The 72089-nt window shown below is 40.5% G+C and overlaps 1 protein-coding gene and 1 long non-coding RNA gene across 4 annotated transcripts; one reads left to right on the top strand and one right to left on the bottom strand.

The window, feature by feature from the left end:
- The first annotated feature begins 34251 nt into the window (after positions 1 to 34251).
- On the top strand, positions 34252 to 60703 carry LOC124463664. 3 transcript variants are annotated; one of them, XM_047015478.1, is made up of 6 exons: positions 34252 to 34498; positions 50212 to 50340; positions 50453 to 50646; positions 50795 to 50828; positions 57991 to 58195; positions 59215 to 60703. In XM_047015478.1, exons 1-6 carry the CDS (start codon positions 34379 to 34381, stop codon positions 59313 to 59315), a joined length of 783 nt encoding a protein of 260 aa, XP_046871434.1. In that variant the 5' UTR covers positions 34252 to 34378; the 3' UTR covers positions 59316 to 60703. The 3 variants fall into 3 exon arrangements, 2 of the variants coding, with proteins under 2 accessions (XP_046871434.1, XP_046871433.1); XR_006955595.1 differs by lacking the exon at positions 34252 to 34498 and adding an exon at positions 49497 to 49882 and having other exon boundaries at positions 50795 to 50926; XM_047015477.1 differs by lacking the exon at positions 34252 to 34498 and adding an exon at positions 49501 to 49882.
- Positions 45960 to 50945, bottom strand: LOC124463665. Its single transcript, XR_006955596.1, has 3 exons — positions 50859 to 50945; positions 47127 to 47394; positions 45960 to 46979 (listed from the first exon to the last, which is right to left on the bottom strand). It is a non-coding gene; the product is annotated as an uncharacterized LOC124463665 (long non-coding RNA).
- Positions 60704 to 72089: the final 11386 nt, after the last annotated feature.

Here is a 72089-nt window from a genome sequence, read left to right as displayed (position 1 = left end):
TACACTATACTAACCCTAAATGCACATAATACCTTTTACAACCCTATAACCTATTCTAACCTAGGTGGAGTACAGTACAATAGTGCAAAATTGCAGATCAGTGACTATGTCAATGACCATACAGGAGCCTGATGCGGAAATACAGTGAGGTACAGTAGTGCAATGTTACTGATAGTGCAACCAGTACTGAAAGTGACAGTGTATAAGTGACTAGTGTGCAGTGAATCAATGTCCATATCAGTGTCCATTCAGAAGCCTGATGGCCCTTGGGTATAAACTGTTGTCCACTCTACGTGTGCGCGACAGGATGCTGCGGTAACGCCTGCCAGAAGGCAACGGGGTCTCTTAGAATCCTGCCGGCTTTCCTGAGGCAACGTGTGTGGTAGATGTCCTGTAGGGCTGGGAGCTTCCTGCCGATGATGAACTCAGTAGAACGGACCACACTTCGTAGGGCCCTGCGGTTCCTGTCTGTGCAGCTCCCATACCACACTCTAATGCAACCAGTCAGAATGCTCTCTATGTGCATCTGTAAAAGTTAGTGAGGATGACTGAATCCATATCAAACTTCTTCAGTCTCCTCAGGAAGAAGAGGCGTTTACGGGCCACTTTGACCACCTTCTCCGTGTGAACAGACCAGGTTAGGTCGTTGCTGATGTTCACCGCGAGAAACTTGAAGCAGCTGACCTTCTCCACTTCAGATCCGTTGATGAGTAGGGGTGCATGCTCCTCCTCCTGCCGCCTCTTTATAGTCCACAATCATCTCCTTGGTCTTGCTGATGTTGAGAGAGAGGTTATTGTCCTGGCACCATGATGTCAGGGTGTCTCTGTAGGCTGACTCGTCACTGTCAGAGATGAGGCCCACGATGGTTGTGTCGTCAGCAAACAACAAGGAGGTTGGAGCTGTGCGTTGCCGAACAGTCGTGAGTGAACAAGGAGAACAGGAGAGGGCTGAGCACACAGCCCTGGGGGGTGCCTGTGTTGGTGATCAGTACGGATGAGGTGCGGTCACCGATTCTCACCACCTGTGGCCTCCCCGTCAGGAAGTGGAAGATCCACTTGCAGAGGGAGGGGCTTAGTCCCAGGTCCACAAGCTTGGAGACCAGTCTGGAGGGGATGATGGTGTTGAATGCTGAGCTGTAGTCAATGATCAGCATCCTCACATACGTATTCCCTTTGTCCAGGTGGGAGAGAGCGGTGTGCATAGTCAGAGCAATGGCATTAGTAAGTGTTATATAGTTGTTAACACATCTGTATTAGTGTGTATCATGTATTTAACTTGGTAAACATTAATTAAATACATAAGTAAATATGTTGTTAGTTATCGGTAACTATTATTAGTGTTCGGTAACACTTTAGAATAATGGTCTGTTGTTAACGAGTAGCTATGCAGGAAGTAATAGTTAGTACAACATTAACACCAAACTTAATACTATTAACTAATATGGAACCAAGATTAACTAAGCAGTAAGTAATAGCAAATTTAGTAAAAAGGTAGTTCCTTGGCAGGTTAGTTGATTATTAATAAATAAATAAATATATCTTCACTGAGAACTACTTGTGAACAGAGAATAACCAATTAATTACCAATCACAAAAGTAACATGTCTAAAAATCATTTATTTTTTTTACTTTTAACATGGTCATAACATTTCATAAGCTTGTGTCTCAAACGGGTTCTTTGTGGAAACCAGTTTATTAATATTATATCCCCCCAAATACGTTAGCTACAGGTTGAGATTATGACTCGTACTCGCTTACCAAAGGATGGACGTATGTTCTCTGTTTATTTCAACCTTAAACATAGCATAATAAAAATTATTATCATTTGTTTAAAAAATGTAATAATTTGGAAGTGATGCTGACATGCTCATGATTGGATTAGTTCACCGTCATGAGCTCTTGAGTGTCAGTTCAATATGTCTCAGACTCCAAAAACCTACCTTTATGTTACAGTGCCTGCCTGAGGAGGACTTCTCTTTAGCATATGAATTTAAACATTGATGTTCTCTTGTTAAAAACAATTAGCATCCTTAATGAAGACATGGGCTGCATTTATGTTGCGATATGCGCATAAACACATCTTCCAGATTCAAATGTTTGTTAGAATATCACTAGTGCCTCACAGAAATGTATGCCTGTACAGTATGTGTCACATACAAAATTTAATGACTTATTAAATTACTTAACAAAACATGTGAACTCCTCATACGACCCGTTATGTCAATCATGCTTACACACTGCCTCCAAAACTTTCGGCCGTAAATCTTTTGGGGATCGGGTTAAATTTGCTGAGCATCCATAGCCAGCATTTTGAGAGTTTTTTTGACAATTCAGAGCCATTGAATTTTGAGGCTGACGATTACGAAAAAACGCCTACGAAAATTTTGCACTCAGTGTGCAAGGGCCTTTATTAGTCGTTATCTAAGGGATTATGTTAGCCAAATACTGGATATTTACCATCCATTGAAATGCCTGTCTGATTTCGCGCTCCAAACTCACTTATTGACGGTGCACCTGAGTGCAAAGGTAAAGGCAACCATTACATGGATTTCAGGACAAATAGGTTTAGTTAATGTATAGTGTAAGGCAAGTCGACTGAATTTGGAAAATGGACCGGCCGGGATTTCATATTTTCGGAGCTGCAGAAAGACGTACTAGCAGTCACATCGAAATTGCCCGAGTAATCATACAGTATGATCAAAATTGGGGGGTACGTGTCCCATAATCATACAGTAGTGCATTATAGTAGTGCATTAGTGTATTTTAATATTGTAAATTATGGCTACTTTATAGTTTGCTTTATAGTTGTGTATATTTTTTTCAATTCTAAATCCCCTTAGTATTTGCTGGACTATGTACTTTTTGTATAGTTAGACCACATATTTAAGTTTTTAAGATTCCTGTATGTTTAATGTTTGCACCTTCCTGCCAAAGTAAATTCCTTGTCTTGGCAAACTTTCGTGGCGATTAAAACCCTATCTGATTCTGATTCTGGGGGTATGATCAAATATTGACGGGGGACGTGTCCCATAATCATACAGTATGATCAAATATTGGGGGGGACATGTTATAACGTTAATATTCATAAACTGGTTTCCACAAAGATCCCATTTGAGGCTCAAGCTTCTAAAATGTTATGACCTTGTTAAGAGTAAAAAAAAACTAATTGTTCACTTTTTAGACATGTTGCTTTTGTGCAGTGGCGTTTTTATATATTAAAAATTGGTGGGGCAAAAAACATTTCAAAATATAGGATACCAGTAAACTACAAAAGTCCCTCTTGCTACTGATGTGTTTATTTAACACGTCAACAAACAGCGTGGCTCCACACAACACTTTTAACGACAGAGCGGCTAGCTCCTACCAGGTGTTGTAGTACACAAACTGGAGAGAGAGAGACCTTCTTGTGTAATTGCTCTCCTTGTCTCTCACACTCATGTAAAATTACCACTGTCATATTTACAAACCTAAATTAGGAATGCAACCAAGCTCAGAACCAATGTGCCTACAGGGCCGTGCGCAAACAGCAATGAGCTCAACACAACAGGAAGGCCACAACGAAGCAGAAATACAACTTTTTAGGGATACAGATCCATTCTATGACAACAACCAGATAAGCATGGACACACTGACACATCACCATCTTTATCTATCGATCCAGCCCCATAATATGACCAATGCACCAATTTAATAAATGCCAAACATTGTTCCAATTTAAACAATACCCCCAAAATGTCTTTTGTAAAACTAATTATGGCGGATGATTATTCATCGGTGTGTCTTCGAGTGTTCACCACGGTCAAATCAAATTCATCCCAATGTTATGCAGTGTCTATTTATCCTGTTTCACTTGGAAGTTTCTCATGATATGGGAGTTAGGTACTCCTGAAATGCAGTTTAAGATCGACTTTAAAGAACACCTGGGCCATTACTGAATTCAGTTTTCAACCTTGTAACACTCCCACCACAACCTAATCTTACGTCATCTTGTAAGGTGTACACAGGTGCCCTCCATAATGTTTGTGACAAATACATATTTTTCTTGATTTATTCTGTACACAGTTTTAGATTTGTAATCAAACAATTCATAAGTGGGTCAAGTGTACCTTCTCAGGTTTCATGAAAGGGTATTTTTTATACATTTTGGTTTTAACATGTGAAAGTTGCACCTTGTATACAGTGTCCCCCTTTCAGAGCAGCATAATATTTGGGACAAAAGGGTTGACGTGTGTGTGTGCCACCAATTTAATCACGGGCGCTGTGCACCATATCTTTAGTTTAAGTAATCTGTATTTGTGTGTTTCACTGACATTTTATTCTCAACTGCATCACGGGCACTGTAAAGTCCGTATGCGTTACACGCTGGTTTGCCCTTAGCTGACTACGTACTCCGGTAAGAGAGTAGCCACAACCTTCAGATGTAGTAGAAACAGGTTTATTGATGTTTAACTTCCAGCAGGTTAAACGAGTGCATTTGGTGCTTGCAGTAGAATAACCATACATTACGAGAAGTATTTGTACATGTTTGTGTAGTTTCTGTAGAATAAACGAAATACAGAATATAACATAAATATACATCATTAGCAATATGTACCAGTATACCTTAGGGATGGAACAGTACCCTGAAGTCACGGTTCGGTTCGTACCGCGGTTCAGACATCACGGTTCGGTACGAGTTCGGTACAATGGGGGGAAAAGCAAAACAAAAATGCGGAAGCAGGGCTCCAGACTAACTACTGTACATGCAAGTCTTACCTAAATGTATGATGCGCTTGTCGATCAGTCCTCCTACACCACGACACGATAGGCTACTAGCTGAGCAACAGCGCAAACACAGGCAGGGATACAGTAGCAGCAACGCCGGCCCTGGTCCCTTACATCAAAACACGGACGTTGATGGAGCGCGAGTTGTCAGCTGCACCCTCCATTTCACTAACGACTGATGGTTGGACTTCTCGTGCTACCGAAAGCTACCTCACGGTGACTGCTCATTTTATTGACTGAGTGGGAAATGAAAGCGTAAGTTCTACAGACACGGCACCTGTATGAGCAGCACACAAGCACTCACCTAGCTGAGAAGCTACAAAAGGTCGTGGCAGAGTAGAAACTAGAGAGGCCTGGAAATTTGGAATTTATTGGGTGTGTGCAACGTCAGCACACGTTAGCAACAACTCATAGATACTACGCTCTGGATAAAAGCGTCTGCTAGACTAAATGCACGTTCTAGTAAGACAGCAATATCAGCGAGCCCTCAGCATTAGTACCGCAGCTAAAAGTCTAGGAAAGTTTAGGCTATTTTTCGCTATACTTACACTACGAACATTCATATTTAGCACTAGCGTTGCATAGGCTACGTCTTTAGTGCTGCTGCTGCTAGCTATCTATGAATCACTCAAGCACAGCTCGGCTACACACATGGCGGCGGCGCCAATCAGTTTCAGAGCTAAAGCGGGGCTACAGATTGTCCCTAAAGAACACGAATATCTTACTGTTGTTCCGCATTACATTAATGAATTTGCACGTGAGTTTTATCAATTTTTATACCGTGTATTCTCCGTGCAATTTCACGAGCCGAACCGTGACGTCCGTACCGTACGGTTCGGTACGAATACATGTACCGTTCCACCCCTAGTTTACGTAAATATATGCATATCTGAACAATATACATAATGACATATCAATTATGAATCATTTATAATGTATGATTCGCTTTTATGCAATAAACAGAATTGCTAACGCTGTTACATTACTATACCACAAGATAGCATTCTAAGACTACAAATGGCCTGGCAGTCTGAACTCAAGCTACTAGTGATGTGTCGTTCGTGAACGATTCGTTCATTTTGAACGAATCCTTATAAGGACTCGGGAGTAACGAGTCCTCTCAACGAGTGATTCGTTCATTTCCCGACTCGGTCTTTCTACGAGTCTTTGGATCATTTTTCACGTGACCTGCATAGGCTCTGTAGCTAGAGGAAACGAACGATTCGTTCCTTTCCCGACTCGGTCTTTCTACGAGTCTTTGGATCATTTTTCACGTGACCTGTATAGGCTGTAGCAAGAGGAAACGAACGATTCGTTCCTTTCCCGACTCGGTCTTTCTACGAGTCTTTGGATCATTTTTCACGTGACCTGCATAGGCTCTGTAGCTAGAGGAAACGAATGATTAGTTCCTTCCCCGACTCGGTCTTTCTACGAGTCTTTGGATCCTTTTTTCACGTGACCTGCATTGTATTTTTTAGTAGAGGAAACAGTTTCCTTATTCCCTTTCGCGTGGCCGCTGTTTTAGTAAGACGTGAATGAATTATATTCGCTCAAGTCATCATACTGACTGGTTTTGTTATTTTCACTCTACATTTACACTTACAGTTTAGTGCAGTGTTTGACGTGATAATTAAATGCTAGTGTGATAATACATGACCAAATCATACAAACTCATGATACATTATTTTAATGCAGGAATTTATTTTGAAATAGTATTTGCTGGTGCACATGTCATGCACTAACCTACAGTGGACGTATAGGGGCTATACGTCCTTTGCAGTGGACGTATAGCCCCCAACCCCCCCCCCCCCCCCCCCCCCCCCCCCCCCCCCCCCCCCCCTCCTGAAATGAACAAATGACTCGAAAAAAGATTCGTTCATTTTACTGAACGAGATTCAAAGAACCGAATCAGTAAAAAGAACCGAACTTCCCATCACTACAAGCTACCAGCGATATCGAACAATTGGATCTCCAAATCAACGTCAAAGACAGGTTAGAACAAATCGATGCAACACATGCGAGGAATGACTAGTTATAACGGCTAGTGCTAGTAAACATCAATATGACGAGAGTAATGCTAGCAATAACATGAAACCATGTACTTACATTGGCAGTAACACACACGGCAACACAACATTAACTTTATGCTAGCATGATATATTGAAAGTACGTCCACTCGTGTTAGCAGCTGGTATGAAAAGGAAATGGAAAGTTTGTGCACGTGCGCAACACCTCAGCCCTAACAGTGACGTGAGCTCACAGTCCAGAATTGAGTTTTCCAGAGGCACAAGTCAAGACAGTGATCCAAAACATACTTAATATAATTCCAGGAATCTCTGTCTGTGTGTTTCTGTTTTTGTGGCTTGCTCATCTCAAGAACTAAGTTGGCCTATTATATACATTGAAAATTGACCAGGTGTATTGATCTGGACCCCAAGGACATGTGGTGGCGTGTGTAACAGATGTTTAGTAGCCTACGGTTTAACCATATAATTCAGGGATTTTATTTCCATTCCCTTACTAGGCATGGTCAAATGAGGACCTGCTGGACAACATTTTAATTAGCAATTTTAAAGTATGTTTTTTGGTCATAGTGTCATCTAACCGACACCTCATTCACCCTTTGCATCATGGGCATGGGTATCATGGGCACTGCAGTATCAACTATAATTCCAGGGATCTCTGTGTGTATCTCAATTATCTCGAGAACCGGGTTATGTAGGAAGTTGAACATTGGCTGGTGTATTGTGAGAGGGTCAAACACTAATCACAAGGTTGGTGGTTTGATCCCCAACTCCTCCTGACCATGTATATAAGTGTCCTTGAGTAAGACACTGAACCCAAAGTTGCTCCTGATGGTCAGGCCAGCGCCTTGCATGGCAGCTCTACCTCTGTCAGTGTGTGAGTATGTGTGAGTAAAATTCACTTTCCACTTGCACTGACCTGTCTGTGTTGCTTAACACCTCTCAGAGGGCCTCGTTACCTTTTTTTAACTGAAAAAAAATAAAAGCTGAGAACTACTTGTAAATTGTTTGACTAAAGATCTATAACTGGGATGTACAGACAGAAATCAAGAAAAACGTATTTGTCTGTAAGCAAGTAACAGTAAGGAGTGGATTGTACGGAGAGGACTGAAGAAAAGGTAAAAATACATGAGCATGTCTGCATATGATTTAGAACCATGCATTTATAGAAAAATCTACACACAATGACTGGGGTTTATTTGATTCACCATGAGACAAATGTAGTTGTAAGTTGTTTTGTATAAAAGCTGCAACTCAATGACCTGAAGATGTAAATTACTTTGGAGAACTATATCACTGTATGCCAGTAGTTTAACGATTAAAGATGGCACAGCTGGAAAAACATTACACAGCAAGCAACTTGTAACTTTGTAACTATCCCTATCTCAATCTACCCCTTCTTTGAAACCTCACAGGTCAGAAAAGCCATTAAGTGTTAATCCGCACACAACCTACATGAAGATTTGTGGAAAACAAACAAGCCAACTTTTGTGGAAATGTCCCTGTGAAAGTAGACAGCAAGACAGAACTCTCCATTCTCCTCAGCTTTGTGAATGTGCTGTGGAGTTGATGCGTGTAGTGTTGTATTTCTTCAGGGCCCAGCCCTGATAGCTAGGTAATTTGTTGAAGATGTTAAAGGATGAAAGACGTTAGAGAGTGGGAGGATAATAAAGGCGCGATCTAATGGACTCTAGTTCTCATACATGATCCTGCCCCACTCCAGCCCCTGAACTGTAGTACTTAAACTGAGACGCTGTTCGCTTGGCCTAGTCATGTTCTAACGTCCTCCTACTGGATGCAACAATCGATGAATAATTCAATAAAAATAAAATGGAGAAACTATGTCCAAAAGTTATGTCTAATAAAAGTCAAATGAGGCTGGAAATGGATCTGAACGATAACAGGTGACATATTAACTTTATTGTCATTGTAGATTTTAGAATTGAAAGTTGGTAAGCTAATAAAAAATACTTTTGGCGTTGTCTGTAATTATATCATAGTAGCAATAGTTTATTCTATTTTGATTGACCTCCCTGATTGCATTCTAGTTAGAGTCACAGACAAGCACCTCCAATTATGTGATCCAGCCAGCTAAAGGGTAATGGCCTTAATCTTGATATTTGGGCCGAATCCCAATACTCCCCCTTACCCCTTCCCCTTAGTTTACCCCTAGCCCTTGGCCCTCGAAACTGAGGGGTAAGGGCTACATATCCCTAAGAAATGGGACGCCACTTGGTTACAGGTACGTCATCTAGCACGTATCAATATCTCCAAAGCAAGTAGTGTTATGCACTGATATTAAACTAAATTAGCTGCTAATAGAGTTTACTTTAAACTGTATACATGCTAGTCAGAGAAATGCGGGACTTTTGTGCAATTCAGCACTGTAACATTAGCGTACCAAACTAGCGATTTTTAGAAACGTTTCAATTAGGAAAATGGTTGCAAATATATATGTTCAGGACTGAGTATTACACAAAACAAGACTTTCATAATTTGTGTTTTGTACAGCACTTCTCCTTTCTCATGCAAGACTCTTCTTCATGTAGCCTCAGTGAGTGACCCAAAACCTAAAGCAATGATTCCTTATCTGTCTTTATCATGACCAGTCGTCGGTCCAACCCTGAAATTGTATGATACAGACTCCCTGAGCAACCACATTCTTTGTTGTGGAATTCCACCCCAACATTCCAGAGTGTTCAAAAATCTTTAACGGGATTCCAGGTTTTGTTGTGTGTAGTTAGATAGATAGATACTTTATTAATCCCGTGGGGAAATTCAGGTATCTCTCACAGCTCTCATACCAACAACAACCACAGACAATATGTACAGACAACACAATACAATACAAACAGACAACACAACAAGGCCATGTACAGAGTAGATTAGATTAAAATGTAGAACATAGGGTGCTGAGCTGCCCGCTACGGAGGCTGCTGCAATGTCCTGCCAGGACACGGCGAAGGGGATGACCGACACCGCCCACAATGGCCAAGAGCTTGCCCCGCATCTGTATCTTCACAACAGTCATCCTGACCAGTCTATACAGCCTTTGTGTATCCCATCCGCTTTGCTACAGCTCTGCACCCGCGGATCGGCTCTCGAAGCTCCGCAGTTTAGCAGTCCCTCGCCACGCCATGGCAACCAACTCAGTCATCCAAACAAATCAAATAATGCCGGCAGTGTCCGCTGCTCCAGCTGGCCCCCCCAAAAAACATGTCCAACTGGCCAAGCGAGACCACAAAAAAAAACATTTATGCAGGTAGATCAGCACACCATCCCAACACAAACAAACCCACCACAACAGAACAAAAACAAAGAAAAAGTTAAGAAAACAGCAGAAAAACGAAGAGCTGCTGAGACAGCTGCCACTCACAGCGGCGCTACGTCACAGATATTATTGTTTTTGAAATGCAGCTCTGTGACCCCTGCGCTGTTTTAACAGGCCCTTAATCTGATCAATGGCTTTGCCTTTACCCAATCCATATTTATTACTTGTTGAATGTGTAGAATACTGCAGAAAAGCAGAGACCTGATAATGTTAACAGGTTAATGTTAATTATGTCATAATGGTAATGGTCTTGCTTCTTGGGCTCCTTATGAAGACTGTCTGCATCCCACACAGCTTCCCTCAGGAACTTCTGCATGACATTGTTCCCCCTGCTCCCTTTAGAGAGCGGAACTCCCGTGTGCGTGTATGGGTATGTAGGGAGGATGTCATCCTGATGTATAGCCTGAAAAGTCGAAGACTCCACCCCTGTGAAGAACTTTTGTGTCAGTGGTGCTATAGAAAGACAGCCACAGTGGAGAGAAGTTGAAGGACTATGGCAATTCACGTTGAAACATTTAGTACTACTTGTGTTTGTTGTCATTTTGGTGACAACTAAACTCTACTACTGCTTTACCAGTAAGATGAATGACTAGTCTGCATGACATTTCCAGCATTTATCTAAACTATCTATGAGAAAACATCTGTACATCATGGCATAGGTTACGAAATGGTTTATTATCAGAATGAGGGTCATGATCAGAGAAATTAATTGAGCTTTCTCTTTAACAAGCATGTTGTAAACTTTGTTGATAGTGGGCTGTATAGGCCAGCTTAGATGGTCAGTGTTAAGGGTTAAACACTGCTCGCTGTGTTGAGTAGGTAGGGAATGGGGAAGGGGCTACCTTGGTGTGGTTACTTCATAAGAGAAGTGAATGCACAGAGGGGAGAGATTTAGTTCTTTCATCAGGCTCTTAAAGGTTGTAGATCGGGCATGGTAGGGAAACAATAACTACATAACTTATTCTGGCCCCAAAGACACAAAATGGCCACATCCCACCTCCTTGGTTTCAGTTATGTTTACTCTCCTGCTAAAAGCATGCGTGTCATTTTCAGGGGTTATCGTGGGGATTATATATTTCCCAGCCAGTCATCACTCATAGCAACATCCCAAATGATCAAAATGCAGTTCCTCCCTTTCTGGCGTTCCGCGGTGTATTTGAGGCCTCTCTGTAAGGAGACCCACGTCAACCTGCTTTCAGAGAGCAGCCGCAGTTCATACATCACTTGACAGGCCTGCTCATGCGATCCTAGCTTGCAGCTGCTTCACAAAGTCACTGTACCTGCCACAGGACCAAACACTCAATCCCAACCCTTCTTCTTGAAAGGGAGCCATGGTCCATACACTGAAAGTAAATCCCTGGGCCATACCCTTCTTGTGGACACGTAGAAGTATCACAAAGAGCTTTTTGTCCATAAAATATGTAAATAAAGCAGATGGATATGTGAGGGGGAACTTGTAACCCTCCCACATTCCACTCGCCATTGTGTGATAGCGCATCTTCATTTCTGAAGCTGCATGTGGTAGGACAACACAAAGCAGAGTTCAAAGCACTCTCAACCATGAGGTCAAAGCACCATCACCAGTGAAGGTAAAATGTATAACATCAGCACTGTTTAGGGTTCAGCTTGGCTGTCAAGTGTGGAAGAAATTGGGATTTCCTGTGTGCTTACATTATTCACCTATCAATAGAACTAGTCATTGGAGACTAACTACTTACTAACGGGGAATGAGGTCATGCCGGGAAAAATCAAACTGAGGCTTGAACGTATCGACCGAGCGATAGCGAGGTCGATACGGTTGAAAGCCGACTAACTGTCACGATCTATGTTTACATTCTTGTGCCCTATAAAAGATGGTCCTCCGGCCTTCAGAGCTGAGAGAGACATGATTGAGACCTCAGCCTGGTGTTGTCATTTATTGTCAGAGGTCTGGTTTTCTCTCCCAATCCGCAGATTGATAATACTTATTAAAATCCAGAACTCAACTGAACTTAGTCACTCTATTTATGAAGGGACAGACAAAACACTTTCTTCATCACAAGCGAAAGCCTATACAATGATTTAGAGATACAGGGTGTGTGTACTTTATGCGTTTATGCACTGTGGGTACCAGGGTTGGGGAGCTTACAGTATGCTGACATGCCTCCCAACCCCTCACTTTCCACACACAGACACACACAGACATCCACAGGCTCCACCCAAAGCTTCCTGTGGCCTGGCCAGGAGGGAACCATCCACCCAGATAAGAGAGCCTGTAGGAAGGCCTGTGAAGGCGAGCAATCAGCACGTTAGATGTTGGCAATCAAGAACAATCAAATGCCAACATCTTGTTTATGTTGCAGTAGCCCTATATTTCAGTTGAGTGAGGTGCATACATACAATGCTACAACATGCCAGGCACATTATTCCTTTACTGAGAATGGAACTCCACATCTACTCATTTATCTCCTGTACACATGTGTAACAGCTTTGAGTCAGGTCATGTATTACACGTCATATGTAAGTCCCAACCCAAAGCCTAGGACTAATGGAGAACAAGTCAGACTATGCAACACAGTAAAGCAGATGATGGTTGCTTAGATTAGACTAACTTGAGTTGTGGACCCTATTTTGCCTTCATAATGCTGCAAGCCTTCCCCTACACCTATCAAACTTTCCCATTCAATGCACTTGTATGGCAATGTGGCTTACACAGATCACTGTGAGGCCCACACTCAGTAAGCTTGTTTTAAAGATGCCCGACAGCACCTGGGTGTTTGACAGGCGCGACACAGACGATTTAGTGCCGTGTTTATAGCGTTAGCCTGGTATGTGCAGCAGACACTGCACTCACGCACAGCAGTCTAACTGCTGAGGCCAGTGGAATGTACATCCACATATCTGGGATTCGTCTGTATTTTTTATTCCTCTGTCAAAGTGTTTTTTAGTTACATGATCCAGCCATGTAATGTAAGCCCAAACCATGACAAGAAATGGTGGGTGATGAAACAGGTTTATGTTGTGTGTCCAGTAGATCTTCAAAGGCCCTATTTCTCTTGGCAAAAATGTTGTACTATTGTTTTTTTGTCTTTATGCAAACAACCTTTGACGTCAGAGTACTTTCGTTTGCAAAAAGTGGTTCAGAAAGTTTTGAAAAGCATAGGTTATCAGGGCGGGGGGGGGGCTGGAATGGAAGGAGGCTAAATGTAGTAATGAGCTAATGACATAAGCTAGTGTCCTTTTTCCTGTTCGAAAAGTTCCACCAAGACTGTAAAGCAGGTACAGCCTCCAGCCTCGTAGCAGTGTGTGCTGGCCAGTGTACAGAAACTGTAGTGACTGGAGAGGAGAGAAGGTGCTGCCTTCTCTTTACCCAAATGTTGAGATAAAGGATCTTGCCATTCTAGTTTCCTCAATCAACAATATTACAACAGCAATAACAGCAAATACAGAAACATGTCTCACAGTGGCACACATTAATATAGAATATATAACAATATATATAAAAAATTAGTTGTAAAATACTAGTCATTTGGGAAGTCATGTGTTAAAGTCCTGATACAGTCATGTGTAAAAGTAATCTGTTAAAAAGCTAATATTTTTGTGAAGTTCACACTGGCTTGAATCCTTATCCAGTATTTGCCTATTAAATCCTAATCCACCATTGAAAAGAAAACTTTACCTAGATGACATGTTATTCTTGGATCGAAGCACTTAGCCGTCTCTGCAGTGGTTTCCTTTGTTGTGAATCCTGTCATGCCGCCTTTTAAAACGAGGGCCTCCCTGCAGTGATCTGTAATTGCTTTATCTTACACAGGCTTCTCTAAATGAGGCGTAATTGAGGGGCTCCACCCAGGCCTTCCTCAGGAGACTCAGCACAGCAATCAACCTGGAGTCTTATCAGCACATCTTACTAAAAACTATAATGATTGGGCTGCAGCACTGGGCCACAGGACTTCCCATAGAAATAGGAAAGCAAGAGAATGAAAAAAGAACAACAATAAAGAAAACATCCTGACTCGTACGATATGGGGAGGAGGCTCTAAATGCACAGGATGCAGCAGAGTGGTTAGAAGCATGTTGGTTAAGATGAGAAAAGGGGGGAAATTACTTGTCACGCAAGCAACATGGCTGAGCGGTGAGGGAGTCGGGCTAGTAATCCGAAGGTTGCTGGATCGATTCCTCACCGTGCAAAATGACGTTGTGTCCTTGGGCAAGGCACTTCACCCTACTTGCCTCGGGGGGGAATGTCCCTGTATTTACTGTAAGTCGCTCTGGATGAGAGTCTGCTAAATGACGTAATGTAAATGTAATCTAAGGGTGTCATAGGCCTCATAATTAAATATTTAAAACAATGTTTGTGTTTCACATTGCAACATATTAAATGTATATGGGTTGGTGTGGGAATATAAATAGTTCTTCAAAAATAACTGTTTAGTCCATTGTGTTAATGTTTTGCCATATGTTAGTGTTTAGGGGGTATGCTAATTACCTGATGGAATTGTAATCAGATCTACATTAACAGTTTGAATGTAGATCTGTGACTCTAATGTACCTTCATAAATTCTGACAGTAAAGGGTAATAGGAACCAGAGTCTAAGAAATTAAAAACAAATGTATGTTTTTAAAGCAAGGAGGGTGTTCATCAACGTCGCTAACAAAAGCCGCACTTACACGAAAAAGCCTCGCTTACACGAAAAAGCCTCGCTTAGGTAAATGTCAACTTAGACTTGAGCCTAAAGCCGTTCCACTAATGTTCCATTCCACTAACAATCAATGCTTATTCAAGCAAGACCTAAATAAGCTTAGATTGTGCGCGCACACGGGGAACAGAAGCAGCCCAGATCAGGTGATCATCCAAAAGAGGAGTTATGTCACAAAAAGCTAAGCGTAAACCAGCAGAGAGGTGTTATTTTCAGCAGCGTAAATAGGGAACTGTGCACTATCTATAGTTTAAGTAATCTGTATTTGTGTGTTTCACTGGCATATTAATCACCGACTGCATCACAGGCACTGTGCACGAGTATATTTAATTTTACAGTACTGTGCTTTGCCTTCATATTTTTCCCAAGTGAAAGACAGGGATTTTCTGTTATACTCTTGTGTTTAACTGAGAGATTGTAAACTATTGTTGGAACCCAACAATATTTTCAAAGCTCAAGATCAGATCTAAAGAAATTGTATGAAAATGAGAGAGTACTTTCACAACATGCAGTTGTGTCACAGAACTATCACAGAACCTTCTGCTTTGCACTATTTTATAATAAATGACCTGTAAATCTATACAAAACCTCACATTCCAGCTGTAAAATCTCATCAGAGGACTCTTGCAATCTGATGATACACTGTAACTTAGATAGAAATTATGATGGCCCATTATAGCTTGTTTACTAAACTCCTTATGGTGAGGAATGTATGGAAGTGGAACAATTTCCCAGTATACAGTGTGTAAAGACTACAAACACTGGAATGAGTGTTTGTAGCCTCAACCAGTCTGTATCAGTCTGGTCTTTTTTAATGTTTGCAATTAAATTAAGTTTTGAAAAGCTACCCACGTAAGTCCACCCTCCATACACTCTCACATCAAACCAATAGGTGCTGTTAAGCCATGAGTGACTGACCCGGGCGTGACCGTGGCATTCCTGAGTGAAGCATATAGATTTGATTCCTGCCCCACTTCGACACAGCATAATGGCAAACAGATTTAACGGGATGACAAAAGGAATGTTGCCCACCCCCTCCCCTTTTTATATCACTGTCAGGTCTGGCAAATGTCTGTGTCAGATTACCCAGCTCAGATAAGCAGATGTAAAGACCCGTGGGTCTTATTTATTATTAGGAGGGGGGGATATTGGGGGAGTGTAGCGCAGAGGAGAAAATAACTTGCTCTCATGCGATATTTGGAATGGCATTAGGCTGTTCCTCTGTACTAACATCCCAGGCTTGGTGTATGTTTGTGAATTATTGTGGCCATGTATTTTCCATATATTTAAAGTATAACATGCATTGCGTTCACACGTAGACTTTTCATTTGACAGCATGGGCAAGAGTTTTGAAAACCATCAATATGGCTCACTTGTAGGACAAGAGTGATTCTGAAGGCTAGAAAGAACTACATTTTGTGAATTCTTTACATGAAATCCCCATGTGATATTCTTGCACTGTTTAATAACACAAAATAGACCTTTTGATGTATTAAAACTTTGCTCCCACTTTTGTCTAACGCAGCTGTCAAATCGGTAACACTTCCAGCATTTGATATAAATTACTGTAATTTATTTCCAAAACCAAATTTAATTAAGGCCATCAATCAGCTAACCAAGCACATTAGAGCAATCTGCAATGTCTGCAATCCAAAGGAATTCCATTGCGTTAATTTGTAACAAACCAGAATGAAGCTCTGGACGGGTTGCTGATAGGAAACTGTGATTGTTCATCAAACACCTGGTTCATCACGCCATACTGTAGGCTACACTTCCCCCTCTGACGCCTGGGACACACTGGCTGCGAAGCGCCTGGAAGCGCTTGGATGCGTAGCCTTTTTCCTTTCCTTTCTGGTCGAATCTTTCCGCTATCCGCTTGTGAAAAAATACAGCATATTAATTCATATATTTGGATAACATTTTTGTTTTAGTTTCATTACGTTAGTTGTAGGCTTTAGCCCATCACATAAAACCTCACTTCACTTCCCTGGTTGTGTAGGCTATGGTTTACAGTGTCAGATCTTACAGTCCCCAAGAGATTGGGGGGGAGGGGGGTGTATAGAGCGAAAACAGTGACAGTAAACTGAGGTATTAAAAATAGATAGATTTTCAGTTGAACATTTTTCAGTGCCAATTTAAATTTTTAACCCTGAGATGCGTGACCTTTAAATATTTCCGACAGTCCCCACAGCGTGAGTCTTTTTTCAAAACAGAAGCTAGCTAGCTTTATGTAACCCACCTTAAATGGTTAAATTGTATTTTAGTTATGTTAAATATTTAAGTTTCCTATATTAATGGTTTTATTTTGAAAAACTGACGTTTATTTTGACGGATAACAGGAAGTATTATGCAGAAACGCAGATAGCTTTACCTTGCTCATTGACGCATGGAGCACGTGTTAATTGAAAAAGTGAGAAAAAAGTATGAAAAACTAAATCAAATGTCTTGAAAATTACTAATGTTTGAGTAGATGATTTAGTAGGATAATGGATCCTGTTTAGAGGTGAAAGAACCGTCGATGAAGCACTTATTTTCTTTGATCACTACTGAGATAATCCTTCTTGGTTAGCACTCACATGTTCTCATTAACTGTATGTATTGAGATGCCCTCGTGGTCACGCAAGCTAATCATTTGGATATTTTGCACATTTTAAGTTCATTGTTCAAGGATGTATGTTACAAATGTATTTGATTGTTTGAGTTGAAAATTAATGGTGATACGTACCGTCATTAAAATAAGTGCAATATGGATATATTCCATTGTAAAGAAAACTAGTCACATTTGCTAAACGTGACTGGATCAAAGTAATAAGCATTTGAAGGAAAAATTGTAGTTTTAAGTTACTTAAAATGGGTTAAAACAAGCAAAGCAGGTTTGTGCAGGGGTCGCGAGACCTAGCGCTACTAGCAAATCGTCATCATGCGTCAGGCACACCCTCCTAATAGGGCGGGGTATTTAGCAGGAATCCCAGCTCCTGCTTTGCTTGTGCGACACAATTGCTCTCGGCCTCCTGCGGGTTCTCGTCTCAAACGCTGTGTACGATCGATCCGGTTCCTAGGTGGCGTGAACATACTGTGACTGTGTCTACTACCGCGCACTTTATGAAGTACACTGCAATACAGTGCCCTGCAAAACAGTGCACTTACGTATTCAGTGCACTCGCTGATAAGTGCTGTCTCAAATGGAACACTTACGTTAAACACTTGGTGGAAGTGACGGACACAAATCTGCTCGCCACACCCGCAAAACCTGCCAAAATGAAAGCGCTTCTCCACTCAAGTGGAAAAAGCTGCCGAAAGGGCTCGTGCTTTCCTCTACGTAGCCAAGATGGCGCCCGTTTAAGGCGAGTAGTGTCCATCGTTGTACACTGTTTTTTTGGACCTTTTGCAGTGAGCCATCCGGGTACTTTCAGTGCACTGAATTCTTCTGGTTTTGTGAGTGAAGCGCCCTAAGCACTGAAAGTCAGTGCTTGAAGTGCACAAGTGTGCGGTAGTAGACACAGCTCAAGTCTGGTAAGGACGTTGGCCTACTTGGTGGATTCGGCAGTGTGGGATAGTGTTTGTCTGCGGTTAGCACGGCGTTGCCGCTGAGCTGCTGTACATGGCTAGGGTGGACAAACCTGTTAATTGTTTTCCTGGAATACGTTTTCATCATTATTCTGGGCAGTGTTGGGAGTAACGGGTTACAAAGTAACCGATTACAGTAACAATGTTACTATTATAGGTAACAAAGTAAAGTAACGCATTACACTCAAAATATTGGTAACTACTTTACTAGACCTCAGGAACGCGTTTTCCTGCGTTACCCAAGCCATTTTTGCCAGTCCGAAAAGTTCTCTTTTAGTGGCGCTTGCATCCTTGCCTTTGTGCTTGCTTGTCTGGGCACCGTTGCCACAGAGACCGATTTGACTGATTCGAGTGACATGACATTATTGATACTAGGTTGGCGTAGAAGGAGGGAAGCGGGAAAATGGATGAGACGGAGACAGGAGGGTTCAGCCAGTGGCGATATTCTCATTATTTTAACTTTGTTGCTCGAAAGGAAAAAAAAATACAGTAAAATGCACTCTATGTCCAGGCGAAAGGTGTCTTTCAACTGCTGTAAACTCAATGAGAATTTAAAGTGAGGCATATTTCTTTGGTCAGACAGTGTGGACAGGGTTAATGTTCGTTCAGTGAATGTCTGACTTTTATATGCCATTTTGCTTTACATGTTTACAATTACAATACACTGTGGAAAGGTTTAGAGATGCCCTTTATTGAAAATTGTAAAATAAAGTGATGAAAGGGCCATGATGTCTGTCCATGTATCTTTGCGGTAAATTTGGACATTTGCTTAAACCATTTGAAAGTAAAGTAACTAGTAGTGAAGTTACTTTTCAAATGCAGTAACTAGTAAAGTAATTTAGTTACCATTTTCAGAAGTAACTAGTAACTTGTAACTAGGTACTTTTTCTGAGTAACTACCCCAACACTGATTCTGGGGACTCATGTAATTCTATTCCATATTAACGATTCTAGCATGCGTGAGCACAATAATATCATCGGTATTGCTACGTGTAACCGTTTTAGGGTTTTTTACTTTACTCGATTGAGCTGCTATATTTGGTCTTTGAGGTCTGGGCTGGTCTGTGTTGGAGTGCCTTGGCGTGTTCTGCTGCGGTTGTTTCTCCCTACCACAGGCTGTGCCTTTGAATTATGTCTTCAAGTGGGTGGTCCTCCGCACGATATGGACTGGTCTGGTGTATTGGAGCATCGCTCGTCAACGCTGGTGTCTACTGCGAGTCACCCAATGTTGCATGGTATGTATTCGTTGGCGTGCGCATCTTCCTCACGGTCTATCGTCGTTCCCGTCTTGGACGTGGCTAATCGGTCTGGCGGTGAGCGGTTTCTCGTGGATGTGGGTCGCAATCGTTTTGCATCTGGGCCGTGCTCAGGAATAAATATATGATTACTTAAGGCAAATCATATTTTATCAAGGTGGTTTCAGGCAGCCATTTTTTTACAAAAACTTCTCCATCCACCTTTTCCATATTTCTAATCTGTCTTCTGTTTACATTGCCCACAGATGTGTGGATTTTCCACCTACTCAAAGTATTTCTCCATCTTGTAATTAAAGTGGTAAAAAATTATGTTGTCTGATGAGGTATCACTTGACAATATTGACAACACATATTAAGAAACTTGTCTTTACTCATAATATCGTCTCCGATTTCAATTCGAAGCTGTAAATCTAACACTGTAGGCAATTTGCCATGGTATCCGCTCTGGCTCCGCCTCGGAAAACAATGGCTGCCGTTGCTGACGATACATTTATTTCCCCCTCCCAGTAACCCCTTAACCAATGATATGTGCTTTGAGCTTAAAAGTCACATGATATGCTGTTTTTGGATGCTTTTATATAGGCCTTAGTGGTTCCCTATTACTAGGGTGACCAGATTTGAGTTTGTGAAAAAGAGGATACTTTGTGGCGGGCGGGGGGGGGGGAGGGCATTTAGTCCAGTGTTTCTGTGGCCTTCAGTGGTTGTTTAATGTCTTTAATGTATCTTAGCCATATATTAAAGCAATAATGATAACAAATACAAAATTCTAAATAAAAAATTGTTTATGGTCACATATTAACATAAGGAAATTAGGACACTTTTCTGCCCTCCTCATATATTCAACAAAGGCGGCAAGGTTCTCACATTGTTGCCAGATTGGAAATGGTATCATACCAAAAGCTCAAAATCATCGTATTTGGAGGATAATTATCGTGCATCTGGCAACACTGAAAAGGCGGTTGACCAATGACAGTTCTCTCTACGGTCAGAGCTCGCGCAAGAAGGTGGAACGTAAGGGAGATACCCTGCCAAAACTTGTAACGGCCGGGAGTAATAATTAGTTTGTGAAAAACCCAGAGAAACACAAATATCCAACGAGGCAAAATCCCGGACGATTTTGGAATCCCTGCCGGGCGCATTTTTTAGGTCTCAAAAAGAGGACATGTCCGGGTAAAAGATTACGTCTGGTCACCCTACTATTACTGTATCTGAAGTATCTTTCCCGAAATTCAGCCTTGGTGCATAATTACAGCCACTACGAGCAGTCCCTCAATGAGCTTTCCTCAAAACGCGCTGTTTCTGTGTCTGTAGCTTTAAATGCTAATAAGGAAGAGAGGGGCGGCAACATGCGCTAATGTTTACAACGGATGTATCGCAATGGCTCGTAGCCCCCGTTGCTGTAAGATGCCTCGAATTTAGCCATTCTCATCTGATCACCCTGGTTTGCAGAGGTGCACACTCAATAATTTCAAAGAGGGGAAAGGCGGATATCAAAGGCCATAACACCAACAGCAGAACGTTTATCCAAATAACCAAGAAGTGCACAACACTCGCGTTACAGCGTTTGTATTCACACACACACTTGATGCCATCTACCTTTACATTAGCGACAGTAACTCAGCTGGCTCGTAGCCCCGTTGCTATAAGATGCCTCAAATTTGCCCATTCCCATCTGATCACTCTGGTTTGCAGAGGTGCACACTCATAATAATTTCAATGAGGGGGAAGGCGGATAACGCGCGCGCCATAACACCAACAGCAGAACGATTATCCAAATAACAAAGAAGTGTACAACACTGGAGTTACAGCGTTTGTATTCACATTAACTCACGCTAATGTTACAGCCACATTCTAAGGGTAGCAAGCTAGCTAACCATATACAGTAAAGCAACAAAATGATATAGCGTTAGTTAACTTACTTGTCCAAGGCAAGGCTCCAGACTGCGACCAAATGGTTGCATTTTGCGACCAGTTTTTGAGACAGTGCGAGCATTTTTTACAAGCACTCGCGCATGTGCAACCTATACATTTGGAATTTATTGGGTGTGCACAAAGGCAGCACACGTTAGCAATGATGCATAGATATGACGTTCTAGTAAGACAGCGATATCAGCGCGCCCTCAGCATTACCGTACCTAAAAGTCTGGGAAAGTTTAGGCTATTTTTCACTAGGTACCTATAAATCTAGCTAAAAGTCTTGGAACGTTTAGCCTATTTTTCGCTAGGTTCCTACGAACATGTCTTAATCTGCCAGAAAAGTGGGTTCCCTTCGTTCTTTTGGTGAGCAGTTTCAAGAGCCCTTCTTACCCGGCGTCATGGAGCCGAGCAGCTAAATACTTATTTAGCCCTAGCTTTGCTACTGTATCCCTGCCTGTGTTTGCGCTGTTATGCTCAGCAAGTATCGTGTCGTGGTGTCGGAGGACTGATTGAAAAGCACATCATACATCCATGTCATTTAGCTAAGACTTGCATGCACAGTATGTAATGTCAAAGTAGTGTATTTAAACTGAAGTGTATGTGGGGCATCGCTGTATATCAGTTGTAAAAAATGTCAGTAAAAAAAACGGACCCATCTGCAACCGACGCAAGCACACCCCACAATTTCCCCAGAAATTGTACCAGGGGCGATTCTAGGATCAGACCTTTCGGGGTGCTCAGCCCCCAATGAGAATGTGACATACATACAGTGCCTTGCAAAAGTGCTAAACCCCCTTGCTAATATAAATCTACCAGCATCAAATGATAATAAACAATATTTTTAATAATTTTTAGGGGTGCTGAGATTAAATTTAGGGGTGCTTGAGTACATTTACATTTAGCAGACACTCGTATCCAGAGCAACTTACAGTAAGTACAGGGAAAACCCCCCCGAGACAAGTAGGGTGAAGTGCCTTGCCCAAGGACACAACGTCATTTGGCACTGCTGGGAATCGATTCGGCAACCTTCGGATTACTAGCCCGACTCCCTCACCGCTCAGCCATCTGAGTACCCCTAAAAAGGGTGTTGCCTCTGAATTGGACCCTCTTTAGTTACATTAATAATTGCATTGCAGGTTATATCAGGTGTGCCCCTATATGTTCTGCTTGCGCTCCTAAATTTTTCAGTCAGGGGCTACTGTGCTCCTAGTAAAAAAAAAGTTAGTCTGGAGCCCTGCAAGGTTTGTAGCTTGACCAAGGAGAGGTAGTAATGATCCAGAATTTAATTTCAGCAAAGGCCAGCTTTGTATTGGCTCAAGTTGGGGAAACAGTAGTGGCTGAAATGTTTGGCGCAGATATACAAAACTTTGGGAAGTTGTGTCTGCGCATTTCCAGCGAAAATAAAATTAAGATACTGGTTGTGCAGAGGCTTGGATGAAGGAACTAAAAAAATACTTTTGTTTTGATTTGTACATCCAAACACTGAGCAACTGTTATGTTTGTTCATTTTCTAGCCATGATGTCTCTCCAGGAAAAGCCGATATCGCACTTGCCTTTGCACGATTGTAGCTCAGTTTTTCATGGGTTGGCCAGATTATCTGGGCGGGCAAAGCAGAGAGAAGGGCGGTAGCCTGGCTCCTTGCGACATCACAAGGAGTATATTTTTAAACCGAGCGTTTGAGCCTTCATTTTCTCAAAGGCGGAGAAGAACACCCAGGGCTTGGTTTACACCTATCGAAAATTCTAGCCACTGGGGGACCAAAGGCAGGCTAGGGAAACTCATTAATATTAAATAACCTCCTAAAATGAAGTTTTCATGTCATGTGACGTTTAGGTTGTCATGAGTATTTGGCAGTTTTCAGAAATAAAATCGGTGATTGGACAGAAAAGATATTAAGGTGGGAACCATGGGGATTTTATTTCCCATATTTGAATAGTCCGGCAGGAAAAATCCAGACTTTATAAGCGGGCGGTTCCGCCCGCGGTGGGAACGGAGAAACCTATGGTAGAAACGCGATCACAAGCCTAATAAACTAGCTAGCTTTTTTGTTCACTTCACAAGTGAAGCTGCGAGTAACGTTCCCGCTGGTGAGGAGGACATTGTTTCACATTTGTTATGCGCCGTTTTCTAGGTTAACTTTTAAGAGAAGTTGGAGTTAATAGGAAGACCTACACCAGAACTAAATTTTTTGCAGAAAACCAAAGCTTTTGGTTTTGCACAACACTATATGTTATAGTGTTAAAAGATTTATAAAACTGTGCGTACGCACACCTGTACGCAATGTTCCCTTTATAAATCACAGATTACCCACAAGTGTGCGTACGTGAATCAGCATTGTACCCCGCCCTGAACACGCCCATTTTTAACCATAAATAGTCAATGCAAAGCACCTCATGAATGCTAATCTAGTATCTCATCATGACCCTGGCATACGATTGTTCTTTACGGTGAATCATAGCGCATGACGCTAGCACATATTCACATGTATAAAACCGGTCGTACGCCAGGTCCTGCGCACCTTTCCTTTATAAATCACAATCAACGTGAGATTGACCGCACGTGAACGAGCCACTGACCCCGCCTTGCCTCCACCCATAAATTAATATGCAGATGGACTATAAATGCGCTCCTGAGGTCATTTAGTGTCTAAATTACCGTATTTATTCGAAGAAACGCCGCCCTCGAAGAAACGCAGCACCAAAAATGAACGTTTAACGCTGCAGCGTTTATTTGAAGAAATACGGTGACTGTGAGATCGTGGTTCTGACAACAGAGGTGGAGGCGAGAAAATGTGTCCTGTTTGGCGGCCTGTCATCAGGTATTAGTGACAAAAGACAGCACTTTGAGATTTAGCTAAATGTAAAGTGCATTACAAATACAATTATCATTATTATTACAGGGCCATCAATGCTGTGGGTTCAGAGAACCGGACCATGGCAGAAATTAAGAAGAAATGGTCCGATATAAAACTTTAAATGAAGAAACGAGTGGTGGCGCATCGTAACAGCATGATTTTGTCGTTCGTTTGACAACCTCAAGTTTAACAGAAGTTATTAAGTGGTGGCGGTATAAACAGAAGGCTTTATAGCATTTCCTGTTTTGGCATTTTGATATGATCATCCACATTAATGATCAAACGTTTATTTTTATGTTTTTTGAATAGTCAACGTCATAAACGTACTAGTGGAAACTTTATTTTGTAATGTTTGGTGAGTCTCGGCACTTTTCAGTTGGAATTCGCCATGTTACAGAGCCAGACAAGACTTTGCGGACAGTCCGCACATTCTCACGTCTGCTCAAAAGTTTCCGTGACGGCCCGCACATTCTCACGTCAAGTAAATCTTTATACATCACAAGGTGTGCGTGTAAACCATCGTACGCAAGCTTTTTGTGCGTACGCAACATTTATACATGAGGCCCCTGGGCATTTGATTACTTTCTTTCCACCTCACGTTAGTTTGTGTAGATAGTAAAGTCTGCCACAGAGGAAACGTTGCATGTTTTAGAAGAGTCTGGAGAAGAGTTCCTAGTGTCTGCCCAGGTTCATACAGAAAGTGGCTTACATTTTTGTTTGACTATTTCGGGATTTTTCCTCCGCCCCAGCCAGACGATGATGTGGTGTGATACCAGCTCAGACTAAATGAACTGAGAGAGAATCAGAGGGTCAACTTCCTCCACTGTCACAGCACTTTCACAGACACATGCTTCTGTCTTTCATTCTCTGCACTTCCTCCTGTCATACTTATTTATTTTCCACCTAGACATTCGACTCTCAGCCAATCTACCTTTTTCTTTCAGTTTGTAAACAAGCAGAACAATCCTTCCTCATTGCATTCATGGGAAGTTCTGAGCTTTCATAGTCACACAGCTGACTTGGTCCTGTGACTTTCACTCATGCCAAATACACCCTTAAGTGATTGGAAAAAATGCAAATGCATCTCTCTTTATTTCACACATGAACAAAGTTTTCCACACAGAAAGAGAGGCTGATGCCAAAGTCATAAACACTCCTTCACCGTAGGATTAACTGTCGAGACGCGCTGGTACAAGTGATAAGGCCCACAGGATGGCAGGGAGGGTCTTATCAGGCGTGACCAAGCCCCTTGCCTCCTTCTATCACCGACCCCACTGGCAAAAGGAAAGACTCATCCCCCTTATCTTAACTTAGCTAGGGGAAATGAAAACTTGAAACGTATAAAAAATAGACTCTTGCCATCCTCTCTGCCTAACCCCTTGGCCTCATGGTTTTGTTGTTCACACCTTCATGAATTCACAGAGACTGAAGAAAAAGGTATTGCCTTTTATTTTAATGCGTGGACATGCTTGAAATGACAACCATTTTGCAAATACTGATTTGATAGCAGTATCGTCTGATAGGCCTGGACATTCAAGAGTTCAAGAGTTGATTTGAACACCCTGTATGTATGTATGTCAGTTCTAGCGTATTTACATTTAGTCATTTGGCAGACGCTCTTATCCAGAGCGACTTACAGTAAGTACAGGGACATTCCCCCCGAGGCAAGTAGGGTGAAGTGCCTTGCCCAAGGACACAACATCATGTGGCGCGGCGGGGAATCGATCCGGCAACCTTCTGATTACAAGCCCGACTCCCTCACCGCTCAGCTGTGTATTTCATAAACAATTGGATGAACAACCAACTCCAGGTGTCAACATAAGCTTCACAGAAAAAAACCTAACCACATTCAGACTGAACAAACACAAATGACGAAGAAAGATGGATCCAGCTGTATTTCGAGCACATGACTTAGCAGGGGCCTAAAACAAACAAGCATAATCTCAAGCAGGGCACAAGTGCAGTGAGAGAATGTGTTGTGTCCTTCCCCTTTGGTGGGACACACTCTAATGGTTATATGGTTCAGGTGTGTGTGAACATGCTGGTTTGTGTGTGTGTGTGTGTGGGTGTGTGAAGCGGGCGTGGAGTTGGGTCAGGTGGCCAGAGGATGATCAGGCCTGTGCAGATAAAACTGGGATGACAGAACTGAATAAAGGCTCTTTCTTGAAGTGAAGTGAGGACAGACTGCTTCAATAACCACAACTTCAAACAACTGTGTTTGAAAATTTTCCTGTTCAGCACTAATTAACAGAAATGTGAGAATGCCGACATTCTTGACCTATATGACAATTCTGCAGTACTCCTATTAACTGATATATGGGTCAATGGTCCCATCTCATTGGGCTCTGATGTCCAAACCAAACCTGACCTCTACAAAAGAGCACATCCCCTGCCAAGTTCATAAGGGACATCCTCACCTCAGCTTCTGCTAATCTGGCATTATGTGTCAGTCTTTATTATTCTGCATTGTACTGTCTTTTGCATTAGCTTGATTGCTTTACAGTAACTGGTGAAAAGTAAGGAAGGTAAAACAAAAGTGTATGACAATTAAAAAATCTTTACAAAACCATTCCACAAAATCTGCAGGCAGATTCATATAGAAAATTGGGAAATAAAAACCTGTGAAGATTAGAGAACAATACCATTGTTCTAATACTAAATAACACTTGCTAGAACAAAGGTCACAGGTGTCAAAAGTCATACTGGACATGTTCCAGGGCAGAACTAGAGGTGTGAGCTCTGGACCTGCCTGGCAAAGGACTGTAGCCAGGGATTGTTTCAATACTGCTCTTTGGGGCTGGTTGGTGGAAACACCTTTGTCTCAATAGTTTACTTTTGAGTGCAGGTTCTGCCAAAGTCCAAATTGCAATCAGGTAGTTCCTCTTTTCTCTTAGTGCTGACCGTAACAGCTAAGGGAATCAACCACGATTTGAAACATGATATTGCAGATAAACATTTGCAAAGAAAGCCTGAAGCTTTCTGTGCTTCTTTGAAAGGAAATGATAACCAAGTGACTTACATTCTCATCAGGGTTCCTCCGGTAGGAGGAAACCTATTTTTTTTGTTAGTATTCTTTTAATTATTATTAGGGTTCCTCCGGTAGGAGGAAACCTATTGTTTTGTTAGTTAGGGTTCCTCCGGTAGGAGGAAACTTATTGTTTTTGTTCGTATTCTTTTAATTATTATTAGGGTTCCTCCGGTAGGAGGAAACCTATTGTTTTTGTTAGTATTCTTATTATGGTTCCTCCGGTAGGAAGAAACCTATTGTTTTTGTTAGTATTCTTATTAGAGTTCCTCCGGTAGAAGGAAACCTATTGTTTTGTTAGTTAGGGTTCCTCCGGTAGGAGGAAACTTATTGTTTTTGTTCGTATTCTTTTAATTATTATTAGGGTTCCTCCGGTAGGAGGAAACCTATTGTTTTTGTTAGTATTCTTATTATGGTTCCTCCGGTAGGAGGAAACCTATTGTTTTTGTTAGTATTCTTATTATTCTTATTATTATCATAGTTCTCCGCTAAATGGCCCAATAGCTCAAAAAGTCCTGGACCCGATTTTTTCAAATTTGGCCCAATGATACAACAGGTCACTCATTACTCCCAGACGGCTAGTGGCCCATGTGCGCCCATAGGTGGTGCTATAAAACACGCCCAAAGTCTACGTGATTTCCCCAGCGCCCCATTACTCCAAAATGCCTGAAAATTGGTATACATGCCTTATTTCTCATGGGGGGAAAAAAAGCCTCAAGGACCCATATTGTCAGACTTATGAATATTCTTGTACTGTCCAAATTTGGTACACCCTTCTACTCATAAACCATAGACCCAATCAACTTGAAATTAGTTACAGATGCGTAGAACACATGTCTTTACATAGGGTGACATGGAATAAGAAATGCAATACAAAATGGCTGAAAAAAGTGTATTTATGTAAATGTCCAAATTGCCTCAATACTTTTTTTGTTAATAAATCAAATATAATTTTGACTGATTGTTTTTCAAACCTAATAGGGTTCAAGACGACATAAATCTCTAGTACCATAAACAATTTCACCTTGGTATGTCAATATATGATCAATTGAATTGCTCCACAGTGCGCGCGCTCCAAATTCTCACAGACTCATCCTGCCCCTTGACACTAGGGTGACCACCTGTCCCGCTTTGCGTTGTGTCGCACAGCATCTTCACCCCTTGTTCCGCACGTCGCATATTGAAAATGCTGTGCTATACAGCGCAAAGAGGAACAGGTGGTCAACCTACTGACACATGCGCGAGCTTGGCGAGACGCACACACATCCTTTCTGGAAATGATGTGCTGACCAAGCCTCACCCTCATTTCGCTTCCAATCGCAGCTCGCCGTTACCAATATAAATTATTTTTTGGCGGCCATTGTTGTTTTTAACTGGAATCAGCGTTTCAGCGTTTTTCCTGAAATACATTTTATTAGTTATTCCTGGGGAAATTATGGAATTAAATGACCTATTTACGATACTAAAATACGTGTGCACAATAATATCAACAATATTTGCTAAATGTAGACGTTTTTAAAGGTTTTTAATTTTACCTCGAAGCTACTTCCGTTAATCAGCAGTTTGTGAAAAAGAGGCTACTTTTACGAAAGCGATTTTGGATGTAAACTACTTTAACATGTGAGCTGATTGGCCACTATGAGTAAGATATGTATACAGTTACATTAACAAAACTCTTGCTTGTAAAGTATTTCGTCTTAAATACGATGGGAACACATCACATTAACAATTCAAAAATACTTGACACACCAAATGTTGTCTTTTTTTGTCAAGCGTCCCTGAAGCTCAGATTTCGAGTCGAGTTCCATGAAGCTATTTTGTTATAGTGAATGGGTGCAGGCACTCATCGGACTTAAACTCAAATATCTCAAAAGTCCCAACTGGCTCTAATTTGAGTGACAGTTTGATTCACCAATTGAAAAACTCATCTGGGAATTTAGATTTTTGTAAGGGGAGTGCCAAGATTTTACCGAAGCCGTTTGGCTTCCTAAATAGCAGTAGAATTTAGAAGTTTAGAAGTTTTTCTAAACCGCGTCGCGTACACCATTACAGTGAGCTACACTGGTTTACAACTACAGGTATATAAGGACAATTGTACCGATGAATTGTTTACTAGTAATATAATGTCATAATAAATCATAAAAGGTTCATCGATATGTGAGGCATGTTTATTATTTTAACAATTGAAAACGGATGTATCACAGACCGCTATCGTATATGTCGTTCAACAGAGGCTAATTACGCTAACGACTCAGTCATCAAACGAAAATTGACTACTGTTTTCGAAAGTAAATGTACTGATAATATCAGCGTACATCGTATTGTACATTAAATATCACAATTGTGTTTTTTATCACAATGTTAAATGAGCAATACGTTCAGTTTGGCATTTGTTGACGCTTGGAACCCTCCGTTGTGATTACATTGAGAGCAGAACGTTTGTCCTCCCTACTTCTCAATGACAGACTCGGCTCACTCACTCACTGGCAGTGTGTAAACGATATCGTAATTCACTAAATTCTAGTCCTAAAACGTCAGGGAGGGCTGCTTTTTGTAGACAAGAGTCTACTGAAGATAGCCAGTATATAGGCTCTTTCAAAACAAGCCTATTTCATTTGTCATTTTCCTGAGAAAGCGACCTACGTTAGCCAGGCTAGTTTCACTCGTTCAGCCTATTTAAAGGTCTCTGACAGTCAGAATCACCGTTTACAGGCAAAGTTCGAGCTGGTCTTTGGTCAGACGTGTATATTGACCAGTTTAGAGCTAAATATTCTTGCCAGAGCCTGGAATCGAGCCAAATGTTTTGAGTGACTTTGCATGGCCGGGTCTCCATCAGTTCAACACATTTGGATTCAAGCTCAAGTAATGCCACTGCATTTACAGTCAAAACTGTAGTTTATGTCAAGTGTAGATGTAAAAAGCTTCATTTTTCACAACTGACATGGATCCTTTCTTCACTTTTACAGGTCCGGAGGGTCATGCAGAGGCCTGCTCAACAGAGGATGCTGAGATAAAAACTGATCTATTGCTGGACTACCCCCCTCTAGCTGGACAGAATCAGAATCAGGACAGCTTCTCTTCAGCCCTGACCCCAGGACAGCTTCATCCAGCTGGCCTGCCCTGACTGCTTTCCCCTGCCTGCAGGCCCTGCTTGCCCCTGCCTGCAGGCCCTGCTTGCCCCTGCCTGCAGGCCCTGCTTGCCCCTGCCTGCAGGCCCTGCTTGCCCCTGCCTGCAGGCCCTGCTTGCCCCTGCCTGCAGGCCCTGCTTGCCCCTGCCTGCAGGCCCTGCTTGCCCCTCCAGGGACAGACAGTCACCCCACAGACACAGTAGCTGTGCAGGCTGCTTTTTTGAGGATATTGATGAAAAAGGACAAACCAGCATTTTTTACTTTGATGAAAGTCTAAATTTGTAATCCTTTCCATGTCCCAGCATGCCTAGCTGATGACTTTAAGTGTCTTAAGTAATGAAACCAGTTCAAGTTATAGACTTTTGACCTGAATCCAATGATTAGTCATCTGAATAAAAACCACTCAAGAGAAGTACTGCTTCTTGGATGATTTGTGCTCCACATCAGTACATCTCACACATTTGCCTTTGTTTCCATGGGATTAATGAAATTGCTTGTTTCTGCTCCACCATTGTGTAATAAAAAAATATAATTTAGTACAGCAATTCCATTTTTGTGTTATCCTTTCGCATTACACACATTTAGTCAATGTACTTAAACTCAACCGATTGTTGTCATTTTACCATACTGTTCATATTGAACAGACATCAGTGTTTGGGAAGACTACTGTATATTTCCACTTTGGATCTGTATTTCCATCGTAAATTTGGTGATTTCAATTGGAAGGGGTATTAAAAGGTCTTAAAAAGTCTTAAATTTAACTTGTTTACACCTGTAGAAACCCTGTGAAGCCCCCACCCCCCACTCCAGAGACAGTTGGTGACAGAGGGGAGCAGACATTAAGTTAAACATAGTTATGCCTTAAGAGTAGAGTAAAAAATAGAGACTAAATGTGTAAATGGATGTTGAAACTCAGTTCTCTGAGTTGGTGCATGTCAGTTTAGGCAAAGGTTGTCTTTTAAACCTGTAGGTTTAAAAATAATTCAGATTTGATTGGAACTTTCTCTTTTATAAATGTATAGTCGGATATAAAACAAGCATATTAAAAGCAATTACAGTGTACAACTTTCTTAGTAAGTAGCCTAAATATTTTTTTATCATTTCGCTTTCAGTTGGTCCACAATTGTCTGCCAGGCTTTTCTCTCTGTCTAATAACAGCAGCCGTATTTCCTTGTTTACATTTTATATGCTTCACTATGCTTCAATTTCCGTAATTAGTTGCTGCTTATAGCGGGTGAAAAATATGCTGCACGCGTCTTCTCCATTTCTGCATCAGTCAATCTGTGATCGATACCATGGTCTATTTAAGAAATCTGTGAAGGTGCACTTATCCTAATTATGTACATCTGGATTGACACAGCTTCACCTTCTCATCCTGGTTTGGCAAACGTGCAACCGAATAAGCCGCGATGAGTGGATCACACTAAGTCCAGCTGCGCTTTTTCAGTTATCCTGGATTTCTTTATTCTACTTTTGTGCAACAGCCACCTGGCCTTAAACTAATCCTAACCTCAACCGTCGTTGTGACGCCTAAAATCAACCAGGCCTCCCAGGCTGCAGCCGTAAAATGGATTTTAGTTTGTAGTCTAGCTAAAATAAAACACGTACACCAAAGTAGGAAGGAGAAATAGCGGACCAGACAAGCTTTTATTTTGAAAAGCAGAAGCATGAGACGGGAGGGCATGAGACGGGAGGGCATGAGGCGGGAGGCTGCAGGCTGCAGTCATACACTCTTGAAACTGTTAGCTTGGATGTTATCTTGACATACACATGGGGTGTTGATGATGATGCGCACGCAGCTTCAAGGCAGAAAGACGCGTTACATTTCAGGAGACGCCGAGACCTTAGCGCGTCAGTAGCATCTCGTCATATCACACAGTCGGAGCACAGCTAGATCATCAGCGTCAGCGCTCTTGGGTACCCAGCATGCAGTGCGGCATGTCAAAAAACGCCAAGACTTGTGGTAAATAGTTTGGTTACAACAGCTATGCAAGGGATTTCAGTTGTTGCATTCATGCAGTTACATGTTTGTAATATTGTTGTTTGTTAGTTAAAATAATCTTGTTGGTCACCCTGAGAGTGCATTTTGTGTGGTTTAATTCGAAGTGAAAGTCGGCCATATAACATTAATATCTGTAAAGAGTTGATTATGAACTGTGCCACACCCATTGCCAATGAGGCTATTCTTGATTGTAAGTTGCCTGTGGTTCCGGAAAGCAGTCTTCAAGCCATCTTAGAGAAATTCTGGAAACAGTGTTGCGACAAATGTTTTTTGATTGTGGGAGGCGATTTCTTGTCGACATCTAAACCTCATGTGGCCGCCGCAGCATTACTCCCTTGGCATGACCTGTGCTGGGAGAGAGGGAAATAGCATGGATGGAAGTTGTGTGTAGGCAGATGTGTCTTTGTATAGGGTGAAATGGAATATGAAATGCAATACAAAATGGCTGAAAGGGGTTGTATTTATGTAAATGTCCTCATTGCCTCAATATCTTTGTGTCAATAAATACAATATAATTTTGACTGGTTTTCAAATCTTATTGGTGTCGAGATGACATCACTCTGAAGTACCATCAACAATTTCATCTTGGTATGTCAAAATATGATTGAATTTTAGTAGTTTAAACTTTGGCTGAATCTAACAACTCTTACCACAGAAGAATCATCTTACTTTTTTATACAGTAACTGAACATGAAAGTATTCAACACTGAGAATAGCTCAACGGACTGGTACAGTGACCTGCAAAATATGAAGTTGAAGGTTTGAATCCAGCCGCAGTCTTTTAGCCTTTCTTAAATTTGAATATCTGTTTAGTTAAACAGGATGACATCATTATGAAATACAATGCGCAATTTCATGCAATTCCACTTTGAAATGTCAACCGCTTCTTAACCTTTGTCCCAAAGCTGACCAAAGCTAATAATTTGCCCTTTCTACTCTTACATTTTCAACAGTTGGTGTGTAGCAGAGAGGATAGAGAGGCTGCCTTGTAACCTTATAATCATGAGTTCAAATCCCCATTCAGCCTATTGTAGTTGGCCAACATGAAGTAGTTTTGCTCTCTTGTTGTCCAACTCTTGACCTTCTACAATGTACATTTTTATAATATTTTGCCATTTTGCGGAGTAACCCGCATCGCTGCTTGCAGCTATATTTGGAGATTATTATGGGAAGGTTTAACATGAGGACAGATTGAGTGCAGCATTTTTAAGGGTTTAAAAACGCTGAAAGATGACATCTGTCACCAGATACGAGAATGATGTATGAAAGTTGAAGATCTCCCTTTGAAATCTCCATGTTCTCCTTTACTCATTCTGGGAATTTGATTCTTTGGAAATGAAAATGAATTCAGATCTGAAGTCCAGATCTTTGAAACAGAGATTAGCAGATGGGTTATACAATGTTGTTTTGTGAGTTGTCTACCAATTTTGTGTTGACAAAAGAGAGATTTGAACCGCTGATGAATTGTGATTTAAAGATACAGAAATCATGATAGTTATATCAAATCAAAATGTATTTGTATAGCCCTTTTTACAAGCAATGTCACAGAGGGCTTCACATACGCCCATAGAACTGCACCTCAACCAACCTAAACCCTCAAGGAAGGAAAAACTCCCAGAAAACTCACTAGAGGAGAACAATTTAAGAAACCTTGGGAGGAGCAATTCAGTGAAGGATCCCCTCCTCCAGAGACGGTTAGTGAAAGAGAGATGCAGAACACAGGCTGAACATAGTCATACAACAGGGAAGTGTCAAAGCCAAAATCCAGTGTTCAACTTTGGTCAGAGTTTGTAAATGTCAATTTAAGCAGAGGTAGCCACAGGGCTGGGGAATGTGGTCGGTACAGCATCACAGGCAGGGGGATGAGGAAAGGGACCGGGAACTCACTGTTGACCGTCACAGATCGATGTCCACTGGCGACCAGGTCCAACGTTGGCAGACCGATGGCCAGGTAGGTGCTGACATCTCAAACCCCCCACACCACAGGGGATGTGTGGAGGGGGACAGAAAGAGGAGAGCAGGGATTAGAGAATGCCAGGAGCAACTAACAGTTACAGTAATATTGGAACAAGGTCCCCACCGGTCAAGTGTGGACTAGTGCAGCGATTTAGCAGAGCAAAAAGGGTATTTGATGAAGCCCACTAAGATAGCGCCAGCCCCCCTCGGTTGAAACATGAAATCTGTTCCAGGGAAGAGAAACTCTAAAATATGAATAAGAATGCCCCGTCGCCCGTCGTTTCCACTAGTAACAGAAACAATAACAGGTGTTCAGTGAGCTGTTGTAACACAACTTTCTCTAGAGTTTTTGAGAGAAATGGCATATTTGAAATTCTTGTAGTTGCTAAGAGATCTGGGATCCAGGTTTGTTTTTTAAGTAGGGGCTTAAAATTGCTTGTTTAAAATTGTCAGGGACTTGGCCAGTAACGAAGTTTGTCAGGAAGGGGGTCGAGAAGGCAACTGGTGGGTTTCGATAAATCTATCAGCTTTATGAACGCTTCCATTGAAATAGGGTTAAAGTAGGTGAGAGCCTCAACATGCGGCGTGCTTGGTATAAAGGAAAATTCGGTGTTCATGGCCATTCGTCCAGGGCTGGTCTGTAGTTTGTCCCTAAATGCATGGATTTTGTGGTCGAATAATTCTAGAAAATCATTGGGAAAGAGATCTGTACTAACACCGTGTTTACTTTTTTAGTAATATTTTCATAAATGAATTGTTTACTTGTAATCTAATGCCATGATAAATCCTAAAACTAACATTTGTGAGGAATGTTTATCTTAACTGTTGAAAACAGTACTATCACAGACCGCTGTCATATGTGTCAGGCAACAGAGGCTAATGTCTTAATGCTAACGCCTCAGTGAAATAATAATAATAATACTTTATTTATATAGCACATTTCATATAAGAATGTGCTTTACATAAAATCAATAAAAACAATAATACAAGTGATAAAAGTAATACAAATAAATAAGAAATACAAAATTAAAATGAAACACAACAAAATACAAGCCGCAGTCTTTGCAGCAATCAAAACACATAAGCCGCAATCTTTGCGGTACCTCGAATCCGTCTTAGACTCGAGCTGCCTTTGCAGTTTCCGAAACATATAACAACCCAGAATAGCTGCAATCCATCTAGGACAGTAGCAGAGTACTGTTTCCGAAAGTAGATGTACAAGCTCAATATCAGCGTTATATCATTTTTCATTACATTTCACAATTGTGTTTTTTATCAAAATGTTAGCTAAAGGAGTAAATAGTTATCACCCTGGCTTCTTTGCTTGTGACATTTCTGCAGTTGTCTTGCCAACTTGCCAGTTTAGGTAGCCTAGTTAGCCTAGCTATCTCCCAGAAGTTAACGAACTGCTAAACCAGGGGTTGGCAACCTTTTTGATATGATGTGCCATAATTTTTTTTTCTTGACAATCACTATGCCATATCAACATTAACATTCACGTTTAATGATATCACAATTTAATTGTTCAGTAGATTCAAAATGTTCATATACATAAGACACTTAAAGCAACAACATTTTTGAATTTTATTTTTGAAGACACAAAGCAGCAAAAAAAATATTAAGCAACTCTAATTATTAGAGACTTTAATTTTACCATCGTTCCATTGGTAAACTCAACCAATGTTCTCTTTAAAACAGGTTTGGAAAGGAGCCTTTGATCCAGATTCGTTGTTAGACATAAAACTCAACTGGCGCACAGGCCCCTATTCATATCTCGTTTTTTTCTTTCAAGCTTGCTGCACACAATGCACTACTCGGCTATAGAAACTCCCCTTGCTTAACCCACTATACAACAGTTCAGGGACACAAGTGTGCTTTGGCAGGGATTTTTTTCGCATTCCTTTCAGCGCAAATACTGTAGTTTTTTTTTGCTTCATGTAATATTGTTTTTATGTTTTAGTCAAAATAAGATGATCGGTAGGCCTATCATTTAGAAACTATCTTTCTGTGTTATCTTAGCCTACTTCAATTCTGACTTGTGTGCTAAGTCCGACACCTGGACTTCTCTGTGCGTGCTGCAGTGGCAAGCTCAGAAGAGCGCGCTGACATAGAATTCTGCATGCATCGGTTTGTGTTTTTGGTTAAACACTTTTACAAGGCTTGTTTAGGATACTGCGGATTATCAATCTAAATTAATGTACTGACTAATAAAGTAAATCGTTAAAACTCAAACTTTAGATTTTAATGGGGCACAGGAGATTTGTACTGGCACATGTGCCCCAGTAAAAAGGGTCTAAAGACGCCCCTGCTTCGATCACTGATATAATAATAATAGATTTAAACTGTTATGTATACAAAACAAAAACATTTTCATTCCTGAGAACAAAAATCAGAGCAGCAATTGTATGACTTCACAAACTAATGCTGATTTTCATATCTGTTAAAGAAAACCAACAGGGCCCTGTGTAGGCAAATGGCAAATAAAAACAGGTAAATATATGAATACCAGTTAGTGTGAGCCCTGCCTGTTTTCCTTTGCTGAGCTCCATTATCTTGGGAGTGTAATGCGTCACCTTAAATTGCACACATGCTTCGGAGCTAACCCTAAACGAATACGAGAGGGGAAGAGAACATGTGCGAGAATATTTGCTTGCAGAGGTATGTCGATCCGAAGACCGTCGGCAAAGCCATTGCAACTCTTTTGAGACCGCAGAATTTCTTGGGCAATGAGCATGTGAAAATGCAAGTTCCTTGATTGTGCATTGATGTGGTTTCTTGCGCAGTTCTGCCAATTTTGTTGTCCACAGTGCTGAACTCTTGAACTCAATTAACTGAATTTCAATATCCTTTGTACCCATCCACTCTATCAGTGATTCGTTGAATTTGTGTCCATCGAAGCTTTGAGCCTTAATCAAAAAAGAGAACATATTTTCAAAAGTCCCCAAATCGTGTTGTGAACTCCAATTCTAGTTCTGAAATGTATTTGGATAGCTCGCCCGCGTTAATGCTGCGCTGCGTGGATAGCTCCTGTAGGCTACATGTTATCGGAATGTGGTGGTAGTAATATCCCTTGAAATAGCAAACTTGTCAAAAAATGCAGCCCGAAGATGTTTAAAGCGGTGTGTTCTGCACCTTGAAGCCTGAGATTTAGCTTGTTGAAGTGGCCTGTGATATCAGTGAGAAACTAGAGAGGGTACAATTTCTGGGGAAATTGTAGGGTGTGCTTGCTTGCGTCGGTTGCAGAGGGGTCAGTTTTTTAATGACATTTTTACAACTGATATTGCAGTATATTTAGGGGCCAAGTGGCACCTATTGGAATTGTTAGTTTTTTAATTATTATTATACCTAGGACTGGTAGTCTTTTAATTATTATTATACCTAGGACTAGGAGTCTATGGCAGCCCATAGAACCGATGGGTGCAAAGTTTTGAAATTTGGCACACTGATCCCCTGATTATTGGCATCAAGTTTCATGTCGATCCCTGAAGGACTATAGCGCCATAAAGGCCTCAAAGTTGGAGGTGTGTTAACGCCCATAACTTTTGAACCGTGACACTTTTGAGGTATCATTGGATTCCTTAGACTTTTTTTTTTTCCCGTCATTTGTATTTTAAGAAATGACAACTTTTTGTCACTCATCCTGGGCCGTTGCTCCGAGATCATCTTCAGACCATGCCACCAAAATGTATCAAAATGTCCAACCGTTCACGAGTAACGTGATTTTGACAAAGAGCACACCAAAGTGTACGTGAGGCCTTGTCTCTGGGACGGTTTACCGTATGGAGACAAAACTTTGATAATGTCATCACGAGCATGTCATCTAATCATCTTCCTACCACAATCACCTTGATATGTCAAAATATGACTGAATTACAGCTGTTTATACTTTGGTCAAATCTGACACCATCGCCACGGGAGAAACGGCTTCCTTTTTTTAATAAAGTAACCGAACACAGCATTTTCCAGCAGTGAGAATAGCTCACTGGGATAAGATGGGCTCCTTTGCAACGCAAGGTCGTAGGATCGAATCTAGTCACAGTAATCCAGCAAGTCTTGATACCGGAACATCTGTTTAGCGAAGCCAGGTATGCCACAGTAGCTGTCTAGCAGTATAATCATAATGGGAACGATAATGTTTCATTCTCAGGGTGTTTATACTCAAGAAGTGTCAGATTTATTGTGCTCTGTAGATATAACGCTAATACATCTAGCCAGTGCATTTTGTCTTAAAATGACATGAATGTTTTTTATTTTGCTTCTTTACATTTAAATACCTTAACCATGATATAATTGAAATGTAATTTTAAAAGGTTTTGCTTTCCCTGTAATATTTTTGTTTTGAAACAAAAATAAATGTTGGCCCGCGCTACTACCAGACGGTTCTCGGGTAGTGGCTCATGCAAACATCCACGATAATTGCTGCGCGAACTGTGTAGCTTAATAGGGCAGGGCTTCAGACTGCGACCAAATTGTTGCATTTCGAGACCAGTTTTGAGACAGTGCAAGCATTGTTTACAAGCACTCACGCAGGTGCGACCTACAAATTTGGAATTTATAGAACAATTATTTGTTTGTAAACATTTGGGATGCACGCGCAATGTGGTTAAAGAAAACTGGGAAAGGATAGCATTTTAAATGGCAAAAGGACCACACGGATAATACAAATAGTTAGATTTGAAAAGACCAAAAAGGTCGAGGAGGACAGCCTTTAAGAGAGAAAGCGATTCCCCATTGATCTGTCGCATTAGAATTTTGATTTGGGTCACGAAAGTCTTGAAATTTGAGTGAGAATGTCGCCCGGTACAGACCGCATAGTCGAGCGGCAACCATGTCTTCACGTCATGTCACAAAGTTCATAATTTTACAGTTTTACAGTCAATTCTACCTCTAAAATGTCGAGCAGGGCAACTTTCAGAGATATGGGAATTTTAGCCAGCTGGTACGATAATTTTTCTGATTTGTTTAAACTGGCAATCTGAGTGAGACTGCGTCTCCGTTACACTGTTGTGACTTTAGCCTTAGTTAAACTCGCTCACTGGCAGTGTGCACAATGTTGTATTTCTTTCCCTTCTACACCAGAAACGTCAGGGAGGACTGTGTAATGTACATACGAGCCTGATGAAGATAGCCAGCATCTCGGATTTCTTTAACAGAGCCTGTTTCATTCGTCATTTGACTGAGAAAGCGACCTCTGTTAGCCAGGCTAGTTTTGCCCGATCACTTGGTCAGGCTATTTAAGGATACCGGGGTCAAGTGAATTTTGTGCATAGACAAGTGAAACAAGTGAGCCTCAAAAAGTTAATATCAAGCCCTGCAATCCAATGGCCAGAGATATATGATGACCTGATCGACACTCCAAGTGTAATAGACCAGGGAGAAGTTCCATCTTTTGCAACCTACATGCGCAGTTGAGCCTGCTTGACAGTTGTGTGACGTAGGGTGATAATTGGTCTATTGGGTGTGCACAACGTTAGCACACGTTAACAACGACGCATTGGTAAGACGTCCTTGTACAGCGAAATCAGTGAGCCCTCAGCATTAGTACCGTAGCGAAATGTTTTGGAAAGTTGAGGCTATTCTTCGCTAGGTACCTATAAACCTAGCTAAAACTCTAGGAAAGTTTAGGCTATTTTTCGCTAGGTTCCTACGAACATGTCTTAATCTGCCAAACCAGTGGGTTTCCCTTCGTTCTTTTTGTGAGCAGTCTCACGATCCCTTCTCATGGAGCTGAGCAGCTAAATACTTATTTAGCATTAGCATTGTTAGCTACTGTTAGCTCCTACCCAGAAATTGTACCCTCTCTACATTAATAATTACATTGTAGGTCAATATAAGGTGTACCCCTAATTTTCTGCTTGCGTTCCCAAAAAATTCAGTCAGGGGCTACTGTGCTCCTAGTAAAAAAAGTTTGTCTGGAGCCCAATAGGGTATACGCTACTGTATATTAAAGTTGGTCATAATGGTGGTACTTGGAGAGTCAAATATTTTCTGAGGTGGTACGGGGTGTGAAAAGTTTGAAAACCACTGATCTAGATTAACGCCAAGATTACAGTGAGATTAATCTAGATTCAAAAAATTAATCTATGCCCACCTCTAATAAAAATGCATTGCTAATATTTATAAAGATTACATAGATAAAAAAAATAATGCTGCTTATGTACAACTCAAAATACTAAGAGTGAAGTGTAGAATGAAATAATTGTCTTTTCATTTCCCCTGCTAGACAGAATGGTGATCAGCAGCCTCATAGTTGAATCAAAACGAATACATTTGGCAGACCGGTGTAAAAATGGACCTAATCTCTATGATTTAAACATCCTTTTAAGTTTTTCCCTTCTCGTGATATTTTCAGGCATTTAGCCTACTCATATTGCATTAATTCATTAATGAAGAAACCCCTTTGAAGATTATTCCAACAAAGACGTTACCGGCAGTATGAGTAGCTATCTCAGATGGAATCGCGATTCAAACAGTACCATCTGCTAACTGAAAATATGCTCCCAAAAATGTAAATAAGCTTGACATTTATTCAGTGGAAAATCGCTCATTCATAAAAACCTCACTGGTAGCGATCATTGTCAGTAACAACGCAAAATGCGATGTAGCCGTGTGGAGAAGCTGCACCGTCCTTACGAAAAATAAGTATACTTCAAGTTTATTTTGTAAGTATACTTAGTATAAAAAGTATACCATTATCATGTTACTTAAAGGAGACATGAAATGCTGTTTTTGGATGCTTTTATATAGGCTTTAGTGGTTCCCTAATACTGTATCTGAAGTAGCTTTCCCGAAATTCAGCCTTGGTGCATAGTTACAGCCACTACGAGCAGTCCCTCAATGAGCTTTCCTCAAAACGCGCTGTTTCTGTGTCTGTAGCTTTAAATGCTAATGAGGAGGAGAGGGGCGGCAACATGCGCTTATGTTTACAACGGATGTATCGCAATGGCTCGTAGCCCCCGTTGCTGTAAGATGCCTCGAATTTAGCCATTTAGCAATTAATGTTTTAATTAATATAGGTCTATTTATTTTAAACAATGTCAAAAAAGTCAATTTAGATTAGTTTACAGGGTATTTTTTTTATCAACGAAGGTCTTAAAAGGTCCTCAACCTACGTAACCTATCGTTCACAACGTCAATCATGGCGTGTCGTTTTACTTTGATTGAAGCGGGGGATGAGGGAGCTTTCGTTGTACACGATTTAAATGGAACGTTTTTTCTGGAATAAGTCACGTGGCCGTGTGCATTGCTTTTGCTGTGGTGGATTGTATGATCCATGTTTTACCTCTCGGGCTGTTAAAAAATAGGGTGCACGCGCAATTAGCTTGACTACGTAAATCTGACTTGAATTAGTAGGACTGCGTGAGCTGAAATTGGCCTTTATGGAACCACTTAAGCCCCGCTTGACTAATTAAACTTATTGAAGTCTGGTTTAGGACTTTAAGTCTAGCTTTTTTGAGTGGCCTTTATGGAATGGGCTCGACCTTTGCCTGTAAACCGTGATTCTGACTGTCAGAGACCTTTAAATAGGCTGACCGAGTGAAACTAACCTGGCTAACGTAGGTCGCTTTTTTCAGGCAAATGACGAATGATATAGGCTTGTTTAGAAATATCCTATATACTGGCTATCTTCAGCAGGCTCTTGTCTACAAAAAGCAGCCCTCCCTGACATTTTAGGAGTATAATTGAGTGAAATACAATATTGTTTACAAACTGCCAGTGAGCGAGCCGGGTCTGTCTCTGAGGCTCAGTCAAAACAATGTACCCCCAGGGACGCAGTCTCACTCCACTTGCAAGTTTGCTTTATTATGTCTATGGCAATGCTGCCAACTTTTCAAAAACCTTGGCATGAGATATTTGTCTCACGGTGCATGTGTCACACGGTGAAACCGTGAGAGTTGGCAGCTCTGGTCTATGGGAAGAACTGCCACTCAAGAAACTTCCGGGTTTTGAACTGATTGCAGTTCCACTCAAGTTCCATATGAGGGCGCTAACGGTCGAGTGCAGAATGAATGGAGGTCTATGGAGATATACCCTTCAAAATCCACTTTTCTCAGGATATAATTTTTTGTCTACTAATTTGAATTCTGAATTCGAAAGGGGAAGCAAAGACAATACACACCGCTGGATGTTTGATTTTGTTAAAGTCGCCTTTCTGTTCTAAAAAGCCTTTGAATATGTAATTGACGTCATACACATCGTACGACCAGAGCTACTGCTTGACAGCAAGCTCTGCTTACTTCCACTTTTCTCTCGAGGCATCAACAACACAGCTGACAGGCAAGGCTCTCCCTGTCAATACACATGCTAGAAAGAGTTTTGGCTTGCTAATGTTGTTGTTAATGTTGCTAATGCCCTGACATTCTGGTTCTGCTTCGGATGCCATCAAGCGGGATCTCTGGTTGTAGTCAGTCCTTCACTAATCAATCAGCATTCGTTAGCAGAATGCTAGCATGTTATGAGCAACAAAGACTTACCTTGTAAGAAATCGAAAGGACATAAGTACTCGTTCATTCAACTTTTGACCTGTAATCCATGTTGAACATGCAAAAACTACCATGAAATCTGAGATTTCTCAACGAAAATCAGGCGAAAGAGACAAATTTAGCCGTTTAGCTCCTTAGACTCCCAATAATTTTGCACTCGACCGCGATCACTCCCAGTGGAACTCTGGTTGAACTGCAACAAAATTCGGTACAATGGGGCTTAATAAGGAGTGGCCAGGCTCTCCTTAAACAGGCTCTGGTTATGGCGGCCACAGACATTATTAAGAGTAGACGCCGCATCGACCGCTACTGCCTACTGGCGCTGACGAGCCGTGGGGCCGCCATCTTGGAAAAGGCAACCGCTCCACTCAGTGTAATCTGTTTGGCTGGGGCAATGAGCTGTCAGCGCATTTAATTAATCATACCGAACTGATTTTCACGCGGTTTGCTTTGCTGCAAAGGTCATACATGTAGCTATGATACAGGACATGGTTATTATTTTCCCAAAATAAAACCAATAGTATGGTAATGTTACATTTTACTTGTGAAAAGTAGGAGTGGCAAGGCTCTCCTTAAACAGGCTCTGGCTGTGTTCCCACTGCGTGTTAAGACGAGATGCTAGTGACACGCTAAGTTATCGGAGTCTCCTGCATTTACGTAACAAGTTTTGCCCGATTAGCAAGCTATTTTTCCTAAAGTTTTGTTAGCGATTGAATGGTAATGCAAGCTAGCTAAAACAATGTTAATTAGCTTGGCTAATCTGGTTTTCATAGCAACAGAAATCAACAAATCAGATCAGTCGAACTTTATCATTTGCGAGGAAGGCAAGCGATCCCCCATTTAGCCTCGAGGAATAACGTGGTCCCGGTTTTTGGGACACCACCGGATAGAAAATCAGGAAATGACGTACTCGAATGAAAAGAGTTTGTGCAACTTCGGGTCTTTATCAGAAAATGAGGTACCCAAATAGGGCTGCAACTAACGATTATTTTAGTAATCGATTAATCTGTCGATTCTTTTTTCGATTAATCGATGAATCGGAAAAAAAAAAAGCATTCATTTCCAAACCCTTTATTCAAAAACAGAAATGACAGTGCAAAACATCTTCAGAATGTGCACAAACAGGCACATCATTTTGAAAAAGTTATTAATATTAGAGTGGATTTAATGCTATTTTCAGAGATGAGCAATTTGAGTTTGGTAAAAAAATTAAATGAAAGGTTGTGGAAGTAGGCCAGATTTTATTATAATATATGGTGTATATGTAAAAAAGTTTGACACAATTTTGAAAAAAGTTAAGATTTGGAAAGATTAAGGTATTTTCAAAGATTTTCTATCATTTTTTTTTAAACTTCATTGAAAAAGTAGAAGTAAGGCTGTGGAAGTAAACCAGACATTGTTAAGATACTGGTGTACATGGTGTACTTTTCATACATTTCAACACCTAATTGCAACTTCTCTTTCTGCATGAAATACTGTATCTTAAATATATCCAGATACATGTGTTAGTTATACTACATTCATTTAAGAACTCTGAAATCCAAACAAACATTCATGCACTTAAACTTAATAAAAAATGTCATTTCTGAAGAAGGGTCATTTCAGGTTTCAAATCAATTTTATTACAGACAAATGCAAAAGGGCTACATGGCGTTAAACTTGGAGCTTTTTTCTATACAAACTGTATATGTCAACACTTAATAGGGCAACAAGGAACAGAGAAAAGTACACCATGTGTGTGCTAGTTAGTTGTGCAACCACTCACTAAGGGCAGCTAAGGCCGTGTGAAGTGAAACCTATACACAAAGGGAGCTCTCCTGTAACAGGATTGGTGACCACTAGTCTAAGGAATAAAAAGGTTGATATCCTTGAGTGACCCAGTGAGAGCCCCAACCTATATCCAATGAAAGATGTGTGGCATGTCTTGAAGATTGCTCTCCATCAAAATTACCCATGCAACTTGACACAGCTTTTGTATTATTAATAGTGCAACTTATTTTTGACACTTAAAAGTAACCATTCAATTAGTGGAGTTCAAGTTCAAGTCTTTTATTTGTCAGGTACACAGAACAACACAAGGTTAGACTGGGCACTGAAATTCTTAAGACAAGACAATGCAAGCACCTGGCATAACATAACATAGAAGTACACGGAACATAATTTACATCTATGCTGAGCTTAAATAAGTGAAACTTCCTAAATATACCGATAGCAATAAATAATCGACTATACTAACCCAAATACTAAAACTTCCTAAATTACAGATAACAATAAATATACTGACCCTAAATGCACATAAAACCTGTTTCAACCCTATAACCTCTTCTAACCTAAGTGGAGTACAGTACAATAGTGCAAATTTGCAGATCAGTGACTAAGTCAATGACTATACAGGAGCCTGGTGGCCAGGTACAGTGAGGTACAGTAGTGCAATGTTACTGATAGTGCAACCAGTAGCTGAAAGTGAGTATAGAGTATAAGTGACTAGTGTGCAGTAAATCAATGTCCATATCAGTGTCCATTCAGAAGCCTGATGGCCCTTGGGTAGAAACTGTTGTCTAGTCTGCGTGTGCGCGACCGGATGCTGCGGTAACGCCTGCCAGAAGGCAACGGGGTAAAGAGACTGAAGGATGGGTGGGAACAGTCTCTTAGAATCCTGCCGGCTTTCCTTAGGCAACGTGTGTGGTAGGTGTCCTACAGGGCTGGGAGCTTCCTGCCGATGATGAACTCAGTAGAACGGACCACACTTCGTAGGGCCTTGCGGTCCCTGTCTGTGCAGCTCCCATACCACACTGTAATACAACCAGTCAGAATGCTCTCGATAGTGCATCTGTAAAAGTTAGTGAGGATGACTGAGTCCATACCAAACTTCTTCAGTCTCCTCAGGAAGAAGAGGCGCTTACGGGCCGCTTTGACCACCTTGTCCGTGTGAACAGACCAGGTGAGGTCATTGCTGATGTTCACCCCGAGGAACTTGAAGCAGCTGACCTTCTCCACTTCCGATCCATTGATGAGTAGGGGTGCATGCTCCTCCTCCTGCCGCCTCTAGGTCAAGCGCCTAGCGGCATGCATAAACTGTGTCTGAGCAGGGTACACAGGATCATTAGTGCATAAGAACCTCACATGCACAAGTTGTGTCTGAGCAGGGTGCACAGGATCATCAGTGCATAAGAACCTCACATGCTGCTATCCCTGCATTTCAGTTGCACATTCCATTTTCCTCTGCACATTTAGAATTGCCATGATGTATATATTTTTACAGTTGTGTGATCAGTTAGCTAACAATTTACAGCAACACCACCACACTAAGGGGACAATAAAATTGATTGATGTGATCTTATAATATTACTAATACAAATATATATGGAAAAACACGACTAAGCCTACAGCATTTTGACATTCGTTTATTTAGCCTGTAGGTATCAGTAGGCCCTAAAAAAGTAGATGCATTGAATGAAGTTGGAAGGGCGAACTCCCAAGTCAATAAAGATTAATTGGCAAGTTTATAAACGTGAATACCCTAAAATGTAACTGATAGATAACCCATATTAGGCTAATCGAGTTAGATGAGGGAAACTTTTACTTTGAAGGAACAGGTAGTGCTGACGACACATTCGGCCAATGACAGGCATTTCACACTTACCTCCACCCACGCGAGAAAAATCCAAATATAAAGTTGTTTTATGGTTTGTGTTTAAAAAACGAGAAAACAAAATAACAAGTCAAAATCAGTTTTTCCTTTTTTGCAAAAAAACGAAAAAACGGACTCACAGACGTTTTTCGTATTCATGCGTGTTCCCGTTATAATGATATAAGGAATTAAACTCACGTACACGGACCGCATCAGTCAGCACCAGTGACTCAGTTGTCTTCAGACCCAGCATCACTTTTTCAATGATGCTCGGTACGTTTGCCTCCATTTCTGTGAAACGTACCGTCACAACACTTACTGTGACTGGCTTTCCATTCTGTACCTCACCAATGCTGATTGCTCTATAACACAAAATAGAATAAATATTATACTTCATAAGTATGTGATCCCATGGTAAAGTGTCAGTGGATTGGAAAATATTTATTGACACTTATTTGTATTATATATCAAAATACTAATAAACAATAGTATATCAAATGAAGGTAAACCTTGTCCAAGACTTCACAGTAGTGGCATGGGGGTACTACAGGCAAAAGCAGAGCCAGCTGACGCTGATGGCAGCGATGAAAATGTAACCCTTGGTCCCGGTCCTGAGGTAGGAGTGATGGGTGGAGTGGTGGTGGTGGGAATTTCACTCTCTCAATGGACCTCATAATGGGACCTATAAACAAGGTCAATGGCGCTGAAATAGCCTGGTTCTCCAGGGAATATGGCAACGTTGGCATCGTCAGTCAAGTAAAGACTGCTACCGGTGACCTAATAAAGAAGCACATTTTGTTATAGTAACTACAAAGCTGGGGCAGCACGATAGTGTACTGTAGCTACTAAACACGTGACTAGCTACCAAACGGTTGCAAAACAAAAGCGTATGTTCTTTACATACTTCATGGGTAAAAAAAACAAAACAGTTACTATTCATTATAGGCTACTTTCTTTAACAACATTGTGGACATATTTTTCTGAAAGAGCTGTGGGCTGGGTTGGACCAACTGGGTCCACGATGTATAATTACTAAGCTAGCAAGCAGTTATTTCTGACACCCGAGCCCACGCTGAAATTAGAGGTTAGTTAGCTAAGCAAGTTAGCTCTAGCTAACTTTAGCTAGCAACTGCCCCTTCTTTCAAAATCCAACGATTTAACAAAATACCTGAAATATGCGGGTGATCTTCTCAACCTGCATGCCTCCTGTTTAAAAGTCAGCCTTTTGCTGCCACGGTAGAGGATATATGTATCCATATTACAATTTTTTATAAAGGTAGCAAGCTTAACTTTTTTGTTGCACGTTGACGATGGTGATGGTGAGTTCTTGCCAGTGTTGCGCGGTCAGATTCGTCACGTGTTGGAGTTCTAACTACTCACTATATTGAGGGGGCACGTTCGGTAACTTCATACACTGTTTTATTTCAGTACACATACATTAAATTAATCCAATAGTAGGCTACCTTAATTATTTTTATGTTTTATGTTTAAAAGATTTAATTAAAAACATATTGAGCGGGAGAACCATGGTTGAAGTACAATTTTAGCAGTACAGCGTTTCTACTGAATGTTTAAGAATCAGATTTTGGGCTGGGAATCTGATCTTAGATCTGCAGCTATAAAACAAAAATAATAATTGACACAGTTAGCTTTGAACCATAGAGTTAATATAACTAGAGACAGCTACTTTTGTCTTCCAAGATGGCGTCCCCATTCATTTCTATGAAAAGTGCTCAGTGGCGCAGTGAGGCAAGCGAGAGCTCCTAACGGACCGCGCCATCTTTCCAGACCGACTCGTCCGGTCTTGCGCAGAAGCTTGTTCCTAGCTCCGAAACTCGTGCATGCTTGCAACTAGCTGTATACGTCATACTTTGCGACAACCAGTCGCGAGCTTGTGAGCTGGAGCTAAGGCATTGCAGAAAACTGTCAAGAAGCAGATAGCCTACATGTGAACTTTACGAAAATCAATACTATTAGTACTGTAGTATTATACGTGTAGGGCCTATACGTTGTTCTTTTTGCTTCGTGTTTATAGTTTAACTGCTTATGTATTGTGTCGGATAAATAAACTGTAAACCTGAATATCTGGCTCCATCGTTGTTCTAGCTTTACAAAGCAAATTAAGCCTATACCTTTGTTATTGTTATAATGATGATGAGTGTTGTTTACTATTACTAGCTTATTGTTAATGCCATCGTTGTGGTGTTAACTGACTTTAAGTTCTAACAATATAACGACCATAACAATATTTTCACGTTATCAGACATGATTTATTCATCTTTGTCTTTGCCTCAGAATAACATGTCAACAATATATAATGACGCCGTAACATGCCACGATATTATAACTAATTATATTGGGCTATAATTACGTTTGTCATGCCATGAGCATAATAGCGTTCATTACAAAATGGTTAAATCTGCTTTAAAAAAACTGAAATTAGCTCTACAAACAACCGTCATTTATGTGCAACCATTTGTAAAACGTGCTACAATAAAGGCAGGCAGCTGTAGATTATCAAATCCTTTCTCCTTGTTCTCATTCAGCTCAGGTAAATCAGCGATTTGCTGATGCTCCCTTTTGTGCTCGTTCATTGTTCGTATCCGCTAGCACGTTTCAAGGCAACTTTTCTTGACTTAAGCATATAAATGGGCTGCTAGTTTACCCATTTCGGATTGGTTTCAATTTTAGCAAAAATCAGGAAAAATTATTCTAAGAAAAAGCTAGTAGTATGAGCCAGGTTCGAGAATCGAACAACATTTTTTGTGGGAGATAGTTTTAGATATGTTGACTGGAGTTAATAGAATAAAAACGACCGGACGAGTCGGGTAGAAAATCGGAAATGCAATACCACCTACATCCACCGGGGCTGTTGCCTCAAGCCGAGAGTCGAGGGGTGGGGGCTTGCTTTGAACAGGCGACTGGTTACGTACACTACATACAGGAATATCATGTGACACTAGATTTGACGTACCAGGCTCTGAACGTACCTCAAGTAGGCCTACCTATGAACCATAGATAACGGCAAAATATTGAAGCCAGCAATATGAATTCACCAACACTTGAACCCTTCCGCGAAGTTATTCAAGAAATGAAGATGCAAGGGAAGACATACAAAGAAATTTCGACATTCCTAACTTCCACTGGTGTCCAAAGAGGGTGTTCTATAGACAACATAAAGCGGTTTTGTGCCGACAATAACTTTTTAAAAGGAGTTGTGTCGGCCACTCATTTGGAATTGGCAGTGGCCAAAGGTATACAGGAGGTGGGTACACAAGAAGTATGTTTCTCTGTGTCATGAACCACAGAACTAAATGTATATATAGTGGTGATATAAATATTTACTTCACATTCAATAAAGAATCTGAACATATATAAAGTTGTATTTCAATATACATATTCCTAAACATATAAGTTCATATTTTTACATTTGTCATATAGCCTACACACACACATACATTTTGCATAAATGTATTGAAACAAATTACTTTTAGGGTCTTTAAGCACCAGGTAGTGCGTCCATCATGAAAAAGGTCACATAAAGAAAGCTTCTGTCTAATGTCTGTTGGTGTGTTTGTCACTTTGTCACAACAGACCGGACCCACATTTGGACGTAAAACGATGACTGGGTACCTATCCACCAAGGGTATTAATGCGTCTGAGGGTCGAGTTGGGGCTGCGCTAAGATCAGTCCAGCAACCAAACCACAAAGCACGTTGTCATGTAAGTATTTTGCCCAACGGGCCTTAATTGTTATCCCATATGTGCTGATGCAAATGTTTTTTTTTTACAGAAAATGGTTATGCTTCAATCTAAATAAATATGGTTGTTTTAGGGGGCACGGAACTTAAACCCATTTCCCTACCATGCTGAATACATGGGACACAAGCTTCACATGGACCAGAATGAAAAGTTAGTGATGTTTGGGGCCACACATGTCTTGGCCATTGATGGCTTGACTTCTAATATTGTTGGTCATTCAACCATGCCTGTGAAAAATAACCTCATAATTTATGAGAATGTTTACAGGTAAGCAGTTATTGATGTTGTATATTTTTTCAATTTGTAATTAACACACATATATAATTATTAGTGGTATCTTAAATAATCTTTTGTTGTCATTAATGGTTTTTTTTTATGTGCTTGTGCTCTTTGTGTTGAACATTTGTTTTAACAGACCAGCGGTTTTGGAATATGGAATGTGGGATCAAGTAAGGGTAGACAACGGGAAAAAGTTTTACCTGACTCTATTTATCCAACAACAACTGTCAGGTTACAGAAACAACCTGGGGGGTATTCCAAGTAGCAGGTTTAATGAAAACTTTGAGTTGTTTAACCCTGAAAAGAGGCATACTCCGAGTTCCACGTTCCAGAAAGAGAGGTAACGAAACCTTTTGGTAAGTTTTCATGGTAACTTACTCCTTGAAACAAACCTGCTCGCTAGCAGGTTTACCAGGCCAAACTGTGTTTCTACCGATCTCCTCCCACTTTCTTAGCCTGATAGTGTTGGCAGACACGGCATATCATTTCCTGGTTTAGCCGAGCGATCTCGAACAAAATTTAATTTGCTTAGTTATACGCCGGGAGACGATTTTAAGACTGCGGTTTGGTGTACTTTAATTCCCTGATGGATACCTAAGTTAACGTTACCGTTTCCTGTCACAGTCTGTAATTTATTTTAGCAACATTCTCAGCCCTTGGGTCTTCATCGATAGTGTTACTCGCCGTGGATTTGCACTCAGAATTGACCAAATGCCTTTTAAAATAATTTAAATTATAATTGGTCTTCTTTATTGCCTACAAATAGAAATCCAGCAATGAGTAGTCTATTTCTATCGGCTATTGTTCCTACAATTTACATAATTTATATGATTCCTACAATTTACATGATGTAGGCTACCGTCCTGTAACTGTTATTTCAGCAAATCTATTTCAACATTGTTGGGGGTCAATATATTGGCCAAACAACCGAAACTAATTCCCCTATGGTTTGAAGGAAGATGGGAAACTGAACAGTGTATTAACATTAACCAAATAATGCCAATACCAATGGAATTACAGTTATTTGACTCTTTGGGTTAAATCAGAGCAAGAATGGTCAAATTAAGGTTAAATAATATAATCATTTTATCATATTTCAAATGAATGCAATCAATTAAGTTAACTCTTATGCCTACTCTACCATGATTATTGTAAACCAGAGATAGAAAGCATGAGGTGAGGCAGAAGGAGTAGGCCTAGGCCAAGCCAGAGCTGAGGAGATCAAGAATCCACAGAACAATGCTTCACAATTCCTTTTATACCCAAGAACAACTACAATCACACCAGAATCTTGACCCTCACTTATCAACATGTCTAGCAATGCTACAGTAAGTTACAAAGATGTGAGAGCCATCAAGTTGAGACTCCATCCAGTAACTCCATATTTTACCATATGAGAGGTGGGGGCAGGTGGATAGCCTTACAAGATCAGCCTTTATTCTTCTGCCCTATGTACAACATCTCTTGGTCAAAATAGAAATTCAGCAAATTCAACAATTAATATTAATGTAGGTTATTGTTCCTACAATTAACATCACCTGTGTCCATGCATCCTCCCGTAACTGGTGTTCCAGTAAATCTTTTTGGAGATTAGCCTTTATTCTTCTACCTTAAGTAGGCCTACACCATCTCTTGGTCAGTTTTTGGCACTTTCTTCACGAGGTGGAATTTGTACAACTAATTTACTTGTAACTGGGTATACATGAGATTACATTAGCTACATTTCACAGTTCCACATGCAAAATTCACTTGCCATTAAATGAACATCTCACTGTATACAGCATCTATGGTCTGATTAACAGGATCAGAATGTGCAAATCGTTTTTTTAATATTAATTATTCTCACAATGTCATTGTAACTGACAATTCCGTACAAGCCTGTAAATAAAAGTAGATGTTGAGAGAACTACCAGTAGCTACATACATAATTCTCTGCATCCATTTCTGCGGCAGCAGTCAATGTCTCTTCGTCATCTTAATCATCATCATATTTTGATGAAAAACATTCTGTTGGGGGAAACCGCTACTACAAATTGAAATAGGCACCAATTGATATTTACTTAGTATCATGTCGAATATGATTAAAACTAAGGTGACGTCGAGGCTACAATCACAAGCGTATAGCCTTAGCAAAATATGCGTTATGTATGTTTTTACACTTAATAAAACATTGAACACTTTTTCTCCTGTAATATTAACAAACAGTGGGGTTAAATGTTCAATTTATGGACTGGCTATTGCCTTCAATTGTATGCATTGACTCGGCAGCAATTGTCTCCCACGCCACTTGTCTACGCTGCTACAGCCGTGTTGCTTTTTTCCTGGAATATGTGCTCGACCATAAACACGAAATAAAACTTGTATCTGAAGTTTGGTGGAGTATGCAACGTTTTTTTTTGCCGTGTGCCATGGTGGATTCTAGAATCGGAGCTCCATCGATGTTGGCTTTTAATAGTTCTCATGCCCGCGCTTAACTCTGAGTTGACGTACTCCGAGTTGAGTTAACAAATTCATATCAGCTTTTCTGGAACCGAATTTTCAGAGTTTCCCATGTTAGAGTAACTCAACTCAGAGTTCAAGGTTAATCTCAGAGTTTGTTAAACCCGCTACCTGGAATACCCCCCTGGAATACCCCCCTGGACAGAGCACCTTACCTACAAACCAAATCAACAAGGGTAGGTTGATATAGCCATGAGTAAATAACTCACCAGGGGGGTATTCTAAGTAGCGGGTTTAACAAACTCTGAGATTAACCCTGAACTCTGAGTTGAGTTACTCTAACATGGGAAACTCCGAAAACTCGGTTCCAGAAAAGCTGATCTGAATTTGTTAACTCAACTCGGAGTACGGCAACTCTGAGTTTAGCGCGTGCATGAATGCTACCAAAAGCCAACATCTATGGAGCTCCGATACTAGGATTCACCATGGCAACCGACGACAAAAAACGTTGTCATACTTCAGCACACTTTAGAAATAAGTTTTATTTTGTGTTCATGGTCAATCTGAGCACATATTCCGGAACAAAGCAACACGGCTGTAGCAGCGTAGCCTATAGCTACAATTGGCGTGGGAGACAATTGCTGCTGAGTCAATGCATTACTATTTGAATGCAATAGCCGGTCCATACATTGAACATTTAACCCCACTGTCCATTAATATTACAGGAGAAAAAGTGGTGGACTTAATAAAATAGCAATGTTATATTACATATAAAAATATACTACGAACAGGTAATGCATATTTTGCTTATAGCCTAAGCAAAGATGGGCAGTATTTCAATTACTTGTATTTGAAATACACATTTCAAGACACATTTCGAGTATTTTGTCATTTCTATTTGCTGATAAAAATCAAATGTAATTTGTAACAAAATACTTAAGTGTGGAATAATTCTGTATTTAAAATACTCGAAATACTTTCTCGACAAATCAAAAAAACGGTTCAAGAGTTCAGTCTTCAGATCAAAGCTGAGTTAGAGACCCTTTGTTTTCTGGAGGACACCAGAAAAGACCTGCTTTCTCTTCAGCAGTACCAGTACCCACTTATCAAGCTCCTTTTTGCTCCCTTTTTGCTCCCTCCCTCCTTCAGCTCCGGTTGAGAGACTGTTCTCGTTTGCAGGAATAATATTCAATCCACACAGGAGGCGGTTAGCCCCAGAAATATTGGAAAGGTTGTTTTGTTAAAGGCAACTAAACTGGCTACTCAGTGGTTGGGTCTCAACTCACTTGTTAAGTTACCTGTTCACTGAGTGAGTGAGTGAGTGAGTGAGTGTGTGAATGTGTGAGTGAGTGTGTGAGAGTGAGTGCCTACTCATCCTCTGATGCCTCAGTGTGTGTGTGTGTGTGTGTGTGTGTGTGTGTGTGTGTGTGTGTGTGTGTGAGGGAGAGTCTGTGTGACTTGTCAGGTGGAGGGTCCTCTCTCCAGGTGCAGTAGAGGACTTTATCAAGGACTTATGCAACACTGCTATTGTGTTAGCATCCCTGTGGAGGGGCAGGTAGTGTGGAATACACACACACAAACACACTCCCCTATGCCTATAGGAAATCACACATGGATTTGTCAAAGCGTCATGAAAGCTTGAGAGAGAGAATTTTGAATTTTCAACAACAATTTTTTTATAATCTTAAAAAAACTACACAAGAACATTATCAAATCATTTTTAGACAATATTGAATGAATAAATATATCAACGTTTGTAAGTTTATGGGCTGTTAAGTCCCATTAATAATAAAATATATATATAGACACAGATTATGTGTATGAATTGATTATGTAATATAATTAATCAAGTTGTTGTCTTTTAATAGCTTGGCTTAGTTACACTGACATTCTGTGACTGTTTTTTCTTTTTGGGGGGTTCACCAGATCTTTGTGTACAAACCTGAATGCTCTGCTATACCAAATTGTTAGAAAACTGAAAAAATCCAGAAAAAGTATTTCCTATATTTTAAATACAAAATACATGTATTGTATTTTGTTACATTTTCTGGCACCAGTATTTTGTATTTTATTTTAATACATTTATTTGAGGGGTATTTTGTATCCAAATAAATTTTGATGTATTTTTGCCCATCCCTGAGCCTAGGCTACGCTTGTGATTGTAGCGTCGACGTCACCATGGTTTTAATCATATTCGACATGATACAAAGTTTAAATATCAATTGGTGCCTATTTCAACTTAGTAGTAGCAGTTCCCCTCAACAGAAAGCTTTTTATCAAAGGATTAAGATGATGATTAAGATGACGAAGAGACATTAATGACTGCTGTCATTATTATGTATGGTAGCAACTGCTGTTATCTCTCCATGTAGCCTACTTTTATTTACATGCTTTTTTTGTAATTGTCAGTTACACTGACATTATGAGAATAATTAATAAAAAAACGATTTGCACATTCTGACAACAGGGCATGCTGTATACAGTGAGATGTTTATTTAATGGCAGGTGCATTTTGCATGTGGAACAGTGAAATGTAGCTAATGTAATCTCATGTATACCCAGTTACAAGTAAATTAGTTGTAGGCCTACAAACTGCACCTCGTGATGAAAGTGCCAAAACTGACCAAGAGATGGTTTAGGCCTACTTAGGGTAGAAGAATAAAGGCTAATCTCCAAAGATTTACTGGAACACCAGTTACGAGAGGATGCATGCACAGGTGATATTAATTGTAGGAACAATAACCTATATGAATATTAATAGTTGAATTTTCTGATTTTCTATTTTGACCAAGAGATGGTGTAGGCCTAGCCTGGCTCTGCCCTCCTACGTACTTCTGCTCAATTTGGATTTTGCTTCTGTACTAGGTCTGGGATGTCGGTTCTGAAGTCGGTTTCCAGAAACAATTTCTTTGTAGGTCCAATCAGCGAACAGAGGGAGTGGCTGAGAACGATGACGTTAATATCGTGCACTTGTTTGAGTAGTTCAGTAATGGCGGCGGAGAAAGATGCGAGCGAAACTATTCTGCGGTTGTGGCAACGCTGCCGAATATAGGTTAAAGCCGGAGCAAGAACATTCCTTGCTAATTTTTCTTGGTGGCCATGATGTTGTGGCCCTCCTCCCCACGGGGTTCAGGAAAAGTTAGATTTTCCAGCTACGGCAGCTAGCTCCGTTACAGTAGTGGTGAAGGAGTTGGCTCAGGCGAACGCTTGCGATCAGAAAGTGCAAATCAGAGTGGCTCTGGGTGGATCCAATAGTTTTAAACTTCAACAGAGGACCCGCCTTCAAGGAAGTTAACATTTGTCAATCGAGAGATCCCAGACCCTCTGTACAAATGAAATGTACGAGGGTCTGGTTAGGACCAGGCTAGTGCCTACTTATGGCAGAAGAATAAAGGCTGATCTTGTAAGGCTATCAACCTGCCCCCACCTCTCATATGGTAAAATATGGAGTTACTGGATGGAGTCTCAACTTGATGGCTCTCACATCTCATTGTGTAACTTACTGTAGCATTGCTAGTCATGTTGATAAGTAAGGGTCAAGATTCTGGTGTGATTGTAGTTGTTCTTAAGGAATTGTGAAGCATTGTTCTGTGGATTATTGATCTCCTGAGACCTTCTCCTCAGCTCTAGGTTGTCCTACTCCTTCTTCCTCACTCTTGCTTTCTATCTCTGGTTTACAATAATCATGGTAGAGTAGGCATAAGAGTTAACCTTCATTGATATCATTTATTTGCAATATGATACAAATTATTTAACCTTAATTTGACCATTCTTGCTCTGAATTAACCCAAAAATCAAAATAGTCAAATAACTGTAATGCCATTGGTATTGGCATTATCACTGTTCAGTTTCCCATCTTCCTTCAAACCATAGGGGAATTAGTTTTGGTTGTTTGGCCAATATTGACCCCCTACAATGTTGAAATAGATTTGCTGAAACATCAGTTTCAGGATGGTACATCATGTAAATTGTAGGAATCATATGAATCATGTAGCCTAAATTGTTGGAACAATAGCCAATAGAAATAGGCTAGGCTACTCATTGTGATTTTCTATTTGTAGGCAATGAAGAAGACCAAATACAATTTCAATTATTTGTATTTATTTCAGTGCCCAAAAGCATTTGGTCAATTCTGAGTGCATGTCCACGGCATGTAACACTTGCGAAGAAGGCCCAAGGGCTGAGAATGTTGCTAAAATAAATTACAGATTGTGACGGGAAACGGTAACATTAACTTAGGTATTCATCAGGGAATTAAAGCACATTAAATTGCAATCTTAAAATCGTCTCCCAGCGTATAACTAGAAAATAAAATTTTGTTTGAGATCGCTCGGCTGAACCAGGAAATGATATTCCGTGTCTACCAAAGCTATCGGGCTCATTAAAAGTGGGAGGGGATCGGTAGAAATGCAGAGTTTGGCATGGAAAACCTGCTAGCGAGCAGGTTAGTTTCACGGAGTAAGTTACCATGGAAACTTACCAAAAGGTTTCGTTACCTCTCTTTCTGGAACGTGGAACTCGGAGTATGCCTCTTTTCAGGGTTAAACAACTCAAACTTTTCACTAAACCCGCTACCTGGAATACCCCCCATTCCATTCCAGAAATCCCCACACATATACAGAAACCTGGAATTCATCAGTATCATACCAGTACTTAATTCAAATAAACAAATACACACAATAAATACATACAATTCTTGTTTGTCAAATTGGAATGTTGGTATTTAATTACTTTAGTTAATGTACAAAATGCACTTTGGAAAATAATTGTATTACATTGCTGCAGATGTTCAATCAGTTTTGGAAAACAAACTGCAAAAATTTTTGTTACAGTATATTCTCAAATTATTCAAATGTCAGGGATACTACATCTTTCTTTCTTCTTGATCTACAGAATCACAGAATTGAGCGGATTTGGCCTGAAATGAACAACAGGGTCAACTACCCAATAAAGACAGCTTTAGTCAATCTACTTGACCAAGAGCGGATCAACATGGAAGACAGTACAGTGAGGTTCTGTGTTTCTAATCTGACATGTCAGATTGCCAGCATTGGGATCAACAGAGTTGTGGACTCATGGAATGCCCATAGAATTCCAGGTATTTTAATGCAGCCTTCTCACATCAGTTCATGTCAACCTTTAACATTATGAGGAAAATTATGCAAGCAGTAATTGAAAGCTCAAGTAATTAACTATATTGCTCCAACGAATATACAATGCATGCAGTTACATACAATATATTCAGGGGCGGACTGGCAATCGGGGATACCGGGAGAATCCCCGGTGGGCCGACGGGGTTGGGATGGTCCAAAACACCGGCCCACTTCCATTACCAACCGGCCCTCTGACATCGCCAGCATCTCAGATTATTTCACATGTCACAGCTTGAAGACGTAAAATACCTCCAGGACCTTTTCTAATCCAGATTCACTGACTGAGAATTATACTGCTCCTCGCGATCTGTATATACAGTCATGGTGCCGATTTTTCAAAAAAAATTCAGACGTGTCTTCTGAAATGTGTTCTTACGGACTTCGGAAGTTTAACGTAAGAAATTAAACATATGATGTAATTTCTTTGTAATCATCCAAAATAATGTGTATATGGGTATTTTTCCAAGTAGGCCAATGACTGGTCGATACGTGCAATCGATGCATTGAGTGGGCAACTCGCCGTGTTTTGAGTGGGCCGCACGCCGTTTACTGAGTGGGCCGGTCTGACAGTAAAAGTCCCGGGCCACTTTTTCCCCCCAGTCCGTCCCTGAATATATTACTTCAATATTCATGGGTGTGATTCTAAATCCATACCACCATTTCAAGATGTGCATTTGTGAATCACGATTGAATTGTTATAAATAAAAAGTGTATAAGGGGAGTCAGATGGCTGAGCGGTGAGGGAGTTGGGCTAGTAATCCGAAGGTTGCCAGATCGATTCCCCGCTGTGCCAAATGACGTTGTGTCCTTGGGCAAGGCACTTCACCCTACTTCTCTCGGGGGGGATTGTCCCTGTACTTACTGTAAGTCGCTCTGGATAAGAGCGTCTGCTAAATGACTAAATGTAAATGTATAACATAGTATAACAATGTATAACAATGAAATAATAAGAGTTTCACACCAGGCAGAGGAGTTCCAAACATCTTGGCACAACATGGCTGTGTCAAGAAGGTCACAAAGGATCTCCTACCCTGTGCCTCATACCAGATACCAGATAGTCATTGACCAGATCCTCAACATTTGGCATCAACCCGTTTCGAAATGCAGAAGAGCAAGCCCAAGTGGAGAGACACTTTGAAGAACAGTTTCCAGACATGACAGTCATTTATGACAATGTAATAAACAATACATATACACCCTTCCAGGATGCTCTTATGCATCTGATCCATCTTACTGTAAACCTATGAAAAGAAAACTTCCTCTTTCCCAGTGACAAACAACTGCACGCATACACACACACACAAACGCTTAACACCTTTAGCATCTCTTGTTGCCCTATTAAGCGTTGACATATACAGTTTGTATATAAAAAAGCTCCAAGTTTAACGCCATGTTGCCCTTTTGCATTTGTCTGTAATAAAATTGATTTGAAACCTGAAATGACCCTTCTTCCGAAATGACATTTTTTATAAAGTTTAAGTGCATGAATGTTTGTTTGGATTTCAGAGTTCTTAAATGAATGTAGTATAACTAACACATGTATCTGGATATATTTAAAATACAGTATTTCATGCTGAAAGAGAAAGTACAGTTAGGTGTTGAAATGTATTTGACTTTGTATGGTACTTGAATGTTGCATCCCAAAGGAACAGAGAAAAGTACACCATGTGTGTGCTAGTTAGTTGTGCAACCACTCACTAACGGCAGCTAAGGCCGTGTGGAGTGAAACCTATACACAAAGGGAGCTCTACTGCAACAGGATTGGTGACCACTAGTCTTAAGGAATAAAAAGGTCAGAATCCTTGAGTGACCCAGTGAGAGCCCCAACCTATATCCAATGAAAGATGTGTGGCATGTCTTGAAGATTGCTCTCCATTAAAACTACCCATGCAACTTGACACAGCTTTTGTATTATTAATAGTGCATGTTACGTTCTCCAGTGTTGTGTTTGTGGTAGTGTGTTTGTGTTTCCCCAAGGTTCCCTCGCTGATTGAAGCGCTGGCTCCTCCCCCCCCTCATCAGTGACTGCAGCTGGAGTCACGCGTATAAAGACCGCCGCATAACGCTTCTCGGGTCTCTTTTTGTCTTGGGAGAGCTGCCCGTTGACTGTGGTCTGTTTGGTTGGGTTGCGCTATTTGTTTGTATTGGACTATTCTGCTCTGTGTTGCGCTGTGCGCTCTGTTTTGTGCGATCTGTGTATATACTAATTATTGTTCTTCTGTTCCCAGGGGGAAGGGGAAAGCGCCTTGGGAGTGTTAGGCAAGAGGCCCATGGGAACACATCACCCGTAGCTGAAACCTTGTTAAACACACTAGGGAAGACCTGGGCGGACCACCCCCTGTGTTTCTGGTTAGCGCCGGCTGGCGTTTGAGTTAGGAGTGTGACTTATTTTACTTTCATGGTTTTGGTTCCGTACAGCCCTTTCCCCCCCACTACCGTGTTTGGCAAAATAAAGCCCCTTTTAAACGGTACCTCTGCCTTGTCTGTTCTTACCCCTGCGACACACATCACGCCTGTTCTCTGGCTACCGGGTGGGCTCACTAGCAGCGGGGCGTTGTGTTCCCTCTAACAAGAGGCGCAAGTAACAGAATGGGTGGCTCGCATGTCTTATTACAGGGTATCGAGGCAAAAACCATCCCTGTACCGTTACACTGGGTCCACTTACAGTCAGACTTGGTTTCAGGCCGGTTCCGTGTTGGTGTGGTGTCCAAGCTGCCAGTGAAGGGTGTTACATTACTACTAGGGAACGATATTGCCGGCGGTAACGTTACCCCTGTGTTGGAAGTGACCGATAGTCCAGAAAGTACCCCTGCAGACGACAGGTTAGTGCAGGATTTCCCCCATGTATTTCCTGCTTGTGGGTTAACCAGGGCTCAATCCCGAAAGCTGGGAGACGTGGTGGACTTGTCGTGTTCTGTGTTCGAGAGTGTTGTGCAAGGCGACCCCACACCGAGTAGTCAGTCCACGGACCCTAAGGTTTCTACTCCCGTAGAAGGTAAAGCGCCCCAGTTACACGAAATCCTTCTGTCAGTTACACCTGAAAAGGTGATTGAATGTCAGCGAGAAGACTCTGGTCTTAAGAAGTGTTTTGATTCTGTTGTGTCTGCGGAAGAAGCTAAGATTAGGGACACTGCCTACACGCTGGAAGGAGGCGTGCTGACGCGTAAATGGTTGAGTAAAACGGACTGTTGTGATGTAGTGTTGCAGGTGGTGGTTCCTAACCCGTTCCGACACCAGGTACTGTCGCTCGCCCATGACCAGGCGTGGTCTGGGCATTTAGGGATTACAAAGACTTATAACCGAGTACTTCGTCATTTCTTCTGGCCCGGTTTAAAGTCAGAAGTTGTCAAATTCTGTAGAACTTGCCATGTGTGTCAACTCACTGGGAAGGCCAACCAGGTAATTCCTCGGGCACCACTCTACCCGATACCCGTGATGGGGGAGCCATTTGAACGGGTGATGGTGGACTGTGTGGGTCCGTTGCCAAAAACCAGGTCCGGTAACCAGTTTTTGCTTACTCTCATGTGCAGTGCTACTCGGTACCCAGAGGCTATCCCTCTCCGTACCATAACGGCTAAGGCGGTTGTGAAGGCTGTCGTTAAGTTCTTCTCCACGTTTGGACTACCGAAAGTTGTCCAAACCGATCAAGGTACCAACTTCATGTCTAAGCTATTTGCCAGTGTGTTAAGGACTTTGTCTGTTGCCCATCAGGTCTCCAGTCCATACCATCCGGAGAGCCAAGGAGCCCTCGAGCGCTGGCATCAGACGCTCAAAGCCATGCTGCGCAAATACTGTATGGATACCTGTAACGACTGGGATGAGGGAGTGCAGTTCGTTCTGTTTGCCATCAGGGAAACCGTTCAAGAGTCCTTAGGTTTCAGCCCTGCTGACCTTGTGTTTGGGCACACACCACGGGGTCCGCTAAAGGTTTTGAAGGAGCACATCCTGTCGCCTATACCTGGTAGTGCCCCTAAGAATGTATTGGAGTACGTTAGTCAGATGCGGGAGAGACTGCATGCTGTGTGCGCGCTAGCCCAAGAGTCGCTCTCCTCAGCTCAAAAGCGGATGAAAGGCCGCTACGACAAGAAGGCTGTTAGCCGCTCTTTCAGCTCAGGTGATCAAGTGTTAGTGTTGCTGCCTATCCCTGGTTCGTCTCTGTCAGCTCGCTTTTCAGGGCCACATGTTGTAGAGAGGAAAATCAGTGACACGAACTATGTGATAAAAACCCCAGAGCGTAGGCGGTCATCCCGTATGTGTCATGTTAACATGCTCAAAGCCTATCGTGTACGTGACTCTCCCGACAGCTCTCAGGGTGCGCCGGTCCAGGCAGTCGTCTCTACTGTGGCTGCGGTGGTGCTGGAGCAGCCTGGTTTGGAGGACAAGGAAGACGGGTTAGAGTTGCGCCATACGTTGCAGCAGTGTGAGCGGTTGTGCAACTCGGAGATGTTGACACAGCTACCCGCTCAAATGGAGCATTTAGCTAGTGACCAGAAAAAGGACCTTGTGCTGTTGGTAAACCGTTTTCTTAGTGTGTTTCAGGACGTTCCTAGTCGCACGTCAGTTTTGGAACATGACGTGGATGTGGGGAACGCTGTTCCTATTCGTCAACACCCGTACCGGGTGAACTCCAAGAAAAGGGAAGTATTGAGAAGTGAGGTGGCTTATTTGTTACAGAATGGCATGGCTAAACCCAGTAACAGCTCCTGGAGTTCTCCATTCATTCTCGTCCCCAAGCCAGACGGTACGTCCCGTCTGTGTACAGACTATCGTCGCGTAAATTCAGTTACAGTTCCTGATTCTTTTCCTCTACCTCGAATAGATGACTGTGTCGATAGAATCGGTTCTGCTGCTTATGTTAGTAGGTTAGACCTGCTAAAAGGTTATTGGCAAGTGCCTTTAACCTCTCGAGCCTCTGAGATCTCCGCATTCGTTACGCCCGATAACTTTGTGCAGTACACCGTGATGCCCTTCGGTATGTGCAACGCCCCAGCTACTTTCCAGCGGCTAGTGAATATCGTATTCACAGGGGTGGCGAATTGTACTGCTTATCTGGACGATGTAGTGATCCATTCCTCTAGTTGGGCCGAGCATGTCAGTACTTTGGAGTTGGTGTTTAAACGGTTAGAGAGGGCTTCTTTAACCCTCAACTTGGCAAAGTGTGAGTTCGGGAAGGCTACTTTGACTTACTTGGGAAAACAGGTGGGACGTGGTCAGGTGCGCGCCTTAACGGGTAAAGTGGAAGCGATCGTTGCCTTTCCTGCTCCCACAACTCGCCGTCAGTTGCGCAGGTTCCTAGGGATGGTAGGATACTACCGTACGTTCTTTAAGAACTTCTCGAGAGTGGTAGCTCCCCTTACATCTCTGCTGAGCCCTAAGGTGCCGTTCGTGTGGTCACCGGCTTGCCAAGGTGCTTTTGAATCTGCCAAACTGGCGCTTTGCAGTGCCCCTGTGCTTGCTGCCCCCAACTTTGATAGGCCTTTTAAGTTGGAGATAGATGCTAGCATGGTAGGGGTAGGTGCGGTCCTCTTACAGGAGGATGCGCAAGGAGTAGACCGACCTGTCAGCTATTTTTCCCGTAAGTTCAATGCGTGTCAATCAAGGTACTCTACCGTTGAGCAAGAAACACTAGCTTTATTACTGGCCTTGCAGTTCTTCGAAGTTTATGTGGGCTCTAGTTCTTTGCCTGTTGTGGTCTTCACCGACCATAATCCGTTAGTTTTTCTGAAACAAATGTATAATCAGAACCGTCGCCTGATGCGTTGGGTGCTGTTTGAAAAGGGCTACAACCTAACAATCCGGCATGTTAAAGGTACGGCGAACGTGGTCGCCGATGCACTGTCGCGTGCTGCCTCGTAACTGGGTTAACGTTCTAGTAGGTTGCCGCAAACCTGGGGTTTGCGTTATTTGTGGTGGGCGTGTTGCGTTCCCCAGTTTTGTGGTTGTGTGTTTGTTTCCCCAAGGTTCCCTCGCTAATTGAAGCGCTGGCTCCTCCCCCCCCTCATCAGTGACTGCAGCTGGAGCCACGCGTATAAAGACCGCCGCATAACGCTTCTCGGGTCTCTTTTTGTCTTGGGAGAGCTGCCCGTTGACTGTGGTCTGTTCGGTTGGGTTGCGCTATTTGTTTGTATTGGACTATTCTGCTCTGTGTTGCGCTGTGCGCTCTGTTTTGTGCGATCTGTGTATATACTAATTATTGTTCTTCTGTTCCCAGGGGGAAGGGGAAAGCGCCTTGGGAGTGTTAGGCAAGAGGCCCATGGGCACACATCACCCGTAGCTGAAACCTTGTTAAACACACTAGGTAAGACCTGGGCGGACCACCCCCTGTGTTTCTGGTTAGCGCGCCGGCTGGCGTTTGAGTGTGACATATTACTTTCATTGTTTTGGTTCCGTCCAGCCCTTTCCCCCCCACTACCGTGTTTGGCAAAATAAAGCCCCTTTTAAACGGTACCTCGGCCTTGTCTGTTCTTACCCCTGCGACACACATCACGCCTGTTCTCTGGCTACCGGGTGGGCTCACTAGAAGCGGGGCATTGTGTTCCCTCTAACAAGAGGCGCAAGTAACAATTGACTATGCATACATGTTGCACAGCCTTTAGTTTTTTCATTTTCACCTCATACTATTTTCAGTGAATTGCTTACGATTTCAAACTTCAATAGCTTTTTGGTCATGTGACCTATCATCATCAAATCTATTTCAGAGTGTTCATTGACTATGCATACATGTTGCACAGTCTTTAGTTTTTTTCATTTTCACCTCACACTATTTTCAGTGAATTCTTGAAAGTTTGAAACTTCAATAGCTTTTTGGTCATGTGACCTATCATCCTCAAATTAGTTTCAGTGTTCAGTGACTATGTATACATGTTGCACTGCCTTTAGTTTTTTCATTTTCACCTCACACTATTTTCAGTGAAATCTTGAAAGTTTGAAACTTCAATAGCTTTTTGGTCATGTGACCTATCATCCTGAAACTAGTTTCAGAGTGTTCACTGACTATGCATACATGATGCAAAGCCTTTATTTTTTTCATTTTCACCTCAAAATATTTTCAGTGAATTGTTTAGTATTTCAAACTTCAATAGCTTTTTGGTCATGTGACCTATCATCATCAAATCTATTTCAGAGTGTTCTTTGACTATGCATACAAGTTATGCATCCTTTTTTTTTTTTATTTCACCTCAAACTATTTTCAGTGAATTGTTTAGTATTTCAAACTTTGAAACTTCAATAGCTTTTTGGTCATGTGACCTATGAAAATAATAAAAAAAGGCTTTGCAACATGTACGCATTGTCAGTGAACACTCTGAAACTAATTTGAGGATGATAGGTCACATGACCAAAAAGCTATTGAAGTTTGAAATAGTAAACAATTCACTGAAAAAAGTTTAAGGGGACAATGAAAAAACTGAAGGCTGTGCAACATGTATGCATGGGCAATGAACACTCTGAAATAGATTTGCTGATGATAGGTCCCATGACCAAAAAGCTTTTGAAGTTTCAATATTTCAGAAATTCCCTGAAAATAGTTTGAGGTGAAAATGAAATAAATAAAGGCTGTGCAACATGTATGCATAGTCAATGAACACTCTGAAACTATTTTGAGGATGATAGGTTACATGACCAAAAAGCTATTGAAGTTTGAAATACTAAACAATTCACTGAAAATAGTTTGAGGTGAAAATGAAAAAAATAAAGACTGTGCAACATGTATACATAGTCAGTGAACACTTTGAAATTGATATGAGGATGATAGGTCACATGACCAAAAAGCTATTGAAGTTTGAAATACTAAACAATTCACTGAAAATAGTTTGAGGTGAAATAATAAAAAAAAAGGATGCATAACATGTATGCAGAGTCAGTGAACACTTTGAAATTGATTTGAGGATGATAGGTCACATGCCCAAAAAGCTATTGAAGTTTGAAATACTAAACAATTCACTGAAAATAGTTTGAGGTGAAAATGAAAAAATAAAGGCTGAGAAACATGTATGCATAGTCAGTGAACACTCTGAAACTAATTTGAGGAGATAAGTCACATGACCAGAAAGCTATTAAATTACAAACTTAAGAAACTCACTGAAAATAGTTTGAGGTGAAAATGAAAAAAATAAAGGCTGTGCAACATGTATGCATAGTCAGTGAAAACTTTGAAATTGATATGAGGATGATAGGTCACATGACCAAAAAGCTATTTAAGTTTGAAATACTAAACAATTCACTGAAAATATTCTGAGGTGAAAATGAATAAAATTAAGACTGTGCAAAATGTATGCATAGTCAATGAACACTTTTGAATGGATTTGAGGATGATAAGTCACATGACCAAAAAAATATTGAAGTTTGAAATACTAAACAATTCACTGAAAATAGTTTGGGGTGAAAATGAAAAAAATAAAGATTGTGCAAAATGTATGCATAGTCAGTGAACACTTTGAAATAGATTTGATGATGATAGGTCCCATGACCAAAAAGCTATTGAAGTTTCAAACTTTCAGAAATTCACTGAAAATAGTGTGAGGTGAAAAAGAACAAACGAAAGGCTTTACAACATTTATGCATAGTCAGTGAACACTCTGAAATAGATTTGATGATGATAGGTCCCATGAACAAAAAGCTATTGAAATTTGAAATAGTAAACAATTCACTGAAAATAGTGTGAGGTGAAAATGAAAAAATAAAGGCTGTGTAACATGTATACATAGTCAATGAACACTCTGAAACTAATTTGAGGATGATAGGTCACATGACCAAAAAGCTATTGAAGTTTGAAATACTAAACAATTCACTGAAAATAGTTTGAGGTGAAAATGAAAAAATTAAAGGCTGTGCAACATGTATGTATAGTCAATGAACACTCTGAAACTAATTTGAGGATGATAAGTCACATGACCAGAAAGCTATTAAATTTCAAACTTAAGAAACTCACTGAAAATAGTTTGAGGTGAAAATGAAAAAAATAAAGGCTGTGCAACATGTATGCATAGTCAGTGAACACTTTGAAATTGATTTGAGGATGATAGGTCACATACCCAAAAAGCTATTGAAGTTTGAAATACTAAACAATTCACTGAAAATAGTTTGAGGTGAAAATGAAAAAAATTAAGACTTTGCAACATCTATGCATAGTCAGTGAACACTTTTAAATCGATATGAAGATGATGGGTCACATGACCAAAAAGCTTTTGAAGTTTGAAATAGTAAACAATTCACTGAAAATAGTTTGAGGTGAATATGAAAAAAATAAAGGCTGTGCAACATGTATGCATAGTCAGTGAACACTTTGAAATGGATTTGAGGATGATAGGTCACCTGACCAAAAAGCTTTTGAAGTTTGAAATACTAAACAATTCATTGAAAATAGTTTGGGGTGAAAATGAAAAAAATAAAGATTGTGCAAAATGTATGCATAGTCAGTGAACACTTTGAAATAGATTTGATGATGATAGGTCCCATGACCAAAAAGCTATTGAAGTTTCAAACTTTCAGAAATTCACTGAAAATAGTGTGAGGTGAAAAAGAACAAACGAAAGGCTGTACAACATTTATGCATAGTCAGTGAACACTCTGAAATAGATTTGATGATGATAGGTCCCATGACCAAAAAGCTATTGAAATTTGAAATAGTAAACAATTCACTTAAAATAGTTTGAGGTGAAAATGAAAAAATAAAGGCTGTGTAACATGTATACATAGTCAATGAACACTCTGAAAATAATTTGAGGATGATAGGTCACATGACCAAAAAGCTATTGAAGTTTGAAATACTAAACAATTCACTGAAAATAGTTTGAGGTGAAAATGAAAAAAATAAAGGCTGTGCAACATGTATGCATAGTCTGTGAACACTCTGAAACTAATTTGAGGATTATAAGTCACATGACCAGAAAGCTATTAAATTGCAAACTTAAGAAACTCACTGAAAATAGTTTGAGGTGAAAATGAAAAAAATAAAGGCTGTAAAACATGTATGCATAGTCAGTGAACACTTTTAAATTGATATGAGGATGATAGGTCACATGACCAAAAAGCTTTTGAAGTTTGAAATAGTAAACAATTCACTGAAAATAGTTTGAGGTGAATATGAAAAAAATAAAGGCTGTGCAACATGTATGCATAGTCAGTGAACACTTTGAAATGGATTTGAGGATGATAGGTCACATGACCAAAAAGCTAGTGAAGTTTGAAATACTAAACAATTCACTGAAAATAGTTTGGGGTGAAAATGAAAAAAATAAAGATTGTACAACATGTATGCATAGTCAGTGAACACTTTGAATGGATTTGAGGATGATAGGTCACATGACCAAAAAGCTATTGAAGCTTGAAATACTAAACAATTCACTGAAGATAGTTTGAGGGGAAAATGAAAAAAATAAAGACTGTGCTACATGTGTGCATAATCAGTGAACACTGAAACTAATTTGACGATGATAAGTCACATGAGCAAAACGCTATTGAAGTTTCAAACTGTTAGAAACTCACTGAAAATAGTTTGAGGTGAAAATGAAAGAAATAAAGACTACAAAACATGTATGCATAGTCAGTGAACACTCTGTAATAGATTTGATGATGATAGGTCACATGACCAAAAAGCTATTGAAGTTTCAAACTTTCAGAAATGTACTGAAAAGAGTGTGAGGTGAAAAAGAACAAACGAAAGAATGTACAACATTTATGCATAGTCAATGAACACTCTGAAATAGATTTGATGATGATAGGTCCCATAAACAAAAAGCTATTGAAATTTGAAATAGTAAACAATTCACTGAAAATAGTGTGAGGTGAAAATGAAAAAATAAAGGCTGTGTAACATGTATACATAGTCAATGAACACTCTGAAACTAATTTGAGGATGATAGGTCACATGACCAAAAAGCTATTGAAGTTTGAAATACTAAACAATTCACTGAAAATAGTTTGAGGTGAAAATGAAAAAAATAAAGGCTGTGCAACATGTATGTATAGTCAATGAACACTCTGAAACTAATTTGAGGATGATAAGTCACATGACCAGAAAGCTATTAAATTTCAAACTTAAGAAACTCACTGAAAATAGTTTGAGGTGAAAATGAAAAAAATAAAGGCTGTGCAACATGTATGCATAGTCAGTGAACACTTTGAAATTGATTTGAGGATGATAGGTCACATACCCAAAAAGCTATTGAAGTTTGAAATACTAAACAATTCACTGAAAATAGTTTGAGGTGAAAATGAAAAAAATTAAGACTTTGCAACATCTATGCATAGTCAGTGAACACTTTTAAATCGATATGAAGATGATGGGTCACATGACCAAAAAGCTTTTGAAGTTTGAAATAGTAAACAATTCACTGAAAATAGTTTGAGGTGAATATGAAAAAAATAAAGGCTGTGCAACATGTATGCATAGTCAGTGAACACTTTGAAATGGATTTGAGGATGATAGGTCACCTGACCAAAAAGCTTTTGAAGTTTGAAATACTAAACAATTCATTGAAAATAGTTTGGGGTGAAAATGAAAAAAATAAAGATTGTGCAAAATGTATGCATAGTCAGTGAACACTTTGAAATAGATTTGATGATGATAGGTCCCATGACCAAAAAGCTATTGAAGTTTCAAACTTTCAGAAATTCACTGAAAATAGTGTGAGGTGAAAAAGAACAAACGAAAGGCTGTACAACATTTATGCATAGTCAGTGAACACTCTGAAATAGATTTGATGATGATAGGTCCCATGACCAAAAAGCTATTGAAATTTGAAATAGTAAACAATTCACTTAAAATAGTTTGAGGTGAAAATGAAAAAATAAAGGCTGTGTAACATGTATACATAGTCAATGAACACTCTGAAAATAATTTGAGGATGATAGGTCACATGACCAAAAAGCTATTGAAGTTTGAAATACTAAACAATTCACTGAAAATAGTTTGAGGTGAAAATGAAAAAAATAAAGGCTGTGCAACATGTATGCATAGTCTGTGAACACTCTGAAACTAATTTGAGGATTATAAGTCACATGACCAGAAAGCTATTAAATTGCAAACTTAAGAAACTCACTGAAAATAGTTTGAGGTGAAAATGAAAAAAATAAAGGCTGTAAAACATGTATGCATAGTCAGTGAACACTTTTAAATTGATATGAGGATGATAGGTCACATGACCAAAAAGCTTTTGAAGTTTGAAATAGTAAACAATTCACTGAAAATAGTTTGAGGTGAATATGAAAAAAATAAAGGCTGTGCAACATGTATGCATAGTCAGTGAACACTTTGAAATGGATTTGAGGATGATAGGTCACATGACCAAAAAGCTAGTGAAGTTTGAAATACTAAACAATTCACTGAAAATAGTTTGGGGTGAAAATGAAAAAAATAAAGATTGTACAACATGTATGCATAGTCAGTGAACACTTTGAATGGATTTGAGGATGATAGGTCACATGACCAAAAAGCTATTGAAGCTTGAAATACTAAACAATTCACTGAAGATAGTTTGAGGGGAAAATGAAAAAAATAAAGACTGTGCTACATGTGTGCATAATCAGTGAACACTGAAACTAATTTGACGATGATAAGTCACATGAGCAAAACGCTATTGAAGTTTCAAACTGTTAGAAACTCACTGAAAATAGTTTGAGGTGAAAATGAAAGAAATAAAGACTACAAAACATGTATGCATAGTCAGTGAACACTCTGTAATAGATTTGATGATGATAGGTCACATGACCAAAAAGCTATTGAAGTTTCAAACTTTCAGAAATGTACTGAAAAGAGTGTGAGGTGAAAAAGAACAAACGAAAGAATGTACAACATTTATGCATAGTCAATGAACACTCTGAAATAGATTTGATGATGATAGGTCCCATAAACAAAAAGCTATTGAAATTTGAAATAGTAAACAATTCACTGAAAATAGTGTGAGGTGAAAATGAAAAAATAAAGGCTGTGTAACATGTATACATAGTCAATGAACACTCTGAAACTAATTTGAGGATGATAGGTCACATGACCAAAAAGCTATTGAAGTTTGAAATACTAAACAATTCACTGAAAATAGTTTGAGGTGAAAATGAAAAAAATAAAGGCTGTGCAACATGTATGTATAGTCAATGAACACTCTGAAACTAATTTGAGGATGATAAGTCACATGACCAGAAAGCTATTAAATTTCAAACTTAAGAAACTCACTGAAAATAGTTTGAGGTGAAAATGAAAAAAATAAAGGCTGTGCAACATGTATGCATAGTCAGTGAACACTTTGAAATTGATTTGAGGATGATAGGTCACATACCCAAAAAGCTATTGAAGTTTGAAATACTAAACAATTCACTGAAAATAGTTTGAGGTGAAAATGAAAAAAATTAAGACTTTGCAACATCTATGCATAGTCAGTGAACACTTTTAAATCGATATGAAGATGATGGGTCACATGACCAAAAAGCTTTTGAAGTTTGAAATAGTAAACAATTCACTGAAAATAGTTTGAGGTGAATATGAAAAAAATAAAGGCTGTGCAACATGTATGCATAGTCAGTGAACACTTTGAAATGGATTTGAGGATGATAGGTCACCTGACCAAAAAGCTTTTGAAGTTTGAAATACTAAACAATTCATTGAAAATAGTTTGGGGTGAAAATGAAAAAAATAAAGATTGTGCAAAATGTATGCATAGTCAGTGAACACTTTGAAATAGATTTGATGATGATAGGTCCCATGACCAAAAAGCTATTGAAGTTTCAAACTTTCAGAAATTCACTGAAAATAGTGTGAGGTGAAAAAGAACAAACGAAAGGCTGTACAACATTTATGCATAGTCAGTGAACACTCTGAAATAGATTTGATGATGATAGGTCCCA

The sequence above is a fragment of the Hypomesus transpacificus genome, unplaced genomic scaffold (assembly GCF_021917145.1).
Source record: "Hypomesus transpacificus isolate Combined female unplaced genomic scaffold, fHypTra1 scaffold_30, whole genome shotgun sequence".
NCBI classification, from domain to species: domain Eukaryota; kingdom Metazoa; phylum Chordata; class Actinopteri; order Osmeriformes; family Osmeridae; genus Hypomesus; species Hypomesus transpacificus.
Note: the sequence above shows the minus strand (reverse complement) of the source record. Positions and strands in the feature narration are given on the sequence as shown.

Excerpts from the sequence above, each read along its gene's own strand:
- LOC124463664 (XM_047015477.1), top strand. The coding sequence starts at position 49,664 with ATGAATTCACCAACACTTGAACCCTTCCGCGAAGTTATTCAAGAAATG. Across the intron at positions 49,883-50,211 it reads TGGCCAAAGGTATACAGGAG|ACCGGACCCACATTTGGACG; the intron begins GTGGGTACACAA and ends TTGTCACAACAG. Across the intron at positions 50,829-57,990 it reads AATATGGAATGTGGGATCAA|AATCACAGAATTGAGCGGAT; the intron begins GTAAGGGTAGAC and ends CTTGATCTACAG.